Consider the following 70,457-nt stretch of genomic DNA (forward strand, 5'->3'; position numbering starts at 1 on the left):
CCTCCCTGACATCACCAAACCATGGAGAAATAGGCAGTATTTTAGCCTACATATTTAATGTTCTGCTGAGATCTAGATGCTGTCATAGCAGGAAAATGTTTCCTGCATCTGTCTCACAGCTCCTGCTCCCCAGTGCTTACTGCCAACAGAGGAGATGTGGTAGAAAATCTGGAGAGAAATTCTGTCCCAGAAACCACCATGAGCTGTTTGCTTTGCCCTGTTCCTTTTCTGCTTCTAACCCTTTATCATCCCTTTCCGAAGCAAAGAAGAAACTGAGATCAGCTAGTGAAGGATTTCCTGGATTTGTTGCATAATTTAGCTGCAACCTGGACACCTGCACTTTTCATTGGTCATTCTCTAAGAGGTTAAAGAGAGATCATCCCGAAGCCACAGGAAAGGCAAGGGTTACCATTGCTCTAGGCCAAGGCATTACAATAGTGATGATGACAAAACTATTTGGCAGAGATGCCAGCAATGCCAGCAAACAAGGCACCATCCTAATCAAGGGCAGTATTTTGATTGCTCAGAGAGCCAGCCCAGCTCCCTGCTGTCACACTGTGACAATCCCCAGCCCAGTGTCATTCCAGCTCCCCAGAGTGTTTTGCCAGGGCTGGGGAGAGTCTGTACACACAGCTCCCAGGAGCTGGACCTGCATAAACAGAGAACTGCAGATGGTGGAGGAGAAATGCCCCAAGGGCAGAGTAAAAAGCACCAAGAAATGCAGGTGTGCCCACTCAGGGTGGCTGCAGCACATCTTCCCCACCACAGGCTCCACTGAAGCACCTTTCCTTGCTGACCTGGTCCTTCCTGCTCCCAAACAGGTGCTTCATCCTCCCCCTGATACACATGGGCACGGGGAAGGAAAAGTGCCAAGCTGTGCTCTGAGAAACTCCTGGGAAATGGTGATGGTGGCACAAAGAGCAAAGCACAAGATTCCTGAATATCAGACATTCTCCCTGCTGGCAGTGCAGAGTATGAGCAATGTGATGGCACAGCCTCTTAGTTTCCTTGGCCATATTTTATGCCTTTATTTTCATCTAGACTTATATCCAAGGCTTGCAGTGCACTTCCTGTGGCAAGATCCTCCAAGCAGTTATGAGCTCTGCAATATTCCTCCAAGCCTTCTTCTTTTTCAGGAATCTTGTTTGCAATTACCATGATTCTGTTTGTCCTTTGTCATGGCACAGATATGCAATTTTCATTTTCTGAAGGGACATCAAATGGGAGGGCAGGAAAGTTTGAGGAAGTAGAATTAGATTTTTAATAACATTTCCTTTAGCCACACTCTAACACATGCTTGTGGTCCAGCAGAATTGAGTGAGGTGTCCATTTGTGTTCTCTCAGTCCCAGAGTTACCAATGCCCATAGCCATATTTTTTTTAAATGCAGGTTACTGGAATAATAAATCAGGTCACTCTAGATGCCCACTAGAGCTGATGATCTGCTTCTGTGTAACCAGTGCAGCCAGCAAAAGGAAACAGAGTTCACTCAGCATGCCCAGCTCTGGAACATTCAGAAGAGGAAATACTCTGGAGGATTCCTACAGAAACCAAAGCCAAAGAGCAGCCCTGATTGGGAACCTCCTCTGCTCAACTATTCTGTTACAAGTGGCCCAAAGAAGAATGATTTTCATTTTTCAATTCTTGTGGCAGCAGCAGCTCTGGGTTAGGCAATTGTTATGGTGTGCTCAGGGCACCAAACCAAAAAATCTGAGACAGAGGGCCCAGATGCAGAATTCCCTGCAATAACCTAAAGCAAATGCCACTGGATGCAGCTCCCTCAAGATCTCCCTGCTCACAGCCTCGCTGGTGGCCAGCATCCAGACTGAGCATTAGCAAAACCAACAAACCAAACAGTTCCCACAGTAAGTGCCTTGCTCTCCAGTTAACTTATTTAACTGTGGAGCTTCTCCGGGGATGTTTCATGTGCTGTTGTTGCAATAAGCGGGTATCCATGGCAAAACCCGAGGGCACTGCCCTACAGCAATGAAGTCTTGGCTAAACAGCAGCAGGAACTGGAAAAGGTCAGAGTTCCACAGCAGCCCTGCTCCATTTTAAAAATAAAGCCCATCAGTTTGCTAAGAAACGAGGCAGGTTCTTCAATGGCTTGCAGGTCAGACCTGGGGTGTCTGAAATCAATTTTCCCAAAGACACTGGGGGAAGAAAGGAAAATGCTCAGACAAGTCTACAGGAGAGCAGCACAGAGCTTCACTGCCAAGGGAGGGACAAGAACAGAAGGGACTCTGGGGCTTTGCAGAGGCCAAGGAACAGGGAACATTTTCCCTGCTGCTCTTTCCCCACCTCTGTCCTCTTCTTGTGCTCCCAAAGGTACAACTTCCTGCTATAATTTGGTTTTCATACTTTAGGCAGGGACCATTTCTATATGGTTCTGTACCTGGATGGCCTTGCAGTGCCATCTCCTCTAGGATTGTCAGTGGAATCCAGCACATTGGTGCAGTTCTTCCATTCCACCTCTTGGATAACACTGCTGAAATCCACCAGAAGGAGCTTTTGTGTATCAATTTTGCATAAGCCTTGAGGAATGTATTAACATGTAAGTAAAAACCCAGTGAGTCCTCTTAACTGTGTTGAATTATTGTAAAATTAATCTTCCCAATCTGAATGAGAATAGGATGCTCTGGATTTGTAATACAAATTCTGTACATTAAGGATGTGGATGGTTGTACACCCATTGCAAAAGATACTTTTCTCTCAGCCTCCTCATTGACTGACCTGTGTAGTTTTATTTCTTAATAACAACAAAGGACTAAATGCCCCCCTACAATAGCTTATATCAGGTCTGTGTTCTCCTTCTTGCTTGCAGTCTGCTCTTGGATTTGTGCTAAGCAATGTCCTGCCTTCCCCAAGGCAGCTCCATACTTTGAGATATGTTTGCCTTTACAGGAGTTATCTTTGAGATAACTCAAAGAAAGTTGAAATATATCCTTCTCTTCTCAGGTACTCCTATTGTTGCAGTAAAAGCATGGGAGATGTCAGCAAACTGGCTTTGCCAAGCTCCTGCAGCTTTGATCTGATGGCTGGATTTTATCTGCAGGTGTTTTGAGGAGGATGAGTGCTTTTCACAAGAACAAGGCAGAAAAAATAAAAGCAAACTCATTAACTTCCATGAAGTTATCCTTACTCATTTTCTCTTCCCTTTCCTGCTGTGTTTGTGGTAACAGCTCATTAGAGCCTGTGTTTGCAATAGCTGCAGCATGAGACAGGAGATTTCATTTCCCCTCCTGCTTTCCAGGATGTGGCAGGACCGAGGCTGCTACCAGGGGGTTTGTGCTGCTCACTGAGCACAGGTTGAGCCTGAGCTCCTTTCTTGTAGGAAACTCCTGCTCCTGCCTCCAGGGAAGACGAGGAGCTGGGATTTCTCCGTTGAGAGATGTGGGGCTCGTGTTTGAAGAAGAAAAAGCCTGTGCTGTTTTTGCCCCCTGACAAGCACAAGCATGGAGAACAGAGATGCTGCTGGTGTCTCTGGAGAGCTCTGCCAGCCCTGCCGAGGAGCCAGAGTCTGGTTGGATGGTTTGAATCTCTGCCATCATTTGGAGCAGAATGAAGCTCTGTAAAGGACAGTGCCTGAATGCCAGCGGGGCTGTCATTAGCTCGGGCAGCCCAGGAAGCAGCTGATGTGCAGTTTGTGGTGGAAGTCATGCAGACACAAGGGGTGACTGGGGGTGGACAGGCCCCAGCCCCTGGCTGCAGCCTGGCCCCAAAGGTGTGTTCCAGGCTGTTTGGATGGACCAGGTACAGATTCACAAGACACAAAGGCTCCATGGACCATCCATTTGATGTCAGCTTTTCAGTGATGTTGGGTGCTGCTGGCCCAGCTCCATCTTTATTCCACAGTAATCAAAGGAAATGCACCCTAGTCTTGGAGTCTGGTGGTTCAGGACTGAAAGCTTAATGGCTTTCCTTGGCTTTTTTTCCCCCCCTCTCTCTTTTATGAAGCATAGGGTGTTTAGAACTATGGAAGCAGTGCAAGAAAAATATTAATGAATAACTATGGAGTGCAGACATTAATGCATTCCTTTCTCTTGAAATAACTGGCTTTTCTCTGTGGGGTCTGTAACAAAAAAAGTGTCTGCAGAGTCTGAACCTGCTGTATAGAAGCCAAAGTAGATGATGATGATTTAGAACTTCACTGGCTTGCTTTTTTTTTTTTTTAATAATATTATCTCTGCATTTATCATGTTGCAAAAAATCTCTTTCTCTGAGAAATGATAAACCTAAGGCAGAGGGGCAGTTCTTGAGATTCTGGGTGATGGAAAGTATGAACAAATAATGATTTTTGTGATCCTGTCCCACACCCCAAACTCCAACTGATGCTGGAGAGGAGGAATTAAAGCATTGCAAGCACCCCACCATTGAGTTCACCAGTGGTGGGTTGGGTTTTCAGCTTTTGTTTTCCTGCAGTTATGGACCAGGGGCTACATGCAGCACATATGGGGCTGTCCTATAGTAACAATTCTCCCAGGTTTGAACGGCAGGTCAGGTCAGTGGCTGGAGCTGCCTGTCCTTTCATGGAACAAAATGCAAAAGGAGGACGGTGGAGAGCCCCACTGCTGACTACCAGTGGAAATGGGAACGGTGCATCCCTGTCCCCAGAGAGGCTGCACAGGTGGTGCCCAGTGGAGAAGCAGGAGGCTTAAGCACCTGCTTGAGAGAGATAGTTCTGAACCTTTGTTCACTCCTCGACCCCTCCCTGGCTGTTTCTCCCTGTCAATTCCGTCCAACACCACCCCTTCCTCCTGCCCTGCTTCCACCGCGTGCCACAAGGGCTGCCAGCTGCCCACGGCTTTGTCCCTGTGCCCGAGCCTGCCGGGGACCGAGCGCTCGCCGTTGCGATGGTTGTGCAACAGCAGCGGGCAGGGGTGCGGGACAGCGCTGCCCAGGCGGGATCTTTGGCGGGAGCGCTGCCCGCGCCCGGCCGGCCGCGCTGCCCGGCCCCGCCGGGAGCTGCAGCGAGCGCGGGGCCCGGCCCGAGGGTCCGGCCGGGGGGGATTCCCGGTGTGTGCGGCGCTGCCGGGCCCGGCGCGGGCCGGGGGCTCGGCGGGGCGGGGCGGGGCGCGGGGACCCCCGGGCGGGGCCGGACTACGCGCCCCGAGCGCCCCTGCGCGCCGGCGGGGCGGGGCCGCGCGGCCCTACAAAGGCGGCGGCGGCGGCGGGGCGGCCGCTACTCACCGGCACCGGCGGGCTCGGCGGGGCCGCGCTCGGCTGCAGGCGCGGCCATGAGGCGGCTGTAGGGCCCGGGAGCCGCCGCCGCTCCGCTGCCTTCGGCCGCCGCGGGGGGCTCGGCGGGGCGCGGCTCTGCCCGGGGTGGATGCCGGCCGGGGCCGGCCGCTGCCGGCACCATGCACACCGTGCAGAAGGACACCACCTTCACCAAGATCTTCGTCGGGGGGCTGCCCTACCACACCACCGACTCCTCCCTCAGGAAGTACTTCGAGGTCTTCGGGGACATCGAGGAGGCGGTGGTGATCACGGACCGGCAGACCGGCAAATCCCGAGGATACGGCTTTGTAAGTGCCGCTCCGCTCTGCTCCGCTCCGCGGCGGGACGGGCGCTGCCCCGGGGAACGGGCCGGCAGCGAGCCCCGGGCTGCCGAGCCCGCCGGTGTGCGGTGACAAAGTCCCGGTGCGGCCGGACAGACTCCCGGACAAAGTCCCGGTGTGGCCGGGCGGGCCGCCCGGTGCCGGGCGCTGCGGAGCCGCCGCCCGTCCCAGCTTGTGCCGCTGCGGGAGCGAGGGGCTGGGTCGGGACAAAGGCTGGGCTGGGGCCCGGGAGGAGCCCCCCGTGTTGTCTGGGGCCGTGCCGTTCGTTCAGCACCTGCTCCCCCCTCCCGCTGTCCGTGCGGGTCCCCGCATCCCGCCCGCAGCTGCCCTGAGCTCCTGTGCGCGGGGGTTTCGGGAACGGCTCCGCCAGCCCCTTAAAAAAGGCTCGGGAGGAGGTGGAAGGGCAGGGGAAAGCAGCTGGCACCGGCCCAGCGGGGAAACCGGGCGGGGGGAGCGCCCGCTTTTCCATCGAGTCCCAGCAGCCCTTCCCGTCTCGCCGTGCAAGCGAGGCTGCACGAAGGGAGTTCGGCTCCCGATTCAAAATAGAACAATAAATAAACTCCACTTTAGTGCCTGTTGCTGGAGTGTTTACAAAGCGCTGTTGCTACAAACAAGGCTGTGCTCGATTCCAGGTGACCATGGCAGACAGAGCTGCTGCTGAAAGAGCTTGCAAAGACCCAAACCCCATCATTGACGGCAGGAAAGCAAATGTGAACCTGGCGTATTTGGGAGCAAAACCAAGGAGTATTCAAACTGGTGAGGCATCCAGGAGATCCCATCTCTCTGTATTAGAATAACTTGTAAGACAAGGAAACAAGTTCCTTGGGCTGGAATCATCTGATCTGACGATGCACATTTATCTGTCCACCATAGTTCTGATTGTTGGCTGAGGACACTGCATGGTCCAGTTACCTCTCTGCTGTATCTTCTTGTTCAGCCCTGCTGCCCTAATGTTACTCACCAAAGTTCATATAACTGTGTTAAAGCTGTTTCCTTCCACGGCAGATCTGTTTGCCCGTTAACCTCTTTGTTACATGAGAATTAACTGCAAGATCCACTTTGTCATTTCTGCCTTTGGTTTAATGACCGCAGTACTCAGTGTGTAAAATAAGGCTTTATACCCCATTGTCTGTTCCATAGCAGCACGTTCACACTGGGCTTTCATCATGAATTCCCATCTGCTCCTCGTGCATATCACATATGCATGTTAAATTTAACTTGTTTCTAAATGGGGCTCTGAATTTGCTCACATGCATAGCAGATCAAATGCAAAGACGTGTGCTGTAATTCTGCCTGTGTGTTACCAGTTGAATGGTACAATGGATGCCATTCATTAATATTTCTTTTTTTCTGAACCTTTTTTTTTTTAGGTTTTACCATAGGTGTGCAGCAGCTACATCCAGCCTTCATTCAGAGACCCTTTGGGTAAGTGGAAATGTTTCCTAACGGTCTGTTTGAGATCAGATTCACAAATCAACTTCCTCATTATTTAAAATGTGTGAAAAAAGCCTTCGCCATCAGGAGTGGACAATTTCAACAGCTGTTGTTAATGTTCAGAGTACTTTATTTCTGGTGGAGATTTCAGAAGTTTTGTGCATTTGTCAGCTTTAATGTAATTCCCAAAGATCCTTCTTTATCCTTAGTAAATCTTAGTCATAATAAACCCAGTGCATTGCTCGCTGTTTTGCCAACTTCAAGAATTCACAGGAATTCAAATAAATGGAAAATAGTTTCTCTATTATAGTACTTAAGGTGTCAAAACAATTAAGCAAATTCTGTTCTCATGTTTCTCAAATAAGATCCTCTGCTTCCTCTGTGCCATTTCCCACGTAATAACGCTTAGGATACAGTTTTATCCTAGAAAACAAATTGCATTGGAAACAAAGTCTGTTACTTAATGAAAGTAACATTAGGTCAAAAATTGATTTTGGACAGATGTTATACAAGGCTTGAATAGTCTGCAAAAGTGGGCTTTTGTCTGCTGTTTTCAATAGCTTATACCATCCCTACTCGGTTAGAAAAGTCCTCTTTTTATACATCTAATAGGATCTGGCAGCTGCTCGGCAAAAGACAAGTGTGCTTCACGAGAACAATAGTGACTGTCATACTGCCCTCATTTAACTGTTTAATGATTGATGCAGCTCTTTTTTTAAACCATTTCAGAAAGTGAATATTGATAAGGTTTTTTATTATTATTTTCTAAGAGCATTAAGAAAGTAGGTGCATTTTTTAAATGAGTGCTTTTGAGCACTGCCCTGGTGTGGTTTTTGTGTGACTCTAATATAAATAGATGGGATTTTGGCCTTTGTCAACAGCAATACTTCATCCCTTCCCTGCTCCCCGCTCCTTTTTTTTGGGGTGTTTTTTTTCTTTTTCTTTTTCCTTTTTTTTTTTTTTTTAAGAAAAAAGAAATCTGCTAACAATAAAACTTTCATTCCTCTGCCCTTATGGCTGCAGTTGCCAACTGCCTGGGTAATCTCATTCCGCTGAGTTTCTGGATGTGAGAGGCTGTGTTGCCACAATAATGCACGCCCCGTGTACGTGTGCTGTGTGGGGTTCAAACACGCTGCTTCTCGCAGGCACTTACTGCTGAAGGCCTTGAAAAACATCTGCCATGAAAGGAAGAGTCTCCCCTTCTTCGGGGCAACAGCCACATCAGTCTGCATAGACCAAATGCTGCTTTTTAATAGTTCTCCTTGCATGGGGGCTGCAAGAGCTTTCACAGCCCCCAAAGCAGCAGCACCTTGAGATGCAAACCCAGAGGCTTTTGCATGGCAGTGCAGGAGAGAAGTTGCCAATAAAAGCAGCCTCTGGCGAGTCCTGCCATGCATGGGAGCAGAGAAGAACAAAGTGGTGAAGCCCGTTAAAACTCCTCTTTTTGGCAGGAGCAGCTCGCAGATTATCTGCAGTTTTCTGGGTGCCCTTCCTACCCCGCAGCCGCAGCTCTTGAAAACATTTTTTTTTCCCAACAGTTTGCTTTTGGTTTCACATCCAGAGGAGTGTGGGATCGACTGATTACATGTTCCTTGTGATCTAGACAGTTCCTGTTGCAGGCATTGGTTTCATCATTAAACCAGCAGAGCTGCAGTTAGCACATACAGTGGAGAACATTATAAATTATTTATCAGTTGCCAAGAGACAGGAACCAGGAGAATGGAGGGCTGGAGGCAGGGGATTATATATCATTATTTGCAAGCATCAGTAAACAAGAATTTAATTGAATTCAGTCATTGCTGCAGCAGAATCACTGGAAATGTGGGTTTTGCAGAGTGTGTTTACCTGAGCACCACCTTTACCTGAGCACCACAACTGGGGCTGCTCGGTGGCTTCTCAGCAAAGCCTCAGGTGCTCGGTCGAGCAGCAGAGCTTGGCTGCCAGTTCCCTCTTTGTCTCCTCAGCAGACCAACAAAACTAAGAGCCTGCCAAGCTCCACTCCTGCATTCCCTTGGACCCACAATTTCCTTGGCCCTCAGTGGGATATGAGGAGTTTGTCGGGGTCTGTCACTGAATTGCTGCTGTCTGTTTGCACCACGCCGGGTGGATCCTGACCTTTCCCAAAGGGAGCTCAGTGGCTCGGCTGCTTTGCCCCTGGTGTGAGAGGTTGCCGGGCTCTCCCTCCTGCAGTTCCTGCCTCTGCAAAGTGTTTGTGCCCGGGGGTTGGCATTGTGGTTTCCAAAAGATGATTGTCATGGGGCACAGGGTGCTTGGTGAGCGAGCTGGGCTTGGCAGGGCAGGAATGAATGAAGAACCGTTAACTCCTGGGCAGTTAACGAAGAGCAAGCAGCCACTCATGTCCCAGCTATCAAGCCACAAAACGCAGGTTTTGGTGAAACCTGAAATGAATGGAAACTATGAAAATTACCCAAACACCAGAGAGGATTATTTATAGACTGAAGGCTTCCCCCCCCAGCCCCAGACACCTCAATGCAGCTGTAAATATTGCCAGGGCTATGCGGAACAGAAAGAGAAACCACGAGGAGCCTCTCTCCTTCCTCCTGCTGTCCTGGCAGGGGAGGCACTTGCGCAGCAGACAGCACGGAGTCAGTAGTAAATCCTGTTTGGAAAAGAAGTTTCTAGCCTGTTGTAACCAGAGATCTTAACAGTAATGCAAGGCAAAGGATCTGTCTGTGACTTGGAGATGCGGCTGCTGAGTTTAGGGAAGCAGCATTGGGCCCGGGGCTCAGCCTGGGGCTTGCTTGCAGACTGTGCTTTGCTTGGAGGCACCTGGCAGTGCCAGCATGTCCCTGCAGCTGCCATGCTTCATGTGATCAGGTGATGTGGCAGAGCTGCTTGCTCCCACCTCGTGGTTCCCTGCTCTGGGACTCTGGAGGGGGAGGCAGGTTTGAGTCTGTGCAGGGAGTGGGGATTCCCTGGTTCTCCTCTGTGCTTGCTGCTCTGGACACAGCATATGGCAGATGCATTCCTGTGGCTGTGCCTCAGCGAAGGAGCTATCTGTGTGGGAGATCTACCAGTGGCTGAGTAAGTGACTGAGCTCTTGCAAACATAAAGCTGTCTCTTGTGGCAGGATCCAGCTTTTTCCATAGCTGCACGTTGGATGTCATTGCTCCAGAGACCCCATCCATGTGTAGTTACTTGTTTTGGTGGCCCCCTGCCTCTGGCCCACATTTGGCCTCAGCAACATCAGAAAGAGTTAAATCCCTTTGAGTTTAAAATTTCACGCGTTGATGCTGCTGCAGTTAGGAAGTGAAGAAAGTCTCTCTTTGTGTCAGCCCAGCCTCCCTTGCAGCTGTTTATCCTTAAAATTTCTCTATTGGGTTAAAAATAAAAGGCAACAAACTTTCATCTTTTCTGTGGTTATGCTTATAAAAGGGGCACGTGCTGTGCCCAGCCTGTGTCAGCTGGCATCCCCCTGCTCCAGCTTCCCACTGCCCACTTGCCCAGAGCTGGAGGCTGCAGGATCCCATCCCACTCTGCCAGGCTCATGGGGATGGAGCACCCAGCACCTGGTGTTATCCTGTGCCAGGAACATGAAAGCTTGGGGGGGAAAGGGGGCATTTCGTAAGAAATGTCCAAATCCATTTTCCAAACGGCTTCAGCTGCTGGTTCTCATGCATGGTGACTGCTGTTCAGACCAAATGCTTGCCAGTCAGAAAGAAATCCCTTTCTTATTTTTTAAAATTATTTTATTTAGGTTTTTTTAAGCATAAACATGTATTTATAAGCAGTTCAGACAGCTTTGAGAATTTTCTTGAACATGTGCTTCAGGATGCCAAACACTCGTGTCAGGCCCAAGGGTTTGGTGTGCCTGTTTTTTGGGGTTGGGGCAGAATTTGGTCATGTTCTGCCTGTAAAACAATACAAAAGCATGGTCTGATATAGTGACCTCACACTTGGCTATGTGAATGCTGTGAGCTCAGACCTGTTGCAAGGGACAGGCTCTGGGTGAAGGATCTGAGCCATTCTGGGCAGTCAGGGCATGGGCTTGTGTGTGATGGAGAGAGCCTGAGCTGGCTCTAGCTTTGTCTTTACAGCACATGGCTTGAGTTGTGCCATCTTCTCTGTGATTCCATTGCTTCTGGTGGATTTCCTCTTCATCCTCCTCAGCAGCAGAAACCTGAGTCCTTTCCCGTTGGTGCAGGAGCTGGGGAGTGGCAGATCCAAAACCCACCTGTGTTGCTGTGGCTGGTGCCACAGAGTCCCAATGTGGCAGATTGATGCACACGTCTGAATTTCCAGAGCAGCTCAGCTTGTGCTTGATCTCATCTTTCCTTTGAGCAGCTGCTGGCATATGGGCCCCAACTCGTAGTATTAAGCACATGCCCAGTAATTGGAATGATGAATGCAGCCCTGGGCACCCTGCCCTGGCGCTGAGGGCACCAGCCAGGGAACCAGACAGTTGTTGTGCTGATAATTTGGTAGCAAGGACACCGGGTCACTTCTAAATACGACTTTTATGAAGAACTTGTTCCCCACGGATGGGAGCAAGCTACATACCAGAGCTAAATATACTCCATGATCACAAAAGATGAAAAGTCCTGGACCTCGGAGTTAAAACTCAGTCTCCTGTTTCTCAGTCTCCTAGTGCTGTAAACAGAGTTGTGCTGTCCCCTGCAATTTCCCTGTCACCAGCTTTGAGCATTTTAATTCTCCTCTGTCAGACTTGAGCTGCCCTGGCCAAAGCAGCAGAGGCTGGAAAAACCCTGCTGGATCCAGGCATCCCCCATGATTCCAGCTTGCAGGAAGGTGTGGATGGATTGGATTGAGATGTCTTAAATGTTCTACTGCCACAAAGGGACAACTGGTAGCTGAGATCACAAACTCTTAAAATGGAATTTCTTTCTTGACTGAGAAATTACTTAATTACTTGTTTTATTAAGTGCAGGCCTTCTTTTATCAAAAAGAGATATTTCATTGCTTTTTCTGTAGCTGAAGCATTCTGCTTCAAAACACTTCATCTCCAAGAGAGGGGTTTAGATGAGTCAAGTGAGTGGATGGTTTTAATTAAAGGTCAGTGGAAGGGATCACGTGTAAAGAAGGAAAGTCTGTTAAAAATGGAACCAGTTGAAAGTAGTCACTAATGTGTATTATTCCAAAACTTGTCAGGTACTTCAGAAGACTCTAGAGATGTTTCTGCCGTTGATTTTCTCTAAATTGCGGAAGAAAATTGGAGAGCTCAGTCAAAGGCAGAATTCTGGGGCTTCCTGAGTTGATCTGTTGGAGACCCTGGTTTTCCCTACCATCCTACACAAGGATGTTGAAGGACTCAGGTTCCTGTCATGCACTGGTGTGAAACAGTCCCTGTTTCTTCTGTCAGTTAATTTCTGGTTTGGCTGTGCTGATAACTGGAAAGGGGAGGGGCTTTTTCCTTCTCTGGAGAGCTGACCAGTTGTGGATAAACTTCCATGTGGCTTTTTCCTTGGTGCCAGATGGCTCTTGTTTCAGGCAGATGTTATCTCCTGCTACCTGAGTGTTTTTCAGCCTGCTTCTCTCCAAAACTATTTTTGGTCTGGCCCAGCATGCTTTTGTGTAGGATCATGGTTTTTTTTTTCCTTCTTCCTTTGGGTGTGGGGGAAGCAAGATGCAGAGGATAAAGCTGTTGAGCCTGGCTGTAACTCATAGTGGAGCTCAGCATGTTGATCTCACACTCTTGGTTGAGCTGAGGAAAAGTGTTAGATCTTTGGGAGGTGTACTTCTTTCTTTGGTCTGCAGCCTTTTTTTTACTTCTTTCTGGTTTTTTCCCCCACTGACTGCAGTCTGGGACAGTCTGTGTGGCACATCATGCCTTGGTGATTGCCGCTGGTGTGGTGACATCTGCTCCCAGCAGGGAAGCAGGAAGCTCAGTCCTGTACCTGTCTGCACAGGCTGCTGTGTGCATCTTCTCAGAGGGACAGAGGAGGATGAGGAGAAGGCAGACAGGCAAATCAGTTACAAGAGGAGCAGAAATTGCCTTGACTGCTTTGCTATTTTGTGTTTGTGTCGTGTTGCAGCAGGTGATGATAAGTCCCATGGAGCTGCAGAGTTCATCCCTGTGTGACTTTGAGCTGGCTGGGATAGCTGGCTGATGAGGCAGAAGCTGTTGACATTTCAGGGCATTTTTAAATCAGCTTTAGTGGGGACATTTCAGGAGTTGGAGCTTTGTCATGTTGTGGTCAGAGCCCAGCCCTGTCAGGGAATGGTGAGGGATGGTGGAGTGATCAGGGCACAACCCATGTCCTGATCTGTACAGGTGTTAGTGGATAAACTGTGATCCCCTCCTGGAGTGGGAGTCCTGGTGGGCAGGCAGGGACATCCTGCAGCCTCCTCCCCATGTCTGCACTGAGAACAGCACCTGAATTTCTCACATTTCCACAGCCTGTCACCGTGGCTGGGGCCCGTATGATACCTGTGGCCAGCCCTGCCTGCACTCCACACACGTTTACTGAGTGTCTCCTCGAGGTGAGTGCTTGCTGGCTTGGGAGTGTCCCTCAGGAACGATTCCTTGGAGTGTGAATCACACAGGACGTGTGCCTGCATCCCCAGCTGTGCCGTGGTGCCCTGGCACTGCCAGTGCAAGTGTGGGGTGTGCTTCCCAGAGCAGCTTTCAACTCAGGAGCCCACTTCAAAATGCACCTTTGGGTGGATGTGCCCTGCAGGCAGTGCCTGGAGGTGTCACATCACCAGGGGCTGTGCTCAGCTGGCTCTGCAGCACCCCCAGCACCCCCTGCCATCACGTGCTGTGGCAGTGTGGGTGTCCCTGTGGCAGCCAATGGGTCAGCTCTAGTGGAAATGGAGGCCAAATTCCTGGGGTCAAATGCCAGAATTTGTGCCTTCAGTGGCAGACACAAAGGGCTCTGTTTCTTTTATTCTTCAAGGAATAAAAGGCTGGTCGTGGTGGTGGCATTTGTGTGCTGATCTCTGTGAGGCTGCCAAGAGCCCTGTGCCCCTCCTCGTTTCCCAAATGTTTGTGTGATGCCGTGTCCCTCCTGACAGAGGGCTGCAGCTGTCTCCACCTCTTCAGAGCTGACAAAACCAGCTCCCAGCAGGGCTGGCAGAGATCAAGGGGTCAGGAACTCCCACCTTGTTGCTCTCCCAAACTCATGCAGCATGCAGGAGCAGCTTGCAGAACAGCTCATGGCTCATGTGTAGGAAGTCCTGAGAAGGTGCAGCTAAAGCACATTTTAGGTGTAAATCTGGTACAAAATAGTCAAATACATGAAGTGTCTCTGAGATGAGCTCTGCTGATGAGAGCTTGTTCCTCTTCCCCAGTGTTTGGTTAGAGAAGTGGGTCACATTTCCTCCTGACTTGTCCCTTTTTCCTTGCTGTCCCCCAGCCAGCCCTGCCCTGCTGCTGGGTGATGGCAGCTTTTGAAAGGCACTTTTTCATCTGCCTGGGGTCATGGGTGCCTCCCTGACATGTCTGAACACCTCCACCCAGGCCTGCACCTCAACAGGGCCCCTTTTGTTGTGTCCCCCACCAAAGCAGGACAGAGCCTGTGTCCCTTTGCCAGTGGCTCTGTGACCATCCCTGTGCTGGTTCAGTTCTGGCTGCTGGGGCACGGTGCCACACGGTCAGGAGCTGGCACCATGAGGGCCCTGCCAAGTCCCTGCTGTCCCTCCTGTGCCACTGCTGCCTCTGGGCTGAGGTTTGACCCTGCTCCTTGTTTTGGGTGGCCTGTGCCCGTGGCTCGTGGTGGTGCCAGCAGCATCTCGTCCATCTGCTGTTCACAGGGTGACTTTGGTGTGTGGTGGCCACGGCTGAGCACTTGGTTGGTGTTTTATAATCGCACCGTGTGTGTTTTTGATGAAGTTCTCTCCTGGCTGGCAGGGCCCATCGTGGGGGATGGAGGAGAACTGCAAGGGAGGGAGGAAGGGAAAGGCATCTTAAAACACAGATGTGACTCATCGTGTAGAAATTCAGATTAGAGTTTGCTGTTTTCTAGAAAGAGAACTACAGAACATCTTTCTTTTTTAAAAAAATTATCTCCTGAAGAAGTCATGTTCAGGAATAATGGAAGAGGGGAAATACTTTAAAATTTTCTGTGGATGCTAAATGTAGCCAGCAGAGAACTTCATCCTCCTGCACTGGTTTGTTTTGTTTGTAGCTGCAAGTCATCAAAGTGACCTTACTTTGAGTTGTGTGTTTATTTTGATTGATGAATTACCATCTGTCCACCTAATTCAGAAGACCAAATTGCATAATACCTTGATTGAAATTTCTAGCTGAATTACTGAAATCCTACAGACCAAGAGAACCTTCCCTTTTACATTGACATTCCCTTTAGAAGCAGCTCTTGGAGTTGCTGAGTGTGGTTTTTTAGTGCAGTACCAGCTATTGTGAGTGATGTGTGCTTGTGTATGCCCTGGGCTGGTGGGATGGATTTCTGAGAGCTGAGAGGGTCCAGGAGCACATTCTGCCTTCCAAGCTAATGGTGCTTTTTATTCCAAATAGCCCTGAAAAGCTGGAGTTTTCCTTGCTGCAGGAAAGATGTAGTGCAGGATGTTGCAGATTTGCTGTCTCTGGGCCCACCGAGGAGCTCCGTGTGTGAAAGCAAAGCCAACAGTGCAGAGTGTGTTGGGATGAGCTGGGGATGGCCTCTCACCCCAATGGCACCACGTCCCCCACATGGGCTGTGCCAGCTCAGGACAGCAGTTGGGTGGCAGCAGGGGACGTGGAGGAGCTGCTCAGGCTGGGTGATGCTCTGCTGGATTGTCAGGGCTGTCCTGGCTGTTTGGTGAGCACAGGTGGAATTCCTGTGGGCAGGAAAAGTCCAGGCCCCTCCTCTGCTCCTGCCGCTGGATGGTTTTTAGTGGATTGTGCATTTTTTGTTGCGTTTGTGGAGTGATTTTAGCTTTGTTGGGCCCTGGAGTACGAGGAAGCCTGGTGGCAGGGAGAAGTGAGGAGCAGCCAGAGCATCCATGCCAGTCTGGGATGCAGGATGTTGGCTGATCCACCAGGGCTGGAGCAATAACCATGGAGTGAACCTGCTCATGCCATGCCCAAGGGTCAGTGCCTGGGGGTGCCTCTGCAGAGCCTTGTCCCAGACCCTGGCAGACCCAGGAGCAGCATTGCACTCTTTATTTAAAACAAAATGAAAGAGAAAAGTCCCCAGTGACAGGCAGAGGAACCTCTGAGTGGGACTGAGCCCTGCTCCTCCAGGAGTGTGTGACATGGAGTGCCCTTGGGCTGAGCTGGTGCCTAAGCTCCAGCTCTGATTCAGCTCTGCTGGCCCCAGTTTAGATCAGAGCTGAACAAAAAGGGATTCTGTGCATTTCTGCTGCCTCATCTCATTCTTGTTACCCACAGGGTGATGCTGGGGATGGTGTGCTTATGGGCTGGAGGACTGTGAGGTCCCTCTTGCTGTCCTGGGGTGTCTGGTGGCCTCAGAAGAAGGTCTTGCACTGAATGCAAGGTTGAGGTGCTGCTCACCACCATCCATCCTCCCTGGGCATATGGAAGGACCCTGATTTCAGAGGCAGTGTTGCTGTGTGGGGAAAGGAGAGGAGAGCAGTCATTCTCTTGTCATGTAAATTGTCTCAAGCAAAAACAAACTGCATATGGGAGTGGGAAAAGGAGAGAAAACTCGTTCAGATGAGCCCTTGTTTGTGAGAAGCCTCTCTCCTGTCTGAAGAGCAGATTAAACCATCCAGTGCTGGTTGTAAAGCAAGTGGGAACAGCCCTGTAGGTGCTGGGTAGGAGGGACCAGCCCCAGGTGGACCCCGGCACACTGCAGGTGGTGGCTGAGATTCAGGGTGCTCAGATGGAATAAGGCTAACCACGTACAGCCCTGTGCCTTGTGAAGAGCCTGTGGGAGGCTTTTAAAAGTGGTTGTGTTTGAAAATGTGCTGTCACACACATCCACACAAAAATCCCCAAAATATTTGAATCTGCATAATCTCTCTGCAGAGTTTTGCCTTGGGGATTTTTTTTATTGGCCAAAATGAGTTGGGTTTGGAGACAGGGTGGCACAAGCTTTTAGGGGATGTCTTTGCCTCATGTGGTTCAGCAAGCAGGACCTTCTCCCCAGGGTGGCTCTGATCTTCCACTGGCCCTGTGCCATTTGCTGGTGATAGCCTGCACCCCCTTTTCTTAAACAAACCCCAGATGTGTCACCCTGCCACACTCTTCAGGCCACATAAATTTCCCATTTTTGCCTGGCCCATGGCAGTTTGTGTGGATGTACCTAAACCTTCAGGTTTGCACAGTTTTTGCCTTGTTTGAGACCTGACTTGACATGAGCCCTTTGGAAAATACAGCCCTTTCATTTCTATGCTTTTTTCCCCCCTCCCCTTTCCTCCTCATTAGCAGTTTCTAACAAATTAGTAGGCACTCCTGCATTAATCACCTCCAGGATCCCTCCATCTATGGACTTTAATTGAGGGTGACATTGTTGAGTTGCTCTCAGCAGCACAGCTCCTCAGGGCAGGGGCAGCCTGGGAGAAGCTGCACTTTTGGGCCCTCATGGAAAGGGCAGCGGAGATGCCAGGGGCAGATGTGACAGCTCATGGACTCAGGAGTGTCACCGCCCTGCCAGCTGCTGGGGGGAGGAAAGCAGCATTAATATCTCGTGTTTTACAACAAATACCCTGTAGCATTCCCTAAACACGCAGTGTTGTGGAAACATGGTGTAAGTGTGTAGTAACTGATAACACCTGGCAGGCTGGAGGGCCTGGGGTCAGTGGCCATCTGTGGTGGGACACATGCAGGGTGACACGTTGTCCCTGCTGCTGAGGTGTCCCACAGGGGCTGTGGGTGCTCGGGACCCTCACCCAAGTTTGCATGGACAATTCAGAAGGCAGAAAGTCTGGCAGGGACAGGCCGAGGAAATGAGGTGAGCCGGTGGCTGTGTCACGGCCTTGCAGGGAGCTTATTTTGGATTTCAGCAGCCTGGATTACAAGCTGTGGGAACCAGGGTGTGTGTATGATAGCAGCCCATGCTTCACCTTGCACTACCCTCAGGTCTGGGAGTGTTTGCTTCTCATCCCCTCGCTCGAGGGCAGCACTGCTGGGCAGCACCGTTTCCATGGCTGGCGCACATGAATCTGAGGGGAAGCGGGGCTGTGCCCACCCCAGCCCGTCGCTGACTCTCTCCCTTTCCCTCCACAGACTCACGCCTCACTATGTTTACCCCCAAGCCATCATCCAGCCCAGCGTGGTGATCCCCACCCCCGTGCAGTCCATCACGTCTCCCTACATCGACTACACGGCCGCCAGCCAAGCCTACTCCCAGTACACCACAGCTGCCTACGACCAGTACCCCTACGCTGCCTCCCCCGCCGCCGGCTTCGTGGGCTACGGCTACACCACGGGCACGGTGCAGCCGCCCCTCAGCGCCGGCACGCCCGCGGCGCCCGCCGCCGCCTTCGTGCAGTACCAGCCGCAGCAGCTGCAGCCCGACCGCATGCAGTGAGGGCCCGCCCGGACAATCTCCCGCCCTGCAAGGATACCACTAGGACAGCAAAACGACAAAAAAAATATAAAAGAGACAAAACAAACGCTCACAAAAAAAAAAAAAATCACCCTGTCCCTTTACTCCCCCGTATGTAGGTGCATATTGATGCCTAAGCTATTTATAGTGTTGAGGGCGAACCCCCGAATCCTTGCAGTCTGATTGTGCTTATGAAAGTGGACTTCTGGTAAGTTTGTTTTTTTTCCCCCTTTTTTTTTTCCTTCAATCTGGACAGATACTGTCTTGAAGATGTTCTAAAAGCGGCTGAAACGTTTCACAGGAAAGCGACAGATTCTTGCACACATGGCAGTCTGCTTCCATCACCTGTGGTCTTCTTTCTGCCCCCTTCCTTCCTCATCCAGCCTACAATCCTCTTATTTACTGGTGAGGTACAGAGGTACTTGGAGAACATGGAAAAAAAGCAATCTTATTTTTTGGTTGTACAAAAACTTTGTAATACTCAGAGATGCCTTACAGAAAAAAAAGCAAAAGAAAAACTATTTTTTAATATTTATTGCGATTTTATTCGCATGAGCTGTGAATTGCAGACAGAAGAATAGTAGTAAGTATCTGCCTTGTTTAATTCTCATTTTACTAAATTATTGTATGTAGGTAAAAGTTCTTAAGTAATTGCTGAATCACTTCAACATGCAAAAGGGAATATTGGCTTGAAGGAGAGCAGAATATTCCTTTAGTCAACGCACTGTACTATTTTCTTATTGTAATTGTTACTCTGTTAAGATTATCTCAAATTTAGGTATATTTTTAAATGCAAAAAACCAACCAAGAATACTGAACATTTTGTCTACTTTGGTAGATCTTTTGTTACAATGCTGCAACCTATGGAGACATTTACAGTATTTATGTAAAAGAGATTTGGGGCTGTTGGCCAGCAAGGTTTAGGAGAATATCATGAGTGGAGCAATAGAGAAAAAGGTGTTATGTCACTGAACAAATGGGTAAATGTAACCTTTTTATGCCTGTAATCCAACAGCCAAATAAAGGAAGAGAACAGGCGATGTAAGTGCATTTCTACAAAGACAGCAATAAACTATTTTAACTTTTAAGATTATTCCATGCTGTATGGTACCATGTTTGCTTGGCTGCCTTAGGGGGTATTTCCCAGCCCACCTGGCTGCCCATGCTGGGCTTCCCCCTCCAGTGTGCCAGGGTGGGCTGTGACAGGAGCCCCTGCTGCCACCCTGGCAGGCATCAGGGGCTGCCACCATCCTGCAGCGTGTCCCACCCTGCCCTGCTCTGCGTGTCCCGAGGCACCTCGGGGGTTCTGAGCTCACAGAACCCCGTGGGCTGGTGCCAGCTGCTTCCTCACACTGCGTGCAGCAGAGGGTGGGAGGTGCTGCCATGCTGGTGCAGCTCCAGAGGCAGCAGGGGCAGATGGGATCTCCTCCCAGGCTTTTCGGGCCATCACTTTCCTTCTGTTTTTTGCTTAAAATAAGTTGGGGGTTGTTTTTCTAAAATGGAATTTCTCTGAAAGAGAGTAGTCTGCCGGAGCCCTGTCCTGGTTAAGGGGATTTGCTGAGGGTGTCTCAGATCCAGCAGAACAGGCAGGTGCCAGCAGCAGAGGGCCTTTCACATTTGAGCCTTATTTGCTGCTCTGGTGCTACATTTGACTCCCCCCAACCAACTTGCTTTAGAAGTTTGGTGTTCAGGTTTTAACAATTACAAACTTCAAGAATTAATCTGTAGAAGTAAATAAAATGACTCTGTTTGATCATGCCAGTTATCTGGTTCATCTCCATAAAGGTCACAGCAGGCCTGGTGCTAGGAAGGGCTGCATTTTTGGCACCAACATCTGCTGCTGGTTCAGGTGGTGATGCCTAAAGCCATCCTGGGGGAAGAGAATGCTGTAGGATGAAAGCAGAGGCAGTTCAGCACTGTGGCTGCCCTGGGGAGCTGAAATGCCCACGGTGGGCATGTCAAATGTCACCAGTAGCCCTCAGAGTAAAGAGCCCATCTCAATGAATGGAAACAACTCTCTCCTGCCTTGCTTGTGTTGCGTGAGAATGCAGATCCTGGTGGGGCTCTGCTCATCCTGCCCGGGGTTTTGCTTACAACCATGTGGGTGACATTTATTTCCTTTTTAAGTAATTACTTTCTGGAACCGCTGTGGGGCTGCCAAAGGAGTAAGAGCCGAGCGCTGCATCCAGCCTGGCCCGGGCCCTGCCTTTGAAGTGCTATCGGGGCTGGAGATTATTCAGCAATTCTTCTTTCTCCCTGTCAGGAGTGCTCCTGAGGAGAAGGGAGGGCAGGATTTTTGGATGGGGGTGCTGGGGAGCAGCGTTGAGGTGCCCATCCCCAGGCAGTGGTGCCTGGCACTGCTGAGCTGGGCTTTTGTCTTTGCTGGGGACACACATCTCCCCTGCTCCATGGGGACAGCAAGGCTGCTGAACATGGATTTGTTGTTGAAAAACCCATGGGTGCAGTGCTCTCTGAAGTGAAAAGTGTGATGATTTTCCATTTAGCTATCTGATTTCCTGAAAGGTGGCCAAACTGCCAGGAAGTGAGGGCGCAGGCGGCGCTCCCAGCGCCTGCAGTGCCGAGTGCCATTCCTGGATCCTGCTCAGTTTTGCTCCGGGCTCATTTCGAGAAACAGCCACATCAAAACAGCAGCAGGAGCAGCCCGACCTGCCTCCTTCCTGCTTGCGAAAACCCGGCTGTGAAATTGCAGAGTCGTGGGCTCTGCCATGCTCCTTCCCGGTGGGAGCGGGGCGGTGCTGCCAGGTGGGGCTGGCAGCCTCCAGAAAGGAGCCAAGCACTTCCCTGTCCTGTGCTGGGCTGGGAAAGTGGGAAACGCTCAAAGGTTGCTGTGTTAGAAGGACAAGAGCTAAACTGCAGAGTATCAGCAGTGGGGTGTGGGTGAGAGGCAGAGGCTGCCTGGCTCCCGACTGATCAGGAGCTTAAGCAAGTGCTTAAATAATTTTGAAATTGCTTAAAAGTATAATTTAATTTTTTTTTTTTCAGTGCATTGCTTGATGGAGCATCCTCTCCACCTCCTTATGTGGTCCCAATGCAAGGAAAGCTCATTCTGGGCAGCTCAGCTCTGCTGCAGGCAGACAGAAGCCAAGGGAGGGGACGAGCAGGGGGGTCACAATGCTGGTTTTAAAAGCTTCAGTGAGCCAAAGGGACCAGGAGGAGAAGCAAGGACTGGGTGGTTTTGGCAGCACAGCCCTGGCAGCACCATCTGCTTGGCAGTTCCTGGGGTGGGACCAGCTCTTGGGGGCCAGACCTTGTCCTGGGCACATCCCTGTGGCCATGCTGGCAGCCCAGGCCACCTCTCAGCAGCTGTGCCCACATGCCCAGTCATTTGCATGACAAATTCAAATCTTTTTTATAGGAAACCATCACACTGGGGCTGTCAGGGGGAGCTTTGGCTTGTGTGGGCTGGAGCATGTGCAGCCCCTCTGCTGTCATGGGGAAGTGCCACCATAAATACCAGCGCTGGGTGCTGGTCATCATCGGGATGAACCCAGCCACAGTCTGGCATTGTGTCCTGGCATCACCTCCCGTTCCACCTGGCAGCAGGAGTGAGAGACAGCCTTGTACCCCAGGGTGGCTGCTACCAGACCTTCCCCACCTGCCTGCCATGAAAGCGGATGTCTTGGGTGAGATTTCTGCCCTTTCCAGGCAGTCCCTCTCCCTGGGTGTCCCCTGCCACAGAGGGACAGCCAAGGGCTCTGCTGCCAGCTGCCTGAATCTGCTTTTGACAAGGAGCAGGGGGTACCCAGCCCACACCTCTGCTGTGCTCCCCACGCTGTCCCACCTTGTTTGGGCACCCACATGGGCTCCTGTCAAGGTCCAGAGCTTTGCAGTGGCACCCCCAGCCAGTGGGTATCCCCAGGATGGGATGGGAGCACTGGGGACATGGGGACACTGCCAGCCCCACAGCCCAGCTCCCCTGGCTAACAAGTTTGCACTGAGAGGAAAAGGCTGAGCACACCGTTTATTTGCATAGTAACTGGGCTGCTTTTAGCACTTACCCTTTAAAACAGAGTTGACAGCAAAATGTTTTTACCCCTCAAATACAGGGAATGCTAACAGCATCCTTTTTTTTTCTCTCTCTCTCTCTTCTGGCTGAAACTTGTTTTTCCCTCCTTTGTGCCTCTCTGAATCCTGCCAGCATAGAGATTCCCTTGTTCAGAGAGTAAAAAAAGAAGAGGGAGAAAAAAAAAATAGAAAAAGAAAAACTTAAGCCTGGGATTAAAAACCATCACTAAAATAGTTTGAATAACAAAGTCAACTGACCGGCCGGTGAATGCCCGTCACGTATCGCCCGGGCACGGTCACGTGTGGCACTAGATAGTTCCTGGAAAAGCTTCTGCTCAGCCTGATAGACCTGTGCCTGCTGATACTGCTGCACCCGCTCCTGGAGGGCTTGGGAAACTTCCTGACAGGGTGATAAACTGGGGGGAATAAATAAATAAATCTCCCTTGGGTACCAGGGGCAATGGGTGTTCTTGAGGTTTTTCCATCCTAGTGGTGCTGGCACCACCAGGCCAGCAGGACCCTCTGTCCTTACTGATGTTCTTTAGCAAGGGAATTTATGGTGGGTTTGTGGTTTTTTTTTTTTTCCCTACACAAATTTTTCACATCGTTTCAGGTGCGTAAAAAAATCAAAAAATGGGACCTTGCATGAGATAAAAGCAGAGGGGTTGTACCCACCCCAGACAGAACCAACTCAGCCACGTCAGACACATCATGTGGGGCCACACAGCCATGGAGTGTGTTACTGAGGGGATTTGTACCTAAACCCAAACCTAAATAACAGTTTTATCCTCTTGCTGACTCCAGCAGCACAAATCTGGAAGCAGAGGGATGCAACAAGGCACAGCGACAGGAATGATGGCTCAGATAAAGCCACACAGTGTGGGAGGGCAATTAAAGACTCAGATTTATTAGCTGTGTGCCCATGCTCAGGAGCATGATGAAGCAGTTGGAGATGGAAAAGTTGGTAATGGAAAGGTCAGAGATGGAGGCTTGTGAGAGGATGAATCAATGAGCACCCCAAATCCCAGGAGCCAATTTTTAAAAGCATTTGCCCACATAAAAGTGGAGACTGTGGCCTTTTATAAATCAGCCAGGAACATGTCTTGGTTTGAAAATAACACTGAGCATCTTATTACATGTTTAACACTCAAAAGATCTTTTAAAATCAGACTCAGCTCATTGGAGTGGCTCCTGTTCATGGGTAAATGGGGGGTCAGTGTGTGCAGGTACTCACGGCCATTCCTGGTCTCCTGTAGCATCCACGAGCTGCTGACAGGTGAGCACCTTAAACAAACCCTGAGCTCTGCAAAATGAAAGTGAAATGAAATAAATGAGTCATGCCATTAGTCTCCTGTGAGCTGGCTTTAAAATTAGCAGGTTTTAGACATAAACATGGTAGAACGAGCCCTGGGGAAAGAAAAGTCCTCCAAAAACCACATCCTACCTTCTTTTCAACAGTGCACACTGCTCTGTATTTCATGCTACTTTAGTAAGGTAAACTAATTTGGTTTCCTGTTTCCAATGAATTTTATATGTAGAAAAACGTTTATATTATATACATTATAAATCTGATCAGAAACATGTATGTATGAACAAACACGTGGTTTTTATCAGTAGCTGTGTGCATTCATGTGTGTATGTGAAAGAATACACATAAATCCCTTATTTCAACTGGCATTTTAACTTTTATTTCACAAATCCTGGCTCCTGAAGATGCCAGGTGTGCACAGTTTAGAAGATAATTTAAAATGAGAAGCATAACATAACAGCAATGCAACCAAATTTAATGGCTGGTAGCACAAGCTAATCTGGGGCAAAACCTTGTCCTGGACTGAGCTCAGGCTTCAGCAGACTGAGAAAAACAGTAAAAATATCCCATGCTGGTGTGAGAGCCACGCCTGGAGATGGGGCAGACCCCAGGGGCATCCCCCATCCTTTTGCCCACTGCTGCCATACATTCTCAGGCACTTTTCCTGTGTCTGTCTTTCTGTCTGTCTGTCTTTCTGCATTCCCCTATGTCCTCTTCAATCAGCCAACCCTGGGCACTTCAGTCTGCTCAGCCCAGAATACAGATATTTTGGGCATCTGCAATCTGGACGAAAGCTGCAGTCCTGCCAGGAATCCTGCACAGGCTTGAATGGAAAAAAAATAAAAATATCCCATGGAGTTGGGCAAAGGCTGCCAGGCTGCCCCGGGCCCTGTCCCGCAGGCAGGAGCAGCCCAACCCCTCTGCAGCCGCCAGCCGAGACACAGCCTGCAGGAGAGACAATAAATTAAATCCAAATGTTTATTCCATTGGCACTGGCCGGGTCATGTGCCTCGTGGGGCTGGAGAGTGCAGGAATATTTTCTTGTAGCTGTCGAATAAACTGCTGGAAATGGTGGCTGTGTGGAGATCCTGGAGGAGGCAGGGGCTGAGACCTGCTTGGGTGGATGGATGGATGGATGGATGGATGGATGGATGGATGGATGGATGGATGGATGGATGGATGGATGGATGGATGGATGGATGGACACACACACATACAGGAGTTGGTACAAATTCAGAAGCTGGGCCAAGAGCTTTGTGCACAGGCAATGGTTTTGGGGGCAGGTGTGGGGGTCTGTGTGCAAGTGAGACATTGGAGATTGTGGCCATGTGAGGACCTTGGATTTCCCCTCCCTCCTTTGCACACACACAGAATTAACTCTTGCCATCCTCACCAGCCTCAGTGAGCCCTGGATGTGCAGGGCCCTGAGCTCCAGCACAGCCCCAGCTCTGGTGGGTGTCTGCAGCGTGTCCTGGCTGTGCAGGCCACTGTGCAGAGATGCTTTACAAACCTCCACCCCATCAGCACAGCCCGCTGGCCCACAGGTCCCAGCACGGTGGTTACAACAGGCTTACTCATTTCTGCAGTGAGTAAGAGCGAAAGGGGAGCCCCACAGGGGCAGGACTGGGGCTGATAAGGAGCAGCTCCCTAATCTCCAGCCCCAGCAGCCGAAGGGCTGAGGGTGATAACTCCCAGAGCCCCTGGGTCCCAGCAGTGCAGGGTGCTGCTGTTGGTTTCAATCAACCCTGTTTAGGAAAATCCAAAGTTTAGAAACTGGAGGCAGGGAAGGTCTCAACTTCATGCTCCATCCTCATGCTCTGGGTGACACCAGGAAGCCAGGAGCACAACAACGCTGGCACTCCCCTGATTCAGACCTGGGCTGGGATTTAGGCTCAGATACCTGTTTTCACCCTGTCCATGCCCATCCCTGTGGCACACACTCACATCTGCACCAGCAGCACCCACCACTGCTGCTCTGCTGGCTCTGTGTCACCTGCCCCAGCTCCAGGGACCATCCACACTGTCCCCTCACTGGCCCCATGTGCCAAATTGCACATGATAAGCTCTGCTCCACAGCACATTTTTGTCAGAGGCTAGCGAGATAAAGTCTGAAAATAGCTCACCATGACATCCATCAGAGCCTGTGCCACTGCATTTCCCACGTGCTGCCGTCCTCCCTGCCTGGCTTCAGCCGGGACCATCCCTGCAGCAAGGCTGGGTCTGAAATGGAAACAGCACATGCAGAACAGAGCTGCTCCTGTCCTGGAGCACTGTGCTCTCCAGGCAGCAGGGCCCTGAGTGTGACATGGCACTGAGTGTGACATGGCATTGAGTGTGACATGGCACTGAGCGTGACATGGCACTGAGCGTGACATGACACTGAGTGTGACATGGCACTGAATGTGACATTGCAGTGAGTGTGACATGGCATTGAGCGTGACATTGCAGTGAGTGTGACATGGCACTGAGAGTGACATGGCATTGAGCGTGACATGGCACTGAGTGTGACATGGCACTGTGACATGGCAGTGAATGCGACATTGCACAGAGAGTGACATTGCACAGAGTGTAGCATGGCACTGAGTGTGACATTGCACTGAGAGTGACATGGCACTGAGTGTGACATGGCACTGTGACATGGCACTGAGACTGACATGGCAGTGAGCGTGACATGGCACTGAGTGAGCCATGGCACTGCCAGCTCTGCAGGGCAGGCTCTGCCTTTTTGGGGTGCCCCTCTCGCACAGGCCCTGCTGCAGGGCCCCCGTCCCATCCTTGGCTGGCTGCAGGAGCACCGTACCCTCTCGCAGCCTTTGGCTCTGGCCAAACCCCACTTGGCCAAATCCCCAGCACGGGAACAAAAGCAGAGCCCAGGATGGGAGCTGGGGGAGGCTGCAGCTCCCTGCACAGCTCCTCTGCCGAGCTGGGAACCAGCGGGGCATGGAAGGGAAGCATCCCCTCACTGCCTTTGTCACTCCTGGTGCTGCCCTGTGTCCTTCAGGGGGCTCTGGTGGCTCTCAGGCTGGGTGCCAAGGGCAAGAGTGGGGTGCCAGCATCTCCTCCTGGAAAGGCCACTTGCAGCTCTCTCCTTGCAGGATGAACCTGCTTCTTTAACCCCTCTGGTGCCAGCTGGCCAGCACCCTGCCCTGGCTGTGGTTCCTGGGCTCTGCCCTCACAGTGCTGCCAAGCGAGTGGCATTCAAAGCTTTAGCCTTTCTCAGCTCTTAGGCACATGCTCCAGCTCTCCCTTATTCTGTGTTTAGTTTTGGGCAGCCAACATCACGTCATATTTAAAGGCGCAGTTTCAATTCATATCTATCTCAGTTTATTTTTTTTTTAATGAAAAACAAGATTAAAAATAGTCATCAGAGAAAGCAAACACTGTAATGCCCGCACAAATTTTTCAAACAATTTCAAAAATGTTCATGAGAGCAACTGCTTTTAAGTGTTGAAGAATGACAGTGGAGATTTTGCAGTGCTCTAAGGAAACAAAGCATTTTACACAAAGGGGAAATAGTCCAGGTGCTACTGTACCACAAGCCACTGCACCTGGCTCACACCTGGCTGGGGGCAGGTGGCCCTGCAGAGACATGTTGGGGTTACTGGGGAGGTCATGCCAGCATCTCCTGGCCCTGCCAAGGAAAATCATTCCATTTCCTCTGCCCTGTGCCTGGGAGGGGCTCATGAACCTCTCCACCTCAGCGTCACCCAGCTCGGCGTCACCCAGCTCAGTGCCACCCTCAGTCTCAGCCAGTCACAGCTCAGGCTGTTGTGGCACACCAGGTGAGCCTGGGCCCACAGGGATGTCACCTGTGCCCACAGCATCCTAGGGTGATGCCCCACCCACAACAGCTTGGACTCGACTCTGCAGGCTGGATGGGGTTTTTTGGGGGGTTGTTTAGTCCTGTTAAGGGTTTTCCCCAGCCCCATGGCCTCGCTGCCCTCCCTCAGAGACACCAGCAAAGCCCCAGGGACCCTGTGCTCTGGGGAGCAGTGATGCAGCACAGCTCAAAGCCTGATGTGTTTGGGGCAGGGCTGTGAGGAAACCCAACAGGGATTATTGGAAGTGTGATAAATACTGCATGGAAAAAGAGGGGTTCCCCCAGCAGGGCCCAGACTGTGCCAGCACCCAGTGAGGCAGAAAGGCTGCCCCTCCATTTGACCATAGGGCTGCAGAGCCAGTGGAAATCTTTCTGGTGCAGATCTAGGGCTGGTCTGAAGCCCCTTTTAAAAAGCTGATTCATCCCCAGCTCTACCCAGCCCTCTGCACACCAGAGTACAGCATCCCCCTAGGCCTTCTCAAGGACATAAGCATGCTGAGGCCAGGGAAGAGCTCAGCTCAGCGGAAAACCACTCTGGAGAGATGCAGCCTGTCTGGAAAGCAGGGTTTTACCACAGCTGCCTGTGGGCAGAGCACAGGCAGCACCACTGCCTCACACAGCCCGTGCTGCAGGAGCACGAGGCACACGGGCTCTCCCCATGGAAATGGCAGCCTGGCATCACTGCCCGCATGGGAAAGGCTCAGCTCTGTCCCCTTGGTGCCCCTCGACACTATGTAAATACTGACAGGGGTTTCTTTAGCAGCATGAAATGCACATCTGCTCATGCAAAGCTGCGGGGGGTGGCTGGTCACCGGTGCAGGAAGGTCCCTGCCATGCACGGGTGCCTCCCCTGCATGGGCCGGCCTCCCACCTCGATTTTGGGCCTGAAAGGGTTTCCTGCATCCAAAACAGCCACCCTTGCTCCTCTCCTTGCCCCGAGAGCTGAGCAGGCAGCGAGGAAGCTGCCACAGCTCCTCTGTGTGTGTCACCCACACAGCCCTGCAGCTCTGCTGTGCCTGGCAGGCTCCAGAGATAAGGCTGCAGGATGATCCCTTCGTGCTGTCATCACGACAACACAAAGCCTGGCTGCTTCCAATGCCGTTTTCCCCCCTAACTGTTCTATTTCCATGCGCCTGTGCTCACCCAGCTCTTGCCAGAAAGGCCAAGTGCTGATCATTGTCAGATGGTTCACACAGAGGTTTCTGGTTTGTTTTGTTTTTTCAAGCATCCAAGATGAGAAGGGGATGGAGAGAACTTTGCTCCTCTGCTTAAAATAATTTGAGCTTTCCACTGTCTACGCCAGGCTGAGGCAGATATTTGCATAACAAATGAGCTTCTCCCCTCACTTCAACCCCGGGTTACCATTGAGCTCTTGCTCCATCTCCTTCTTCATCTACAGCTCCATCAGCTCCATCACCTCCATCTCCCATCTCAGCCCTGGATCTGAGGAGGAGAGGGCATGGGGAGGGCTGCAGAGTTTTGGCACATTTGTCAATCAGACTCTAAACAGCCTCTGGAACATTTCACCAGTAAAAACATTTGCTTGGTGACCAGCAAATAATTCCAAGCGTCTTTTATCTTGCTGTAAAAATGCCACAAAGCAGCTGATTAGTGGAGGTTTCTCTCCAAGCTAAAACCTGTTGACAGCAGGACCAAACACTGGCTTTCCTGTTATCAGCAGAAATGGCCTCTCTGTGCTGGGCATTCTCCAGGCAGTGATGGACAAGCACAAGGCACTGAGAGCCTGTCTGGGTGCAGAAAAACCAAGAAAAGCCCTGAAAGTTTCACAGAATTTTTGTTTCACCCCTGAGACACATTAACACTTTGCTAGTTCAGATGGATAAATTATGCTTTTGCTATTTAAACCCATTTCCTTGCAGACTGCTCCAGAGAACACCTGCTGCAATGGCTGAGGTCACGATTCCCAGCCCAGCAAAAGATAAAACTGCTGCCAGGGTCCATGGCCAGAGCTGCTCTGTGCAGAGCCACACCACCTCAGCCTCTCTGCCAAGAACCTGGGGAATTTTCCAGCTCCCATTCTCCTTCTGGGAGGCAGAAAGCGGAGGAGTAAAGCTTACATACCTTCATGAAGATCTGAGAGGCATCAGGAGGGTTTCCATGAGAAACTGGATTGAAGCAAATGCTATCAGAGTCCAAACGCCCCATTAATTACACCAGAATCTCATTCTGGGGAGAAGGGAAGTCCCAGCAGTCCTGCAACAGCCTTCTCACACAATGACTGAAAAAATGTTGCAGTTACTCATTTTGAAATGAGTTTTTGTAAGGGTTAGATTTTTCTTGCATGACAACACATTGTGGGTACACAATTAAAAAATGAATCCATGACCAGTCAGAAACAATCATTCCTCCCTTTTTCATTTAGAGTAAACTCTGAAATCTGCCTCTTTTTTTACATAACTGTAATTATAGAGCAAACCTCCAGAAGCCCTTGCAACATAAACATCCCCAGGTCCTTTCTGGGCAGCCCCCTGATATCAGTGAGTCACTGCAGCCCCCACAGCTGCAGGTGGAGGGCACACATCCCTCCTCCAGCCTGTTTCCCAGCATGGCAAATGCTGCTCACAGCTCCTGGAAACCAGGCAGCAAATGCTTAATGTAATGAGATTCAACCAAGCTGGGCTGTGCCTTTCCACAGCAAACCCAGAGCATCACAAAGTGAGGTGCAGGATAAATCCCAGAGGAATTCTCCTGAGTCATTTTTCTTGCCTCTGTGGGTTTGGGACTTGTTTGGGGGAACCCAAATGTGTACCCCTCCTCCTGTGTGCTGCGGCTCTGTTGATCCCCCCAGGAGGAGCAGAGCTCAGGGCAGCCTCTCCAGCCATCCATGGTGGTTTGGCCGTGCTGCCCTCAGCCCTGGGAGCAGCTTTGGGTCCTGGCTGTCCTGGCACAGGCTCAGAGCACACACCATGTGTCCCCAAGCTCCCCTGGCCGCCCTGCTGCCTGACTGGTGTTTGGGATGCTGCTCTGAGATGCTGCTCCCTCCACTCGTATCTCCTGACCGCAAACCCATCCTCCTTTACATGCAAACCCCCCAGTCTCAGCAGCACTGGCAGGAGACACCAACACACTCCTGAGCTCCCGGGCAGGCAGCCTGAGCAGGGCAGGACAGGCTCAGCATGGCTCACAGTCCAACCTGCTGGGCTGCTCTGGTTTTGTTCCACTCCGTCAAAGCCTCAGAGGCACCAGATGGCTCCCGGGGCTGCTCCCCTGCAGGTTTGGTTTGCAGCACAGGAGTTGTGCCTGGCACAGGCAGCAGAGCAGCTTCCCCACCCTGTTCCAGAGTGGCCTGGGGTGACAAATGGCTCTGATGGATGTCCCCAGCCCACACCAGTGCCCAAAGCATGGGAAATGCATTCCTGCTCCTGGCTGTGCTGTGTCCCAGTGGAACGGGGAAGGGGAAGCTCTGCTGGGTTTTTGGAGAGCCCTGGTGTGGGTTGGAGGCACAGGTGGGGTGGCAGTGGGAGCCAGGGTGCTTCTCCTGGTGTCTCTGCTAAGAAGTGACCAGCCTGGAGCTGCCAGAGCTGCTGCACAGGCCCCAGAGATGGAGAGGCCAGGAGAGGTCTGTCCTCAGGCTAAAGGAGCCTCCAGCTTCCTTCCCTCCCTCCCATCCCTCCCTGCCTTCCTTCTCCAAGTGTTTTGAGCAGCTCATCCCCAAGAGCTGGCATCACCCTGGCTCAGCCAGGTGCAACCAGACCTCTCATCTCAGTGCACTGAGAACCGGGGAAACTGAGGCACATACAACCACAGCACACTGCTGCAGGCTGTTCTCATACTGTTTGGGAGGGACAGAAGGGACCATTGTGCCCTGCACCCTTGGTTCCACCTGGTACCTGGTACCATACCCCACCTTGTGCTCCTCGCTGCCCCTCCCTGGGCTGGTGGCAGCAGGTGACAAATGCTGCAGCTCCAGTACGTGCTGCCCACAGGTACCAGGAGCTGCTCCAACGGTCTCTGGCTAAAAAGAGAACAAAAGCAGCAACAAAAGACCAACAAATAGTTGACTCTGTTCCCAGGCAAATAAAAAAGAACGGGTTTGGATCGTCACTGCTGCTGTCCCTTTGTTTACCGAATGCAGTAACAAAAACAGCCAGGAAAGAAAAAAAAATATTCTCTGATAGGGACAATTTATTGTGGGTGAACAGGCTGGGGCATGCCCCAGGGAAGGAGGGCCAGGCTCCGTGTGGATCTGCTGGGGACGGGAAATAAACGTGCTCAAAAGCACTTAAAAAAACCTGAAAGGACCAGCCCTGATTGCAGCAGTTAGCAGTGATATATTCTTGGCATGGAAACAAAAAGCAAATTCATAGCAGGTTTGGAGCTGATCTTACTGGCTTACATGGGATTTTATACTTAGGTAATTCTATTGTTGGCTGGGGCTACCTGATTTATGCCTGAATAAGGTCCTGATCCTGCTAACATTTACTGATGTACTTTAGTTTTACCTTTGCCCCAAGACATCCTACCAATTTCCCTGCAGCGAGGGCAGTGCCTGTCTGCAGAGCTGGGGCCTGTGCAAGAGGAAAATCTGTGTTGTAATGCCTGAAAGGGAGAGGAAATTTCACAGTGAGTCACTAACTCCCTTCCCCAGGCTGTGGCCATGCCCCAGCCCCAGGCAGGACACCCAAGGATGCCAGTGCAAAATTCGGGAGCAGTGGGGGAACATCCTCAGCACCAACCTGCAGCTGCATCCAGCTCTGAGTCTCTGCAACACAAACCAGCAGTTTAACACCAGTTTACTCTCATGACAGCCCTCTCCCCAGGGCAGACCCTCCAAACAGGCTGCTAAACCCAGCAGAAGCCTTTTGGACTGCTTGTTTCCATTCAAGAAAATGGCATTTATTGTCAAAAACACCGCGTTTACCCTGTAAGGTAAAAGAGATGGATTCATCCATCAAACACTGTCCTTTGACAGTGACACCTCTGGGTGTGCTTCGAAGGGAGCAGGAGAATAAAATCCTGTCTGAGCTGAGGAGGATGTGCAGGAGGAGAAGCTGTGAGCTCACCCATGCAGAGAGATGTCCCCATGGCTCCCCTGCCCCTCACAGGCTGCTGAAATCAGACAAATGCAATCAAACAGGGGCACTGAGTCCCGGAGCAGCTGCTCTGCTCCCTGCCAAGCTATTCCAGGCCCTGGGAGAATTCATTTGCTTTACAATGGGCTGCGAGGGCAGCCGGGGGTCTGAGCACCACCTGCAGCCTGCCCGAGGGTGCTGGGGAGCCTGGGGGTCTGAGCCGCAGACCCCCCCCAGAGGTGTGACAAGGACCCTCCCCTGGTACACAGAGCAACCCCCTTGACGGGACACCCAGAGCATGTCAGGAACCCCCCCCCTGTGCAAACCCCTGGGGACACCCAGAGCAAACCCCCCTGTGCAAACCCCTGGGGGGAACCCACCCAGGAGCAAACCTCCCATCCTGTGCAAACCCCTGAAAAACCAAACCCCTGGGGACACCCAGAGCGAACCCCCCTGTACAAACCCCTGGGGACACCTGGCTGAACCTTCCCTACAAACCCCTGGGGACACCAGGCCCAGCAGTGCCACCCCAGCCCAGCAGAGCTCAGGTGATGCTCACAGACCTCGGGGTACATCTCTGTCCCCAAAACCACACCTGGCAAAGGCTGCCAGCAGCAGTGGCAGGGTTGGGAGAGGGGCAGTGGTGGGTCCAGAGCTTGCCCTCATCCCACAGTGCTGCTGTGCACCCGGGAGTGATGGGGTTTATGTCACCCAGGACACTGCCATGACCACACAGACCGTGATGGGGTTTTTGTCCCCTGAGCTCCAGGACACTGCCATGACCACACAAATCGTGTCTGCTGAGGCTGCAGGACTGGAGACAGCACCCAAAGGCACTTCCAGAGCAGCTCCTCTGAAATGGGCTTTGTTTATGCTGTAGCAGCCTGGAGAAATGAATATTGCCTGCCCAGAAAGATTTAAATATACATAAAGTTAGAAGGAGGAAGTGTTAGCTAAAATCTCATGTTTCTGGAAGGCAGACGGTTCGTTAGCAGTGCTTTAATGAGGCTCTAACCTCACTGCAATGCTTTCATTAATGCTCCTTGCTTGCTGAGTGCCAAGTGCTTGGCTCCTCTCCGACAGCCCGGCTGGCCCACAAAGAGAGGGGCTGAGGGTCCTTTGATGCAGAACGTGAGCACATTGCCCCCCCAGGCAGGACAAACGACAGTTGGTGAGAGGAGACAGCCCCAAGCTCAGCAGATGGTGCCCAGGGCAGGGTGGGCAGCCAGAGCAGGGTGGGCACACAGGAGGGAACAGGAGGAGGGGGGAGATGAGGTGCCAGTGATGCCAGTGATGCCAGTGTTCCTGTTGGCTGCAGCTGGGTCAGCTGGGGGTCAGGCAACGAGCAATGCAGGACATCAAGGATGGATGTGCTGGAGATTTGGTGACAAGGGCAGACGTGGGGAGGTGCAGGGTGCAGGAGCTCAGCACTCAGCCTGCTCCCCCTGCTCTGCTGCTGCAGATATCTCGTGTGGTTTGTGCCCAAAGCCGGAGCCAGATCTCACCTGCTTTGGCCAAACCAGAGTCCTTAATCCAACAGACTTCCAAACTTCCAGACTTCCAAACTCCCCCTGCTCTACTGCTGCAGATATCTCGTGTGTTTTGAGCCCAAAGGTGCATCCAGATCTCACCTGCTTTGGTCAAATGTAAATCCTTAATCCAACAAACTTCCAAACACCCAAGGACCACTGTGACCATAAAGGGAGATCCTGTGCCTTTGAGGTGCTCCCAGCCCTGCTGTGGAGCTGCTCCAGCTGGAGGAAAACCAGGAGAGGATGGAGTCCCTCCTCCAGCCCCTCTGCCTGTGACACCCCTGTCCATGCTGCTGGCTGCAGAGGGGAGGAAGGGACAGCACCTGCTCGTGGAGCTCACCTGCTCATGGGGTGATGCCAGGCACCCTGAGCACACCTTCAGACGTGGCTGTGGAAGGACAGACGGACAAGGATCACCCCAGCAGCTGCTGGTACACCCCTCCACCCCTCCTGGGAGCCGAGGTGAGCATATGCTGTATGCTTCTCCTCCTGTTCCTGGAAACACTCTGAATAGAGGGATTAAAAACCACCCCTCACACACAGCCTGCAACAGCAGAGCCAAGGCTCTGGCTGGTATTCCAGCACAGCAGAGAACAGGTGGGCAGGCTGCAGGAACGGGAACAGCTCTGCCTGCCCGGCCACCCCTGCCAGGACGGTGCCAAGAGGAATGCCAGGCTGGCCCTGGCATCACAGCACAGAGACAGGAGCAACAGGGGCTGGGCACGGTGTCCCACCATGGTCTGGTGGCTGCAGGGGCAACCAGAGAGCCCTGGCAAAGAAAAGTTCAGCATCGTGTCATAATCAGCTGAAACAGACTTTCATGCTGTTTTAGCCAAAAAAAAAAGAAGGAAGATTATCCAGAGAAAAAAGGAGGAAGCCAGCAGGCTGCCAGGGCACAGAGTAAGCATGAAACACAGGGTGAGGCAGGAATGACCATGGAGAAAAGCTCCTGCCCTCAGTGCATTCTGCCCAAACCACCAAACTACAAATTTCTGAACTAGAAAATTCACAATGTATTTTTTTCACCCTGTAAAACTGACAGATTCAAAGCCAAACATGGAAATATCTCAGGGTGCTGATGTGCATTTTTCCTGTTAAAGTTTCTCTGAAATCTGGCCTGCTTCTTGTGAAGGGAAAAAAGAAACAGAGAGAAAAAAAGAAACAGGATATTTTCAAGTAAAATCAGTTAGATGCAGTCTTTTTTTAAAGTGACTGCTATAGGCAATTGGGAAACTGGTAAAATAAAAATGTTAACCCAAGTATTTTTTGCCAAAATATGATGTGGTTGTTTGTTTTTGAAAATAAGACTTTCTAAATTTATCAGAATTCAGAATATGGCAGATTCTAGAAATGAAAGCAAAACACAGAAAATAAAATAGGGTGAAATGGAATGGCAAATGCTGTGAAATTTTAATCTGGAATTTACAGCAGCGTCTAAAGCCCGCTCACACCACAGTAAATTCTTTTTCCTAGCACAATAAAATAGTCCCATAATAAATCTTTTTAGTTTCTTCTGGCCCCATCCAAAGCTTCCCTGCACTGACAGTGAGACCTTGCAGGTCTCTGGGAGCCTGGGCATCACTTTGCACATGACAGCAACTGTGCCAGCCTGAAACACAACGCCCTGAATCCCTCAGCTCCTGTGGCAAAACAGCAGAAACTTGGTGTTTAAAATGGATTTCATCCATGGCATAAAGCAGATGAGTTTTGCCCTAGCGCAAAATGGGAAAACAAAGTAAAAAATGAGCACAGCTGTAAACAAGATGCACATTGGCAGCCCTCACCACCCTGGCAAGGGTAATTGCCCTCGAGTTTAATCAAGGTAGAAGGAGGGGATTAGGAAGCACCACATCCATGGCACACTTCCCTGCTTTGTCACATCACACTGAGCACTCGATAAAAGATCCCTTTGAAGAGGAGCCAAGCCCATCCTCATTGAGGACACTGATCCTGCACTGGGTGCGCTGAGCTGGGCTCCCACTTGTGCAAAGAATTTGTAAGAGGCAGAAAAAGGAGTAGGAGTGAGCAGACAGTGTTGCAGCTCAAAGAAAACTACCAAAGGCAACAATTAATTATTGGGGTTTGCCTCTATTTTTTTTTTTTTTGCTGGCAGTGGAACAAACAGACTCCTGTGTTAGTAAAATGTATCCTTCTCTAGAGATTTGGATATGTGTCAATAAAGATTCAAAAATCATTTGCCCTCTCCCCAAAATCACAAGATGAGTAAGAAAATACATAGAATAAAAAAACTTAATAGTAACAAAGGGTTTTCTTTTGTGTCTTTCTTTCTGAGCTGTTGCCCTGCCAAGCTAATTTCAATAGAACCTTGGTTAAGGGAATATTAAAGAAAGGAAGGTGAGACTTTCCCATCATTCCACCAGAAGGGTTCAGTTTCCCAGGAAAGCAAATCTGTAATGCGATGAGATCACTTCCAGCTGACGAATCTGAAGTTTGTTTTTAGAAGGCTAAAAACAACAACAAAAAAAGATAAAGTTAAAAAACCCAGCACCCAAACGCAGATCACTTGGACATTGGGAATTTGGGCCCAGCCAGAGCGGGTACCGTGCCATCCTCCTGCTTCCCAGGGAGGGCAAAATTCCATGGTTTCCTCAGGGAATCCAGCTTGGGCAGAGGTGTGAGTGGTGATTATTCTTAAAAATTAATCTTAAAAATTAAATCTTAAAAATTAAGCCAGACCAGTGATTTCCCAGTGCTGTTTGAGCTCAGCCCAGGCAGGAGCAGAGGGATTGGGACAGTTCCACTCCAGGCTCTGCTCCTGGCTGGACAGAGGAGCTGCTGCCATCCAGGGCAGGGCAGGCACCCACTCACCGGGGCTGATGGAGCCTCCTCCTCCTCCTCCACCTCCTCCTGCCATGCCAGAGCCCCACCCTGGAGCACAAACAGCCTCTGCCCACCATCCCTCTCCCTTCCAGCCCATGCCCAGCTCCTCCAGGTGTTGTTTGCTCTCCCAGTTCAGACAGAACTCACCACAAAAGCTCAGTTTCGTTGCTATTGATTCTCAGCCCCAGCCTGGCCTTGTTGAGGTGACCAAGTGAGTGGCAGGTGGCTGGTTCTTCTGCTTATTTTCTGCTGGATGGGGACACCAAATATTTGCTTTATGAAATATTTGCAGCAGCTCCACGACAATTAACAGCATCAACTGAAATGCTCAAAAAGGGTGGGAGAGTGCTCCTGTGCCTTTGCTAAGATGGCACAGAAACCCCTGGGCTGTGTTGCTTTGCCATGGAGTGCACCTCACAGGCAGCACAGGTGATGGATTAACCCCTGGTTTCACTGGAAGATGCCCACAGGAGTGGATCTGGAATCCTGGTTTCTGATCCATACCAGAGCACTCTTAGGGAACAGCTTTCTCTAACCCAAGTACAAATGCAGAGCAGCTAAAACACTCACCAAACCAATCCTGTGGCAGCAGAACAGTTTAGGCCTTGCATTTCAGGAACAACAGAACTGCCTGAGGGCATGTGCTAATTACAGACTGCTCCTATCATTGCAGTTTACATTGCAAGGCACCAACCAAGCCGAGCAAGAGTGACTTACCTTTGATGCTCCAGCTATGATCATGCTTGGATGTTGCATTCAAGGCAAATGTAGGGAAGGCTGAGCCAAGTCCTGCTCTGGATGAGCTCACTGCCCAGCAGCCGTTATCTGTAGCAGAATCATTGAGGGATGTGTTCTCATCTGAGACCTCCAGAAGTGCTGAGTTCTGGATAAGTTCTCCCTCCCACAAATCACACTCACATCATGGCCATATTTAAACAATAGACCAGGAATTTTGGACACAAAATTCTCCAATGCTGGGATGTCCAAAGGCCTGCATGCTCCAAGGTTCTCACAATGTCTCCAGATGCAGCAGAGGCAGAGGGAGAAGGGTTTCCTCCAGGCAGGGACTGCTGCTGCAACAGAGATTCAAAACCACAGCTCAGCATAAGCTCTGCAAAAAGGAGACACCTACACAGACCACAGGATTGCTTGGGCCTGAGTGCTGCATCCAGAGACCTGCTGGTGAAATGCCACTGCCTGCAGGGTGGATGGCAGAGAATGGATCCATCCAGCCTGGCAGGTCTGGGTAGAGACTCTGGCCAGTGGTTGAGTGGCTGCCTCTTCCCCAGCTCTCACTGTCCTTCATACCCTCTCCTGCATGAGAGAGGCAATCATTTAGGAGTGGATTTTTAACTCAGTGCCATGAATCACTGATAGGATCAGGCCCACAGAGCATGCAGGCTATGACTCAGTGCTGAGCACCTTTTATTCTGCAATCTTCCTAGGCAGACAATATGCTTTTGGATTCATGCATTCTGCAATTTCTTTCTTTTCCCTCTTTTTTTTTTTTTTTTTTTTTTTTTTCTAGTAAACACTTTGCTATGTCAGAATCTGTCAAACAACTCCTTGTGCCATGTTTTCACAAGAATCCTACTTGCTGGCTGGTGCCAAGCTCCCTTTTAAACAATACTCAGTGAAGCATTGCACTGCCTGTGCTCTGCTCTCCTGCCATATTTAGACAAAAGCCAGGGAATTCCCTGCCCTACATGAGGGCTTGAATGAGTGTGCTCTTCTCCCACCTCAACTAAAAAAGCATGTGTTCACATCAGCCAGGCTTCCCCCCAGCTTTATTTTTAATTCATTCCACACTTGGATTTATTTACCTAGAAATCTGAAGGGGGGGGAAGGAAAATTTAAAGAAAACAAAACAAAACAAGTGAATGCAACCACAGACACATGCTTAGTCCCGCTGGGTCCATTCCCAAAGAAACCAAAACCAGTGGAATAAACCAAAACCCCACAATGACAAACGCGAGAAAAACATGCAAACCCCACCCCAGCGCACAGCTGGCAACAGCTGGATCAGGTGGCTTTTAGCACATTAGCCCAGGGCAAGGAAACAGCTGACACTGCTGCAGGCTGCCAAGGGGGTTCTGGCAGAGCACCTTGTGTGCACCTGGCTGATGGGGAGGAAAAAGGGGAAAAAAAGGGAAAAGGGAAAAAGAAGGAAAGGAAAGAGGAAAGGGAAGGAAAGGGGAAGGAAAGGGGAAGGAAGGGGAAGGGAAGGGGAAGGGAAGGGGAAGGGAAGGGGAAGGGAAGGGGAAGGGAAGGGGAAGGGAAGGGGAAGGGAAGGGAAGGGAAGGGAAGGGAAGGAAGGGAAGGGAAGGAAGGGAAGGGAAGGGAAGGGAAGGGAAGGGAAGGGAAGGGAAGGGAAGGGAAGGGAAGGGAAGGGAAGGGAAGGGAAGGGAAGGGAAGGGAAGGGAAGGGAAGGGAAGGAAAGGAAAGGAAAGGAAAGGAAAGGAAAGGAAAGGAAAGGAAAGGAAAGGAAAGGAAAGGAAAGGAAAGGAAAGGAAAGGAAAGCCCCCCACCGTCCCGTCCTGACGCTGCACAAGTCAATGGGGCTGCAGAGCCTTCTGGAGCGCTATTGAAGCGCCGCATTCCAGAGCACTGCGCTAATCGCTCCCCCAGCCCTCCAGCCGCTCTCCACTCACTGATGTTTAAATTCTTTGCCGTACTTTTGTCCGCAGCCTTTGGGCCCCCCAGATTTTTGACATGTGGTCCTTGCGCTCGCTGCCAAGCGTGCTGGAGAGGATGTCAGCCCCACAGCACCAACACAGACGCTGTCCATGCACTCACTCTGCTGGAAAAGCTTCAGATAAAGGCCTGTCTGCCCTCCTCCCCTGCCCCATGAACACTGCAAAATATTCATTACATCTGACCCAAGAATCTGCTGAGGAGAAAATTTGAGTCCTGAAATTGAGAGTCAGAGCATTGTCAAGTACATGGCCTGAAACATGGAATGAAATACTCTGAAAAACAAGGCAGGATTTGCACTAGATTATTGTTTTCATGTCCATAAATAAAATCCATTACAGCTATCTCAAATATATCCGCAGTGCTGGCGGTGATGATGGGGACATCACTGCACACAGGATGCAGACAGGCACCTTTTAACTGCTGTCACTTAAATCTGCTCAGTGTGGCTTGAGCTGACATCCTAACTGAGACATCACTCAAGCCTTGACTAGCCTGGTGCTCCTGGTGTTGTTGCTGCTGCCAGGAGCATTCTGGGGACAGGCAGAGAGGAAAGGAATGATATGGACAGAGCTGTAGAGTTATGAAATGCACCCTTAGGATCATATGTTCAAGAGCACTCAGTTCCTGTTTAGGAACTTAAATGAAGCTGGCAGGATTTCAGAAGTGCTTAGCATCTATCAGCTCCTACTGAGAACATGCTGAGCTCTTCTTAAAATTGTCAGGGAAAAACAATTTGAAGATAAGAGCCAGCTTGTGGCTTACAATTAACATCATTGTATGGGTCTTCAGAGCAGCCTGGCAGGAGCAAGAATAGCTGCTTTCACAGAAGATATTGTACATGAACCCACATGTTCAAGCACAGGGACAGGTCTGGCTGCCTCCTGAAGGAGCTCTGCACCCCAAGGAGAATTTCCCACTTTGTGTCACTGATGTCTTACAGTGTTGAGTAAGTGGGAGTTTGCACCTGACCCTGCCAGGACCAACCACAACAGTGGAGTGGAAAGGACCAAAATGAGTGCTTAAAAACTCAGAACACAACCCACAGGGCTGCAAGCAGGGAAACTGTGAAAACATCTGGAGAAATGCACTAATTTGGGCCTAACTTACATTGGGTTCTGGTACATAATTAGTAGCAAAACCAAGTGCCAGTTGGTACCTTCTGTCTTTGAGCCCCAAAGTGCTCTTTGCTCTGAGATGGTGTGAAAGATGTTTTCTCCCAGTGGTGACAAACAGCTAACGCCATGGTACCTTCAACAGACAGAAAGATTTGTCAAATCTCTCCAAACACTTCCAGAAGCATCAATCCAGCAAAGAACTGAGTCAGCAGCAGTCCCACTTGCCCTGCTGGAACCGCTGATATATTTAAAAGGAAGGCTGTGAATTCAAACCCTCCCACTGCTCACAGCTCCTCCAGCCCTGAACTAGCTGAACCTTTACCAACAGCAAAAAAACCCCAAACCAAGCACAGCAGCTTGTGCCAGGCTTCAGCTCACCAGGGACATATTATAATGCTTGAAGGAGACTAAGAATTAATTCTTTCATCAAGATCCTCTTTTTCACTGTGTCCTTCATCTCACATTGAGATTCCAGCAGTTATCTTCCAGGTAGGAGCAGCTTGCTTATCCTTACTTCCCATGTATTTCAGGGGTCACAATGTCTGACTGCTCCTGGTCTGGCTATTTTGCTTGGTCTAATTCCACAGAAAAACTCCAGAGATTCCTCTGGGGGCAGCAGGAGCTGAAGGATCTCACGAATTCTTGGTTCCAAGAGGTTCTTTGACTCACCTTGGTATTGAGGTGGAGCTGTAATTTAACGTACTTCCCTAGATGAGGGTGCTGCACCTCAACCAGAGCTGCCAGAGGACACTACCCCTCATGGTAGTAGGACATCACAACTATTTTTTCTTTCTCTCTCTCTTTTAGCTTAGAAGAAGCTTCATGATTTCTCAGTAACAGATCAAAATCCCTCCTGTTGAAGGTGGAAGCAAAAGTACTGATTCCAGAGGAGCTCCTGCTCCTAGCCCAGCTCAAGGAGCTAGGAGAGAGATTAAACCCCACCATGAAATCAAGCAGTGCCAGACTTTACAAGCTCTGGCCATATTGATTTATCTCCTGACATCTTGACACAACAGCAGAACAGCAGAAGAAAGCATAGCACTATTTTCCATTCTGAGTGAAACAAGTAGTCCAAAACATGCATGAATTTAATTTGTCACTCCTCAAATATAATGACTCATTATGATTCATTAGTCCCAAGTATTCTAGCTCATTTTCTACAGCTAATTAACCTTGTAAGCAACAATTCACCCAACAGAGGATCACTCTATTGCCATGGGGAGGCTGCACTCTGCTTTCTCCTGCAGGAGCACAGAAGTGCTCGCCATGCTCTGGCCAAGGGGCACTGCTGCCCTTTCTCTCCTGAATTTGCTGAACAGGGACAGCCTGAGAAAACTCATTTAGAAAAAATGGAGAATTCTCCATTCCAGTGAGCAACATATGCTCAATGCAAACACAGTCTCCTTGGGAGCAGGGAAGGGCTGGGTGGCCATTGCTGCAGCCACTGAAGGGTAACAAACATTGTCCTTTGCACTGAGCTGAGCTCGGCTGGGCAGGAGACAGGAGGGTGACAAGGAAGGTAAAGATATTAATGCTCATCTGGAGCAGTGAGAGGAACGGTGATTGCTGCAGCTCCTGGGATGATGCCCTGGCCTAGGGAAGCCATGGGCTCACACAACTGGGTGGAGTTGGACAGGACCTTTCAGTCTTTCTCTTGGTCCCTTTTATACCCTGCTCAGATTTAAACATCCTCTCAACTTCTCATATATATTTAGACCGAAGAAAAACACCATTAAAATGCCAAGGAGGCTTTCAAGACAATTGTTATATTAAACTAGCTTCAATCCTAAACTCTGCTCCTGTGAAATCACTCACTGGACAGCCCACTTTAATCCTGAATTAGTAATTAAGTGCTGCTGTCACTGTCAGATGATTGCTGATTTCACAGGTCAACCACAGCAGGAAAGGGAATTTTAGCAAAACCCTGCCTGACCCCAGGGATTTACAGGCAGCAATTTTGCATTGAGCACCAGGGTATAAAATCACAAAATCTTCACTGCAGAAGTCCTCCTCATAAAGCAGCAAGAGTGGCAAGAGCTGAGCACTGCTGCTGGCTGAGGAGCACCAAATGCCATTTCCCTGGCACGATCCCATGGCGCTGCTCCCACGGGCGGCCCAGTGTCACCCATGAAACCCAAGAGCTGTGGCCATTTTTAGAACCAGCCTGCCCGAGGATCTGCTGCATTATCTGGGCACCACGTAAGGGAACAAGATGAACTGCAGCTCCCCCAGCCACTTATTTACCTTCTGTTTAAACAGAGCCTCTGCTCTCCCCGCCGTGCTCCCACTGGCTCGGCACCTTGTGCAGGGCTGCTGCTCTATTTTAAAGGCATGCTGCTGCCTTTCAGCTGAAGTTGCCTGGGTTTTTCTGGTTTTTTTTTTTTTTTTTTTTTTTTTAGCTCCCATACTCTTTAAAGTAATTTAAAACATGCTGGCAGATAAAGGTGGTGAGGGGAGATACAGCAAATGCACCATGGTTGGTATTGCAAGTTGAGATTAAGGTAAAAAGTATAACTCAAAGAGCATAAAAATGAACATTTAAACTCAATTATTAGGGCCAGACAGCAGGAGTCCTTGCTAAGGGGACCATCTCCCATGCATTTGGAGTGGGAATCACTCAAAATTTGAACCAAGACTTTAGGATCTGTTCTGGCAGCAAACACACTGAGGTGCTCACAGCACAGCGAGTGGCAGCTGTGAGGAGCCCTGTGAGGGAATGTGTCCCTGAAACACAGCTTGAATATTCTGGGGAGTTAAAGGCCCTGCTGAGCCCACATGAGCAGCAGTGCCTTCAGAGGCCTTGCACAATCCCACAGGTGGAGCAGCTGCTGCTGAGAATCTCCAGCATTACAGGAAGGTGGAAGGGTGCCAGAAACACATGGCATGAAAATCCAGTGTCCCTACCTGGGCTTGTTATCCCAGGATGAACTAAACTCCCTTGAACTGTTCAAGCTTGGCCCAAAACCCTCAGCAGTTATTAGAATAAAAGTGTTGAGGCCATGAACACTGACAGGCTGTCAACAGGGGAAGATGGTTGACTACACTGATACATCACCAACAAAACAAGAAACCACTTCCAAAACTTCACATTTTGAGAGCTTGGAGATTTCCTAGCCACACCTTTGGTCTAGAATTTTCTCAGATGTTCAGGTGCCAGCCCTGTCAGCACTGCAGAGCTGCCCTGCTGATGGTCCAGGTGTTGCAGGCACTCACCTGGCTGTGCTGCACGGGGCTCCATTTCAGATTCAGGACACCTCTGAGAACTGGTTGAAAGAGGACTCCCCAACACTCCCATCAGATGCTGCTGGGCCTTTTTGTGCCAGGAAAACGGATGTGTGCAACAACAGCAAAAGTGCCTGGAAGCATCCCAAAGCCCGAGTGAAATGGGGGAATGTTGAGTGGCATCAGACAAAAGGAGCAGTGATTTAATCTCCACAGATGGGGAGGAGGGAGCAGTGTCAGGAAAAGCAGGAGGATGAGATTAGCTAGGCAATAAAATGAAAATGAGCAAGAGGTGGAGAGAGCTGTGCTGAGATAAGAGGAGGTGGATTACAGGGCTGGCAGATGGACGGGGAACAGGCAGCCAAACAGTGAACAAAAACCAGGTAATAAATCTGTAAAAATTGTCACCAACAATGTTAAATACCGTTTTCAGCCCATTTTCTCCAAGGAAGTAAGTGGTTATGGCAGAGGGCTGTGCTGTGGATCCCCTCAGGGTGCAGTGATGCTGCCTCCAGCCCCTGCAAATGGCCAGCGAGGTGTGTTTGCTTGGCTCCTACAAGACAGCCAGAACCCTTTCTGACACATGGATAAAGCAGCCCTTTACACAAAAGGTGAAAGAAATTGCTTCTTTCTAGAGGGCCTGACCATCCATTTGAGTCAGCCTAATTCAGGAAAGCGACACCTCGTCTCCTCTGCTGCTGAAAAGAGAATTTCCTCCAGCCCTGCTGGAGCACATTAGGCTGGGTATCTCAGTTCCGGGTGATAAGGCAGCTTTTATCAAGAGACTTTCATTAATGCAGTTTAACTGGCAATAGACAATTGATAACAAGCAGACATTTGACCACAATTTCAGTCATTAAGCCCTTGACCACCATGTTTTTGGAAGATAATCTCTAGAATATCTTAATCTGTGTCACTTTAGCAAAGCTGCACTGCAGCTTTCTAAATCTGTGAACCCCCAGCCTTCCATTACCCAAGGCAGGTCAGTGCCTGCTGGCAGCACATCCATCTCAAGAGGTCACTTCAAATCATTTATTTTTCATTGCACTTTAAATCTGGGAGAGGAAATTAGTGGACAAAGAGAATCAATTTCCTTGTGAGTCTGAGACCTCTGCAGGACAGGGACACCTCGTTGCTCTGTGCCTGGCCCAACAGGGTTTGGGCAAAACAGCAGCACTGGTGGCTCATATGTCATTGCAAACATCTGTGTGGAATAATAAATACTGGTTTAAGCTGGAAATTTCCCACCCAAATGTGGGGCAAGGTCACATTAACCCTGTCCCTGCTGAGTTGGGTTGCATGCCTGCCCCTTTATTCCCCAATGGGTATCTCTTCCCTCTCTGCCCCTTTAGCTCATTTAATGTCTCTCCAACCTCCAGCACAACCAGGAGAGGACACAAACAGATCTCAGGGTGCTGTTTGGGGACAGGGATGAGGTCAGGGGGAAGGCATGGAGAGCCCAGGTCAGAAGTTTCTCCTTCCAGACCCTTCTGGAAAATCCCATTCCTCCCTATCAGGGATAAGAAACATTTCTACCATGCTGAAATGAGTGCATTTAAGAGCATTTTTCCCCTAGGAAGGCACTGTGGTTAGGCAGCTCTTGGACAGACTCTGGGAGTTAAGTGCAGGAAATTCAATGCTCTCTGTTCTACACCAGAGGTCAGGCTAAGGGTCCCTTCAGATCCAAACCAGACATTTTGCAAACCATTACCAAAAAAGCCCCTCCAAAACCCCCTCCAGTCTTCCACTCATTGAGAAAACTTTTCAATAACAAGATGTGATTGCCATATGTTAACAAAGAGGCCAAAACCATCGGGATCCCTGTTTGACTCCAGTTTTTGTGGCAGCCAGGAGGGCTCTCAAGGGCATTCCCTAAAGCAGCCCAGAGCTGCCTGAGGGCTCCCAGCTCCACAGACACTTGTTCCTCATTGACCCCAGGAGCTGCTGCATTTCCCAGCTGTTCCAGGCTGGGATCAGGGCTAGCCCATCCTGCTGGGAGCCAGAACTGAGAGCAGTGTGTGAGCACAAACCCTGCAGCGCCCAGAGGGAGGAGCAGCCCCAGCCCCAGGGAGAAATGGGCTGCAGGGAATGGAAGGGGTTAAGGGCACCCAGGAGGGCAGCAGGGAATGGTGGCTCTGAGGGGGCTTTTACAGGAGGGCAGCAGGCAGAGAAAGTGCCTGACCCAGCTGGGATGTGCCCGAATCCAAACTCCAGCCCAGGAGGCTGCAAATGCTGCTCTGAGATCAGTTGTGTCAGGTCCTGGCAGCAGGTGTGGGGAGGAGCTGATTTCCAGCCCAGGATTAGCAGCAGGATATACAGCACATTCTCCCTGCAAAAGTGTGATCATATCAAAGCTCCATCTGCACTCAGGCTGGAGCTCAGAGCTATTAATGACTGCTGGGGGAGAACTAACATTTTTTTCTTATTACCAGTTAAATATCTTCCCACACCTTGAGAAAAAACCATTCCTTTTTCTTTAAAGACATGTCCATACATACCTCTTTCTTTCAATACAGATAATCTACACATATCTAGGGCAAGGGAAAATTGCACAGATTTTAAAACCCAGAATATTTTAAACGCTGTGTTTATCCTTTTTGTTTTAGAGGAGCTCAACTGTTCTCAGCTTGGATGCAAATACACATACTTCCACTCTAGGTATTTTTGGTGAGGAGGAAAAGACAAATAGATAGTGCATTTCAAACGTCACACTTTCAGCTGCCTTTATCTAACTTTGGTCAAGAATTTAAAGCTTTGCACTGAACACCCGCACATTTCAAGCTCCAGCTGTAATTCTCTTCTCCTGACAAGAATTTGCTGCTAACAGAGCCTGTCTGTGACATGGGAACCAACAGGCTGAAGCTGAAACCAAGGCTGTCAAGCTCACTTCACTCATTAGTTATGAAATGGGAAAAGCCAGCGAGCAGTGGTGTCACATGCAAACATGAGGGCAGCAGTGACACTGCCTTCCAAACGGTGTCAGCACCAAAACCAGGCTAGAGATTATTTGGGAAGTCATCAACACTGACCTCGTGATCCTATTCTGGGCTGCTCCTGTGACAAAAAAGGGAGAAAAATACCCAAAACCATCAAAACAAAAGCAGAAGCTGACAGCCCCGAGCAGTTGGCACCAGGGCAGTGCCCACTGAGCAGGGACCTCAGTGCCCAGTGCTGGGCTGGGGACAGTGTGATTTACAGGGGGACAGTGTGATTTACAGGGGGACAGCTGCTGCACTCACCCCAGCTCCCAGCCCCAGGGCACACTGCAGCTCCCAGCTGCCTCTTCCCTCTCTTATTTTAATTTTTTTTTTAATTTTAAGGCAAATATCCAGTGCCAGGCTTGCCCTCACAGCTCAGAGATGGTCTCACAAAGAGGGGAGCTGCTGCTGTCCCCCCAGCCATGCCAGGAGGGCTCCCATGCCCAGGATAACACATGACTCCCCGAGCCTCCCAGCCCTGAGCTCAGCTCGGATGCTCGGCATGACTTTTCCTAATCTTCAGCACGTCAAACCTTATTAGTTGATTTTATTAAATCTCTCTCCAAACATCTCTGAAGTAACACTTGGTGTTGCTGCATCCCAAAATAGCCTCTCAGTCTGGGTTTTTGGCAGCCAGCACAGAGCCTGGATGAGACCCTGGAGAGTCGGATTCAGAAGGAAACTCAAACCCAACCCTCTTGTCCTTTTGACTTGCTCAGCCCTTCCCAGCCCCACACAGCCCCAAACCTCCTTTACCTCAGGAACTCTGCAGGCATCTCTGCTTCTCCAGCTGCCTTGAGCTCCCAGCTGGGCCCAGGACAAAATCCTGTTGGCAAACAGCTCCACTTGTAGAAGATCTGCACTGGTGGTGCAGCTGCAGGAGCCTTCCACCAGATCATTACTCTTCCTGTTACAACAGGCTTTTATTTCTGCTGTCTGAGAGGTGAGATATCCACGAGACAGAGGTACAAAGCTTCTGCCACTGTTAATTATTAAAAGCATTTATCACTGAATCTCTAGCGATGGGCGGGTGACAAATCCTGGGTGAGCCATAACATTTCCATGAGAGGCTTTTAAAGGGGAAAGAGTTGGAGGAAATCATCATGCATTTAAAGTGTAATATGAATTCATATCAGTGACTGTTTTGACACAGCTTTAACCTCTGACAGCAGAGGTTTACAATTTAAAAGACATCTGGTAACGGACAGTTTTGCAAGGTAGACAATTTAAAAGACATCTGGTAACTGATGATTTTTTCAAAGCCAGAAGTCCATTACATACATTCAAATGAGCTTGAAAAAAAAAGCACAAGGCACATCTGGTGTGATGAGCAAGAGCTCGGAAAAATCCCCATTGTCGGTGTCAGTGCTGCTGGTTTGGGCAGCAGTGAAAAGCAGCAGAGCCCTGACCCAGGGGCAGGATGGGCAGTGCCCTCCTGAGCTGGATTTCTGTGCCTTGCTCCTCATCCTTCCTCTTAGAGCCAGCTCAGCAGTCCTGGCCACCTTTCCTCATCCTGAATGTCACATTTCTTCTCCCACCCATAGAATTGTTGACATCTTTCCTGCAGAAGGAAAATGGTCAGATTCAGCCCCGAGCCAAAAGATCCTCGTTTGGCCCTGGATGTGTTGAAAGCATGGGTCACACACCAGAGCTGGAGCACAGAAAACCTGGCTGTGTAAGCACCAGGGAATTCTGCCAAAAAGACCAGGGATTCTGTCTGTAGTCAGCCCTTGGAGAATGCTTTCTTTGACCAAAAAAAAAAAAAAAAACCTATATAGAAAAACTCCATCTCTCACAAGCTTATGAAAGCATGGCCATGTGCCACAGAGGCCACAGAGGCTAATGGGCTCCCCAGCAATGTCCCCCACCATAATTCATATGGCAGCAGCAGACTCTAAGTTTCTCACTCTCTCTTCTCTCTCTCTTTTTTTTGTTTTGTTGGTTTTAAATAAAGCCATTAGACCCTTGAAAAAGCAGCCATTGCAAATTGTGGAAAGAGTTTTCCAAACAGCAGCTGAGGGTGCAGTGCAGCCCCCCACAGAACCAGAGCAGGGTTTTCCACTGAGAAGTTTTCCCTGTTCTCCCCTGCACTGAAAAAAAAACACTGAGAGGGAAAAGCTCTGCCTTTGGAAAGGGAAAAAGTTCTGTTCCAGGCTCAACTGAGCAGGTGTGAGCTCCATCTTCCTCCCCAAAGGGGATAAGCTGAAGGTGCCACTTCCCTCCAACTTGACCAGAGGTTTTGCACATCCCACCTGCCCAGAGATACCCCCAGGGCCAGAGAGCTGCTCTGAGCTCTCTGCACTACAAAATAACCTCAGTGTTTCCTCCTTCACAGGGACAAACCTTTCAGGCTGAAAATCCCCTTTCCCCCTCCCAGTCCATTCCATCAGCTGGCCAAAACCCCCACCAACACTGAGGCACTGGGAGCTGTCTCTGAGAGCCCTCACCAGGAGAATGACCCACAGTCCCATTCTCCAGAGTCTGCCTTTCTTCTGTTGCATTTAATGGGAATTCTCAGTCTCCAGCAAGGGAGGCTCAGCCCTGATTTCCCATCTGTCTCTGTTCTCCAGGGTCCATCCTAGCTGGAGATTTTCCTGAAGCCAGCCTGGCTTAATTCCAACAAGAGGGAACGAGCTCCCATCGCCCCTCTTATCACTCCCTGCCTTAAACAAGTTTGACCTTTTGATTGGTTTGAACTTGGGGCAGCACTAAAACACTTGTTCTGGCAGATGAGGTCAGTCCCTCAGCATTAATGGCACACTGGTTTTAAATCATGGCATATTCCCAGCGGTGAGGACAGGGAAGGAAAACAAACTCACAGAGGTTGTCCCCTGACATCAGGCAGGGCCAGGCTTGTGAGCAGCTCCAGATCCAGCTCATGGGTACTTCTGGCTGCAAAGAAAAAGAAACCTTTGAAATAGTATAGAAAAAAATTCCTATTTCAATGTTCCTCTCCTCTCCATCACCCCCTCCTGAAGCTATCCATGCAAAATCCCTGAAAATGCCTCCTGCAAAGGATTGTTGTGTCACTGCTGATCTCGGGCAGAGGATTTTAATAACCAACAATGACAAACAAAACCTCAGGAGCAAAACGTTTCCATAGCATTTAAAATTGACTTGGAAGGGAAGATATTTTGTCCAAACACATGAATATTCCTCAAGCTGTCACAGGTCAGAATTTGTAACATCATGTTATATGTCAGGTTGGAAAGGGGGGAAAAAAACCCAACTGGAAATGGATTCCAAGGGCAAGTTGAAAGAAATGCAAAACCCAAACACACGGGGAAAACCACACTGGAGCAAGCCCAAATCTTTTCATCACTGCAGAAGCATTTTATGTTAACGTGAAGAGGAATTTATTCTTTTATTAATGCAGGATTTTTTTCCCTCTGCCATCTCTGCAGGACTCAACATAGACAAATAAAAGCTCTGTGACTTCATTGCTCTCAGTTTTACATAAAGGGGTTGGACACACACTAATGGGCACTTCTTTGTGGCAAACAGGAGTTAATAATGGGCATTCTTTTCCCTGCTTGCAGAAGAATGCTGGTGAATTTAACACATTTTATAATGTTTGCTTATTTACAGTCATGGTTGTAAAAATGACAAGAGGAACTCTTAGTTGTAAGAGGGAAATTTATAGGAGAACCTGAGCAATGAGAAAGTTTTTTTTCCAGAGGGTTGTCTCACAATAATCTGATTTCTTAGATTATTAGGACCCTGTACATCTTCATTTCTGAGGATGCTGTGGCCACGTCTTAAGTAGATGGGTTGCTGCATCCTCTCTCTTAGTCTATAGATTGATTTTTAGGTGCAATAAATTCCAGTCAAAATGCATGGAAACCTGGAATATGCTCATATTACAGCATTCCACTTCAGAAGTACAGCCCTGGGGCTAATTTCCTAATTACTCATTTCCTGCATTGCCCCAAAGCTCTGCAACTGCCACACTCCTTTACTTCCTGCCAGCTCTAGTGAGGAATCTGGAGTTACTTACCCAAACCATCATTTCTGCAGGGAAATAAGGCTGAACCTCAGGTCTGAGGGGTCTGATGGCCAGGGTGCACCATGGGCTCTCTGCTCAGGGTATCCCAAAGCACTTCCAGCAAGGACACAGCCCTGCATGGAATACAAAGGGAGGAGAGCAAGAACATCACTTTTCAGAGCCCATCACTCAACACTCACACTCAGAAAATCCCCTGGAGCCCCGCAAGGGCCTGAACATCCGCCAGCAGGGACAGGAGAAAACAAACAATACTTTTTAAATTTAATTTTTAAAACAAGCACGCAAATATGAGCCCCCATAAATTATACATAGCAACATTCTGTCCTTTCCCAACCCACTCACGTTTGAAAAGTGAAATAAAGCCAGTTATATTGTAAAATATTAATCAAAGTGAGCATTATATTGGGTCCCATGAATCACTTTGTGTTCAATATTTGCAGTGTCACCATGGTGAGGAGCTGCACCTAACACAGTTCTGTAGTTATAAAGAGCTCAGCCATTGCTACTGGCTTCCCAAACTATAAACCTGTCATCTGCACTAGGACAGCTCAGAGAACATTAAATGAGGCTTCAAAATCAGCATCCCTGTTTGAAGTTAATCCATGGCTCATGCCAGCTGTAAAAGTTGAGGTTACAAACACTGCAACAGGAAAGTATTGACTGCTAAACACTGAGATAACATCCAAGTGAAGATGGGGCCTTTCACTGAAACCCAGCCAATGCATTAATGGGATAGAATATGAAGTGTGAGAGCTCTAATGATCACAAGAACAAGAAAATAAAGTCATTTGAAAGCTCACTACTGTGCTGTCTCCAGAGATTTTGTACAGCCCAGTTTCAGGGCTCTAGGTCACCGAGGAAATCCTCCCAGAGTATATTTAAATTTTTGGGAGGGGCTCTGCAGAATGTGCTCCTACATCCCCACAGACCCAGGGGCTGCTTACAAATATTCAGCATCCTATGAAAAGCTGTGCCTCATGCCCAGCAAAATTGTAATAGCAAAAAAAAGGGTGTAATTTTAGCAAATTTAGATCCAAGTACAAGGTAGGTGTAGGTTTCCAAATGAGAGTGAGCAGGGGGAAATGAGGCACTCACACACAGTCTCTGCCACCTGGCAGCCAAAGCATGGTGCACAGAGTGCCTCACGTGGCCCCTCAGACTCTGAGGATTTCTAGATTAAATCAGCCACAAAAGGAACAATTTAGAATTGTTGAGCACGACATCTGGATCAGACCCTGCCAAGGCTGTTGTTTCACAGGCTGGCTCTGCACTGGGGGTGTTTTTGGTCCCTCCCTGCTCTGCGACAGGACTGAGCCCTTCCCTGGCACTCTGTGTCTGCCAGACCAACCACAGGGCACAGCAAACCCATCCCTGCTCCTCCCCTGCTCCAGCCCCGATTATCTCCGCTCATCGGTGCTTTGGATGGGCGAATAAACAGGATTATGCTGTCCCGGTGCCTGCTAAGTCACAGCTGTATGGCGATCCTGTCAGAGGATGGCAGGGCTGTGGGTATGGCCAGATCAGCTTTTGCTTGCTCTGTGGAGCTGGAAACAGCACCGGGAAATTTTTAATCTCCATGAAGGGGACACTAGAGCTCACAGAAAGAAAATCAAATTCATCTTTATTATCCTTCTCAATCAGCTGCCTCGCTAAAAAAAAAAAAAAAATTAAAAAAATTAAAAAAAAATTCCTGATTGACAAAGTCATCACCTCCCTTCAGTGACAGGGCAGCAGATTTGGGGTGCCAGTGAAAAGCATCTCACATGCACTGCCTTTTCCATCCCAAGTGATCCCAGGGTGCTTTACAAGCGCTGCATGCAAATGGCACGTGGGATTAGCAGCGCTCTGCCTCTGTTCCCACTGGGGTTACAGGGAACAGAAGTGGGACTTGCTGCTGAGTAAAATGTGAACCAGGCTGGAAACCAGCCAGGACACTGAGATCAAGACTTGCATTCATTTGGAAGCTGCTGCCACAATGGCCCCATTGATAGGACTTTGGGTCTAGGTCTTTAGGTCCAAAACAATGCAGCAACCTACAGTGGGGCATGAAATGATGCTATTTTAAACCTGTTGGTAACTCATCATTATTTATTTTTCAAACGCTCAAAGATAAAAATATTGAAAGAGCAAGCAACAGGGGAAATACCCATATCTAAATTAAAATCTTCTTACATAAACTATCCAGATTTTAACACAGCAGCATGCAAGCAAAGCCAGCCAGCTCCCAACCCTCTCATACACATGCACACAGAAAAATAAATTCCTTCAAAAGAAACTTTGAAGATCATAATTAAGCATGAAAGCTACCATATATTAAATTATACATCTAGTAAAAAAGAGTCATTAGCCCAACAAATGGGCTGTTAATGATTTCAGGTTTGCCTAAGGCCACGAGCTAATAAACCAGTGATTAACCAGCATTTCTGGGCTGCTGCTGCTGAAGGCTGCAGCCTGGTGTCACAGCACTGGCCCAGGGCTTGGGAACTGCAGAAAAACCAAAACCAAAGGAAAAACCAAACCAAAGGAAAAAACAAAACCAAAGAAAAAAACAAAACCAAAGAAAAAAACAAAACCAAAGAAAAAAACAACTGGTAATAAAAATAAAAAAAAAAACCAGCCAGCTCTGCCCAAAGCACCTGTACTCACCTTCCTCCTCACAGTTTGAAGAGCTGAGGGTGTGGGAACCAAAACTTGCTGTATTTTTTTCCTTATTATTCCTACAAAAAGGATATAGATGGATTTCAGCAGCAGTTGCAGCAATTTCAGATTAAATATAGCAGTTATTGACTTTCCCTGAAATTCAGACACTTCTGAAAATAAGCTTTTTGGCACCCACTAAGGAACACACTGAACATCTCCTTTAGCTACAAGCCCTCAAAATAAAAAATACTTATGAAGTTCTTACATTTATCTCTAAGAATTTGATCTGAGATGTTATTAACTCTCCTTGTAAATATTCAGGGCTGACCCAGCTCTTGCTGAAGTCAGAAGATTTTCAGTGCAATCTGCATGAGCATCACAGCACACAACTGGACAAGGTAGTGATTAAAATTAAGAAATTAATTATTCCTTTTAACAGCCTCACCTTTCCTTGCAGGGTTGTACAACTGAGGTCATTTACAGAGCACCCCACAAGATCTGAGCTCAAAACCTCCCCAGCACACACAGCCCTGCCCTTCAGCCACAGTCCTCAGTATGTAAAAGGACCTTTCCAAATTTGTTTTGTTTTTAATATATTAAAAAGTCTTTCCCACTGAAGTGGGTGGATTTTCCAGTGAACTCCAGCACTTAACCCTGCAGCATTTTGCTATTTCAAGATCAGAGGACGGGTTTCAAAATTTGTCCTGTACAACAAATGTCTGCATGAGGTTCTGATGACGTTGCACTGAGACTCAGAGCCATCCTGGAATAGAAAACAATCCAAGCTACAATATTTGGCTCTGGATAGAAATTTTCCCAGAAGTTCAGGGAAATTGCCTCTTCAGTAATTGCCTCCTTTCTGTTAAAGTTCCATGTAATTTTGTCTGGGCTCCTGTGCATGGCTTCTGAGGCCAACATGCTGTATAATGTGTCAAAATTAAATATTCCATCATGAATCATTTATATTATACCTTTCCCAAGTATTTTAGTTCTAAAGATGAAGGGGGATAGTCCTGAAACAGTTTTACCCTCTGTACAAACAGACTCTGTGAGGTCTCCAGCATTTCCCTTCACAAGGAACTACAACAGATTTGCATTATTTCTGATTGAAACCAGTTTGGTTTACTATGAAAAAAAAGTCCAGCTGGAGCGTTTTACTACCACAGCTGACCACAAGATGGAAATCCTTTTCCACAAGATGTCTCCTGATTAGGAAAAGTACTAATGAGAAATTTCTCTTTCCAGGAAAATGTTCTAGAGGAAGCAAAGGAGGATTCTCATCCCACCAGCAACTTCTTTTGGAGGCTTCATCGATGTTGATTTGATCAAACCCAAGTTTTCCTGGGAAGTTTTCCCTTTCCTAGGAGGGCAGCTCCACCCAGGAACCATTCTGATGGAACCCGTGTCTGATCTGGGCCAGCAGCTCAGGCACAGCAGGCACAGAAAGCACCATGGAAGTGTTCACTGTCACATTTGGAAATGCGCAGGATAAAGTAAACTCTTCCCTCATTCCACGGCAGGTTATTTTTAGAGTTTAAAATCCCTCTGAGGAGCAGCTCCAGCCACCTCGAGCCTGGCATGGCAGAGCTCAGGAGCTCAGTGGGGTTTTATACCCAACCTGCTGCCCTGCACAGCCAAAACCACTGGCCACGATCTGAACGCTAAATGTCATTTATTTTAGTGATTGCTAATTTACAGAAGTGTGCAGAGGCTTGGACTGGGATGGCACTGGGCACAAGCAGAGCCCAAAGGCCATTCCTGTCCCCAGAGGGGGAGATGTGTCCCTTTCCCACCTCTGTGGGATTTCTGCAGCCCCAGCCAGGCTCACTCCAGCTGCTTTGGAGCAAACCATTGCAGCCAGGAGATGAAAGAGGAGCTCCCATGATGATTTTCATTATCTGATGGTGCTTTCCACTCCAAACCTAACTGAGCAGCAAGCAGGGAGCTGCACTTGCAAACAGACAAGACATTTGCATCTGCTCTGCTGATTACAGGAGCTGCACATTTCACTTTAAACATCAATGGGTTGCAACTGCTATTCAAATGATATGGAAATTGCTGCTTTATACTGAAATGTCCCTTAAGCAACAAAGCAAAAGATTAGCACAGGGCTTTGGTTTTTATCTTTTCTCTTCTTTTCATTTTAATAAAACACTGTGGTGCCAGTGGAAAACTCTTTGATGGCTCAGGAACAACACCTGTATCTTTGAACATTTTATTTGTACCAAGCTGCAGAATATTTGAATCCTTTTGTGCAACTATTATGACAACAATTTCCAACTAAAATGTCATTCTTTATCTGAGACAATGAATTAACTTAATTTTCACAAGACTTCTTCCCCAGAAAAATAAACACACCCAGGCTATATGGATAATGGTTCAAGGTAATGAAGGTACCACCACAAGTTTATGATTGTTTTCAGATTCAGAAGAACTTTATCAGCTGGGTGCCTGTCCTGTTCCCACACACCCAATAAATATTTCTCATATGGCCAAACTCACTCAAGACTGAATCCTATCTGTTTCTAGCAGTATTTAGTGGAGTCACTGCACATAAGAATCAGACTACAGGGGGAATTTTTTCCCACTGAAGCCCTCATAAGTAAAACCAGTGGCATTCCAACAGTTCTCAGGACTGATTTTTTCATCCCTGCCCAGCTCTGCACCTGTTCATGCAATCCTAAAAAAGCAGCTTTTCAGTGAATTTTAATGGTAAATTTCACTCTGGGCAGAGGGGGTAAGGGATGTATAAAGACACAGCATTAGACTCCCCAGAATCAACAGACTTTGAAAGTTAGCGCAAGTTATTGATATGGCAGAGAAGCATGAGCAAAGAGGGATCACTGGCTTCTGATTACCTTGAGGGGATTTACAACAAAGGGCTCCAAGAGGAACATCATCCTTGTCCCCTCTCAGCAGGGCTATTTCTGAAAAAGCACATTACAAACAAAATTATTTTTTAAAAAAACCCAATGCAGACACATTGACAGAATTAATTTGTAAAGCATTCTGTCTAAAGAGACTGACTCACATTTGTATTCTGATGTCAAAGATTTGAGGCTTCAGGGTGCTGAAAGGTGGGAAATTATCCACTCCTGACCAAATCAGACACATTGCTATTCTTGACATTAATTATCTCAGAAAGCAAAACACTGAACTCAGTCTGTGGGATTTGTGTTCCATGAGCATCCAGCACAGATCTGGAGAGAAACTTTCAGTTCTTCGTGAGCAGGTTCAGAGCAGAGATGGAAACAGAATGAGCAAACAGCAACTCCTTTCTGTCAGGAACAAGTTTCAGTGCATCACCCACAAGAGACAGCACTGCCTGATTCCAAACTTCCTGCATCACCCAGGGGTACAAATCTGCTCTTACCCACATGCCCTACAATCCCACTACCTTTAGTGGGGTTTTTCCTCACAATTGTAACAATAACAGCATTATTCCAAAACATTCACACTGCATTCATCACTCTGAACCCATCACAGCACATCCACACACGAGCTCTGATAACCACACTCACACTTTTGGGTTTTTTAGTGCCATTATGAATAGTTATGAATATTTATGCCCATTTCCAGGCTGTGCCCCCTGGTTTGCACAGGGCACAGGTTGTTTCAGCAGCTGAAGCATTTCATTAGCATCTGACAGCTGCTGGAAGAGCTCCTTGAGAGCAAATAGGTGGTGCCAGGCGTTGTGGAGCTGGCAGGCGATCACAGCATCATTACCAGGGGCAAGGAGGGCTCTTCTGCACTGCCCAGACCTGCCTGGTGCAGGGGAGGTTTAATTATCACCCCTAAATGGGCAGGTGGGGAAGGTGAGGACCTGACAGGAGCAGAGAGTGGGCACAGGGCACAGCTGGCAGTGACCAACCTCTAAATCACACACACTCTGGCTCCACACACAGCAAATGTTCAGGTGGAATCCAAAACAAAGCAGCAGAACCTTGTGCACAGAGGATGCTTGGGATGGGGTGTGCTCAGGCAGGAAAGTGGGATTTCACAGGGAAAATCTGGGAGCAGAGAGAAGAACACAGACAGATACTGAGAGGGGCCTGAAGGAAAATATTCCTTGGCCTTCAATCCACCAACATTCTCTGCTCCAGACCTGCCTCATGGATTTGATTCTCAGGGAGGGACAGTGGGATGAGCCAACAAATTGTAATTGTGCTCAGAGGGAGAGGGAGATGAACCTCGTGCCCTGGGTCCGTGATTTTCCACCCCAAATGGGCACCCATGGGAATGTGAACAAAATCCTGCTCACATTTACCCCTCCAGGTGGAACAAGTTGCACACACGGCATGAAAAAGGTGCTGCTGGATCTTTGTTCAAGTCATGGCACATTGCTTTGTCAGAAACAAACTAAATGCAAGTGTTGGGATGGTTAAATGCACAGAATAGAGGTACAGCACAACACAACCCTTCTGAGATGCTGGAAATTATTCTCTTAATATCCCACTAATGAACACAATCATTCCACTCAAGGCAATTACATAAGTTATTTAAAAAATAATTATGTAAAAGCAGGAAATGTCAACATGCACATTACTTGCTTTCAAACCATTTTCTTGGCAACCAACCCATCTGTTCTACCTCAATCTTCCTTCCAAAAGAGAATTAATGTTCATCTTCATCAGCTTAACATTTGAGGAAGTTCTGAAATTACTTTACCTGCACAGCATCACCTTCCTTGTGTTGCTTTCACGACACTTGCATTCTTTTTTTGCTTCTCTGTGTGAACAATTACCATTGTAAACACACTCAGATACCAGTTCTCAAAAGAAAAAAAAAAAAGGCCATCCTCAATAGCAACATAAATTTGGGTTGTAAATTGCCACACAGCACAGTCACATTGTAAACAAGGCTGTCCATGTACAGCCTCACTGCCTTTGATGCCCAGCCAGAATTGCATCTTTTCAACATTTTCTTATTAAGGATAAATTACAAAACAAACCGAGCGTGCTCGAGTGAGAGGCCTTGATGGGAGCAGTGTCCAGGTGCCAGGGTTTCTGTGTCAGATGTTGACAGAGCCTTGCAAACACTGCAGCCTCTTCTCTGGGGACTCAGAATCTGCAGTTTTAGTAAAATCACCATTCCTGGATAATGCGTACTTTATACTGAGGAGGTATCGTGGTATCTCTACTGAGGTCTTGGTACTTTATACTGAGGGGGTATCATGGTATTTATACTGAGGTCTTGGTGCTTTATATTGAGGCTGCCTGCCTCCTCAGACACAAATATACCTTTGCTCCTATTCTCAATTTCCCTTGTATTTTTGGAAATACACCCCACTTTCCTGGAAGCAGATGCACAGTTCACAAACCTGGAAGCAGATGCACAATTCACAAACCCGGGAGCCAATAAGAGCAGCAAATTTCAGACACTTATGTCTAAAACCACCAAAGTGAAGAGCTGAGCCCCCTTACCCAGTCCCAGGGCTCACAAAGTGCTCACTGCTGCCTGTTTGTGCAATGTATTTTTAAAGCAGGCACTGTTTAAAATATGCACAATTAATATTAACAAAGAGCTGTGGATCCCAGTGCGAGGGGCTGGAACAAGTGCTGCCTTCTGCCTGCTGTGCACTGACCTTTGCGTGTATTTTTAGGCACTGTCCTATAAGTAATGTGTCTTGCACAAATTACTTCTGCTCAGATATAAAGCAACATTACCCAGGAGAGGGAGAGGGCAACATGGGGGGGGAATTTGTGTTTTCTAAAATTGGGAAAAATAGAAAAGCACCAGGTTTTATAAGAGGATTTTTAAACTGAATTTTACAGGCATTCACAATGGACTGAAGTGTAGTGTCATTCTCCCATTTTTTGAGTAAAGAATACAGCAATCAGTTCCTTGCAAGAAAATCAGAATTAACAGAATCAATTATACATTTAATTAGAAGTGCTTTGTCTCCCATGGAGGACGAAGATTAATTGAGGTAACTATTCAAAAATTTCAATCTTCATAACTTTAAGCTAAGAACTAAAGTAGAAATCTGTGTGGAAAAATACTGCTGGAAGTGATTGCTCCCCTAGCCACAGGAAAAATCAAACTGCACTATGTTCTGTGGTATATAAGTGGCTCACATAGCCATGTAGCAATATATATCAATAATGGGCAGGTCTAGGAAATTACATGAAAGATTAGGACAATATAAGGTTGAAGAAAACAAAATAAGCTGTATTTAGCTGTCAACTAAAAAAACGGGTTTGTTAGTGTGGTTACCCCACAGACAAGAAACTAATGTAACTGTTCCTCCCCATTTATAATTAGAAAAATCAATGTTAAAGATTAATCCTCAGCATCTGAAGGATGAAACATGATCTAAGTTGGCTTTTCTCTTTTTTTTTAGCCAAGATTTCTGAAAGAAAAAATAAAGGGGGGAAATAATGCTCAATATGGAACTGCCTCTGATGCAGAGAAAAGAACCAGGGATGATTGCATAAAGGATTTCTTACTTTAGGTGACACTGGCAGACAATTTTCCTCCCTGGTACATCACCATTAGGCTCCTCATGGAGCTCATTTCTTTAAAACTCACCCACAAAGACCCCATGGCAACACAATGACTTGGTTTAACTCACACCAAACGATGAAGAAATAAAAAAAATAATAAAAGCCATTAAATCAGATTGAGAGGTGTAGTCCATAGCAGTTTTTCATTTAAGACTTAGATAATAAATTCCTCTGGTGTAATGGTGCCACCAGCAGATAATAGTTAGAACTGGGTTTAGCTGTAAAACCTACATGGATACAAATTTCTCTGTGGAGGTTATTTAAGCTTCCAAGAACATATCCTTTAATTTTTTAAAAACAATATTTTGATAAGAACATGGAGCTAAAAATTGGTTCTGAATGTGAACTATCAGTAGATAAAACTTTGGATTCATAATTCTTAGTGTCAGATCCTCTGTGATTTATAAAAATGTGGAAGTGTTTGGGATAGCATGGGGGTTTTTCCCACAGCAAAAAACTGGTGATTTTTATGCCCAAACAATTGACAAACATTGGAGCAGTAACAGCAACACTAAACTGAGAGAAATTAATGACTGGAACTCCTCAGTTTTGTCTGTAGGAACACTGACCTGATAAACACTGAATATCTGAGTGGAGCAGAGATCCAGGATTCATCACTTGTGTTGCAAAAGGAGAATTGAGAGGATTTGTTCCTCCAGCCACTGCAGAGCTGAATTCCCAGCATTGCTGTCACCTTTTCATCTGCAGCGCCTTCATTACATTTTAAATTATCACTTCTCATTCATATTTACTTAGAGGGTTAAGGAATTTGGAATGTAATCACAATGGGAGGAAATCCCTGCCATGCAGGTGTGGATTTCCTTTCAGCCAAGGAAATGGGAGTTAGAGCACGGTGCAGCAATGCCACCAAACCAAAAACTGCTCCAAGAGTTACTCCAGACTGAAACACAAACAGGGCAATAGGAGAAGCAGATCAGTTCTCAGCAAGATCATTTTACAGATCTGGAGCACAAGGATATTTGTTGGAAACACACAATTTCTGCCATCCTTTCCAGCCACAGGCTCTCCCTGTGTGCTCTCAGGTTCAGTGGAGCTGATCTGGAGCACTCCTGGCTGCCCTGCAGGGCCCCAGAGCTCAAACCCACAGCTGAAAGTCACTGTCCCCCGTTGTGCACTCCCACTACTGCACCTGCACATTTTATTTCCCACACAAAAGGTCAGAAGCTTGCCAGCAGGCTGCCTGCCTCCTCAGACACACAATGCCTGCAGAAAAATAACCCCAAGGAGCTGCTTGCTGTAATTTCCTGCAATTTAAGACTATTTATTTTTAAAACTTTTGCTGCCAGCCTCCCCATCTGACTGTCACCCTCTTGCTGCATTTCACCATCAGAACATAGTAATTTATTAGAGATCAAATCCAACCGGTTATTTGTCTGTCTTGGTTTTAAATACTACTCAGGCTTTTTAGGCTTTTTAGCTCTGAATCCTTCTGGCTCTCTATAATTAATGTTCCTTCAGCAGAGGCAGTGAGGGCTGGCTGTGCACAGCCCCTGTTAACCCTTTGAGACCACCACAGCCCCCAGTGATCCAGTCCATTATTTTGACTTCTGGCATTTGGGAATGGATCTCCCCTGGCAGTGGGATGGGCACAGCCACCCTCCACCCACATGCTGCTCTGCTCTTGCACATGTTCATTAACAGATTGTGGGGTCACAGCCACACATATGGGGCTTGGGGAGGGGCTGCAGCTTCCACAAAGCTTTGGTGGCAGCTTTGAATCGAGATGAGAGAAGGGGATGATGAAGGGCATGGATGTCTGCAGAGCCAGGTGTGCACACGGTGGTGCAGCACCAAAGGTGCATGTGAGAGCAGGGATAAGCCAGAAATGGAGACATTTCCTGCGGAAAGGGGGCCAAAAATCTCAGTTTGAGTCACCAGGGAGCTGCTGTGGCAGAGAGCCAACAGAACACTGGGCTGCTCCAGCAAGGGCATCACCAGCAGAGATAAACCATCATCATCATCATCATCATCATCCCACCCAATGCAGCACTTGTCAGGCCTCACCTGCAATACTGGGTCAGTTTTGGTCCCTGCTATGGATAAAAAAGATGTGGAAAGGCTGGAGATAGTCCAGGGAAGGACCACAAAGATGATCAAAGAACTTGGAAGATGCCCCACAAGGAAAGGTTGAGAGAACTGGGGTTGTGAGCCTCGAGAAAAGAAGGCTTAGGGAGATTTCCTCACCATGTTCCAGCCTACAAAGAAGATGGAAATTCCCTTTTTACAGGGAATATCTTTTACAGAAAAATCTCCCCAGTGCTGAGCACTTTTAAGATTCAGCTGGGCCATCCTATCAAGGCTGTGATTTTGCCTGGAAGGTTCAGTCATATGATCCCTGAGGTCCTTCCCAACCTGGTATTCTATGGCTCTATGAAAAATATTTATGAGTAAATACTGAATTTATTCCTACACTGAAAGATAATCTCCTGTGCTCTTTAGGTCAATATTAGCATAGCCCAGAGGGGTCAAATAGCAGATATTTGGCAAGAAGTAAAAACCACTGCACAGTAAAAGGAGGTTGACAGTGAACACATTTTCCTTTAAATTTTAGCATCTTGTTACCATACTTTTTTCCTCCAGCTCTGTGACCTATAGCCATGAATGGCAAAAAAAATAAAGCCAAGAATAGGAAAACAACAATATTAATCAAGGTCTACTCTCAGATATATATTTTTCCTAGTGAGTATTTCATAGTTAGGAGGGCTGAATATGACCTCGAAACATTCCAATAATCCCTCCTCAAACAAATTCACAGAAAAATTACTATATTTGATATTTACTTATTAGAAATTGCAACTGCCATTGGAATTCTGAAGGGGCTGCCCTAAGAAAGCCTTTCTGGGTGAACTATTTAAGGCAGTATCCTTGACTGAACTTCCAGCATTTTAGCTAATTTGACCATGTTTGTCTTCTACCCAAAGCACTCCCAGCAAAAATAGCTGAGAGAGCTCCTGTGCAGCAGTTGCCTCAAGAACTCTGCTTTTTGCAGTTCTCTTTTGCTGTATTTTAAGAAGATTTTTTTCCCAAGTCTCTTATCAAATAGCTTTTAGTAGTGACAGATATGTTTGGTGAAAGCCTGTTGGTTTCCCACGAGCAAGAGCTTCAGGGGAAATTCAAGTGTATATTTCAATTATAGACACTGAATGAATCGTAGATAAATACGAAGATCTCTGGAAGCTCAAAATACTGTTTTCTGTTTTGATGAATAAGTGGCAAAAGGCATAAACCAAATGACCATAGTATCAGATTATAGCTGTTATTGAACTAATGTAAAACATGTAAAACTCTATTCTGAGCCACACTTTTGTTATTTCAAAGGAATTTCCACCAAAGAAAGCAATTTTTCAGACTGCATGCATATTCTACTGGGCTAAGTGGAGTCTGAAACCTATAAACAATTTGTACTAATCTAATTATAAATGTACTAATTTGTGTTGGCACAAGACCATGCTACTACCTACTTATTTCATAATAGTAAAGACAAGTTTAAATTAGTACTTTCAGGAGAGGTATATGATGTAAAACCATTATGTGTCTGACAGCACAGCTTTCATCAGTGTGGAAAACCCCAGCAATTTCACTGAATAAAAAGGAAACCTGACTGGATAAATTGCAAGAGGAGAGCAAAGCTTCGTTGCTATCCCCACACTGGGGTGTGACAGCTCTTCCCCATCACACTCCCTTGGAGTCAATGCAGAAAAATCCAGGAAGGAGGAAATAACAGCAGGTTAAAAACCACCAAAGCAGCTTCCAGAAAATGTCCTTCTGGCCCTGCCTTTGTGTCAGTGTGGGTCCAAAGGAACACGCCTGAACCTGCCCCAGAGAGGAACCAGCCTTTGTTCAGAGCAGCGCTGGGCTGCCCTGCACTTCTTCATTCCGTCAGACCTGGAGGCACAGACAGTGAGACAGGGCACACAGAGCCTGTCAGGGCACTGAAAATGCTGCTCAGAAAAGGGCTGGGGGCTCACTCACCTTCCCCACCAGCGGCTGGGCAATCCTGATCCCTTGTGGAGCTTTGGCAGAAAACAAACTCTGCAGCTTCTTGCAAAAACAAACATTTTGCTTCCCATCCCTTGGGCCTCTCTGGTAAACGAAAAATTCCCCTATGGGCACAGAAACAGTCTCTTAAAATGGGAAGTGTTGGGTGTTATACACAGCATTCAAACAGTTTGAGGTAAAAAACACAATCTGATTGTTGTGTTTGAGGTAGTTCCTGCCTTTTCAATTCCTTCTTACTGAGTACAACCTCCTTTGAATATTTCTTATTCTTCATATAATAAAGTGCTAAGTGCTAAGGGCTGACTGATTGATAATGGTGTTATTTCCCCAGTTCCATTCAGCAATGCAACCACAAAGCTTTTGGATTTCTGGGCCGTGTGAAGGGGTATGAAAAAAGCTAGTTTTGTGTCAGGACTAGCTTGTGTCCTGTTACAGTTCACTCTGCAACAAAAAAGCTTTTTGTATTAAATTGTGATGAAGTCACTGGACAAACTCTAGAAAAATGAATCAATCACTGTAAGAAAAAGATGCACTTTCAAGTTAAGTATTATGAATTATGTATACTCATTCATGCTGCTTATTGATATTTGTTGTGAAGTAACAACAGCTTGTGTATTCATCAAAGGGTTTAACACTAAATGGTAATTTAATGTTTAAATCACAATTACTTCCCTGTTTCACAATGCAACTATTTCCTAATCACCTGCCAACAGGAGAAAAAAAATCAAAATGTCTTATTCCACTTCTATCTGATGAAGGAACTTTTTTGATTTAAGGCACAGGATGAAGTTCACTGCCAAGTATAGATTCACCAGCAGCCGCTGCCTGAGAGGAGCTGCATCCTCAGGGTGCAATTACAGCAATTATCTGGATGGATCTTCTCATCAGCGACCTTTGACTCATCCCCTACGAACTGTCAGGCTCCATCACAGATGGGGAAAGCAGTTTTGTTGTTCCCACCATCAGCTGCTGCTGAGAGGGAGGAGCCCCCCAGGCTCAGCCCGAATGCCCACGGTGCCCTCCTGCATCCCTGGCACGACCCGGACCTGGCAGGATCGACCACAGCATCCCTGCACACTCCTGCAGCCCTCACAGGCATTGGGAGCAAACAGAAAAATATCCTTTTGTGTCAAAAGTACAGGTGCATTGCCTAGCATTAAAAGGTGGGGTTTGTTGCTTGTGCATCACTCCTTGGAAGTTTGGCCCAAAAGAAGACACAGCTGCCTCACCTTGCATCTAACCAGAATGAATTTACTATCTATCTGTATTTACTTTTATAAACTTACACCTCTGCAAAAAAGGAGCACAGTCTCACTCCTAACACTATTATGACATTTATTAACCCACAAATTTTACTGCAGCAAAACTGCAAACGTTTTGTCAGAGGACATGGCCTGGAGGGTACAGCTCATGTAAAATTAAACAATTTCAATTCACAGTTAGTAAAGCTAAATGGTGAAAGGACAAACAGCTCCCTTCAAGCAGCAGGACATTTAAAATGGGATTGGCAAATACCAACTATAAACAGCTTCGCAACTTTCACTTTGCAGTGAAACAGCTGATCCCATAACAGAACAAAAAATCACCTTTGCCATAAAGGGACTTGAGCTTAGTTGTCTCAGCCTACAGCTCTTCCAGAAAAAGAATGTCAGTTCCAGGCTTAATTATAATCACCATTAGCTGCTACCTACCATTTAATTGGTTGGTAATAAAAGCAAGTATCTTTCTTATCAAAGCAATCAGCAGTGTCACTCCTTTGCATTCCCCCCATTAGCTGCAAATGTTATGTGGCAGAGCAGGGATAGAACCAATAATAGTTCAATTTGGGGAAAACAAAAAAACAACTCCAAAAGTTAAAAATAAAAAAATTTAGAGAAGCAACTCAAACAGTCAGCTACCAAAGGAGATAGAAACTAAATTCTTCATTGTCAAGTGCCAATTCAAAGTGAAAACAGATTGAACCAAAACTGTCCAAAAATGCTTTCCCATTTTGTAATGCTCACACCCCTAACGCCAGACAGAGCCCAGCTGTTTCTGCCACTGACTTCAAACAATAGCTGGGCTGTTTAAAAGTTTAAAAGCTGTTTAAAACAGGGAATGATGTTTGCCTGAAGACATACTTTATTAATGCAAATTGCTTTCAAATGCACATCTAGTTTCTTAAGCAAAACAAACCCGAGATTTCAAACGGAGTGGAAGTTACTGCTGGAGCCATACCCAACCTGTCAGCCACAATTCAGTCACCCATTAGGAGTCAGCTTGCATTCTGCAAAAGGGGCCTCCAAGGTTTGTATCAAAGGAAAATGTTTTTCATTTCACTCTTCCTGCTTTAGAAAGGCCTTGAGATTTCAGAGTCTGTGTCTTCTTTTTGGACCTTCCAATTAGCACCAGCTTGCTCGTCCAGGATGCTGCACTCCACTCGTGCCCATGGCTGTTAGTCATGCTGCCACAGTGCCTTCCTATCAGCTTAAGCACTGACCTTTAAGAAGTTATAAATGTTATTTCAGCTTTAATATTCTGATTTTAATGTCTCTGGAAGTGATTAACAGCACTAGCTTTATGTCTTCAGGTCCTTGCCTATTTGCTCACCACCTTCTGCTAATGTAACTTAATCAGCACATGCTGCAGCTCCCCAGGTTTCTATTTCTGGTTCAGTGAGATTGAAGTAGTAATGAGCAGAGCACACTGTGGGTTTCATTGCTCCTGAAAGCAAGAGGATTAAATCAGAGATTCATTTTGTTCTGTGTGTCATCTTTCTCATCTGTACAATGGAGACAACACAGCTATGGCTGAGAGACAGAGAGGCTTCCTCACAACAACAATTAAACTCCCATCTGTTAATTTTTTTGTCAGTTATCTTTGCAGTATAGTTGTGAGATTGTTAAATAAACCAAATTCATGTAACTCACAAAAAAGTACTCATGGCAGGGATCTCCAGGAATGTGCCGACAGACAGCAGACAAGTTTCCCTGATCCAGACTCAGCAGTCAGCAAAAAGATTTGAAAGACAGGAAAGAGACTAGTTTGGATACAAAGGAGAGGATGGCAGGAACATTACGATGACAATTCAAGAAAATTTCTTGGAACAGTTACAAAAATGGAAATCAGCTGGAAATCCATCATTTCCTTGTATAGTGTACAAGAATAATGCTTAGACAGTGAGTAAAGACCATCTCATGGTAAAATGTCACATTACAGCATGAGAAGTCCCAGTCCTTGTGGTGATGCTGACTGTGCACCATTCCCACATTGTTGTGTCAACACTTACCTTGGAGAATGTTTGAAAAAAATCTACTGGATTTGACAAGTTCCTCCTTTATCAAAGGGCCAGTTCACTCCTCATGGCCTGTGCCCACTTCACCTCACTTAAAAGGACTTTTTAAAATTCCCCTAACAAATGTGTTGCTTGTTAAAAGCCCTAACATCTCTTTAAGTAAAGATTTCTTAGATAAGCTGCTTAAATTATCAACAAACATTAACTTTCTTGCTATGCTAAAAAGATTTATCAGCAACAGAAAATATATTAACATGCCCTAGTGCAGGCTCCCTGCACCTGCCTTGCACTGGTGCCACTGCCCTGACCCTCCATGGAGCAGCTCAGGCAAAGGGAAACACAAACACAGCGAAGGCACGAGCAGGGCTGAAGAGCTGCCACAGTCCCTGAACAGCAGGGACCAGCTCAGCCTCCATCGGTCCCACCGGGAGGAAATTCCTGTTCCAGGCACAACAAGGCAGCCCCAGCCTTGCTCAGCAGAACGCAAGGCAGCAGCACACTCCCATCCTCGCTCCTGGATGGGGTGACAACACTTGGTAGCGACATTAGGAATGTGCTAAAGGAAAGAAAAAGCTCCTTTTGTATCGCCTGGACTCTGCCAAAGCGATGGAGGGACGGGCCGAGGGAAACTGAGGCACCAATTCCAGCGCCCCGGAGCGGCTCCCGGAGCTGCCGCGGCCCCGTGCTGCCACCTGCGGGCAGCAACGGGAATGAGCACGGCCGGGAGGGACCGGTACCGGACCGGGAGTGACCATGGCCGGGAGTGACCAGTACCGGACCCGGGAATGAGCACGGCCAGGAATGACCAGTACTGGACCCGGGAGTGACCACGGATAAGAGTGACTGATACCCGACCCAGGAATGAGCACGGCCAGGAGTGACCGCTACCGGACCGGGAGTGACCACGGCCGGGAGTGACCATGGCCAGATCCAACACCAGGAATGGCCACGGCCAGGAATGACCAATACTGGATCCAACACCAGGAATGACCGATCCCAGACCCCCACCAGGAATGACCATGGCCAGGAATGACCGATCCCAGACCCCATTGGGAATGAGCACAGTCAGGAATGACCGATCCCAGACCCAGGAGTGCCCACGGGCAGGAATGACCGATCCCAAACCAGCCCTGCCCCTGAACTCGGGCAGCAGCTCCTGCAAGGACACCAGAGCCAACTTCCAGTCTCGGCTCTGTCTTCTTTTGTCCAGGATCCTTTTGAGGTCAATTCTCCCAAATTTCAGGACGCAGCTCAATCTAATTGACCCATCACTTCCACAAGGTCACATCACATTTTAGCATCATTGAAGCTACTCCTGTGTCAAGTCTGTTACATTACAGAGCAAAAATTCTAAAAGAATGTATCCAAAGGCCTGGTTTTACTCTTTCTCTGCATTTTATCTGCTGGGTCTGTGAAAACTGTATTTCCTCACACATTAACTATTTAAAGCACAGACAATTTCAGCTTGCAGAGGAAACTCAGAATGCAAGTTTCCTGTTCTTTCCCAAATAACTGAATTATCTCAGAACACTGTTACATAATGCTACAGAACACTCCAGTATTATCTGTTTCAGACATGAATAATTCCTCTCTATTTAACAACTCTTCCACAATTAGTAAATTAAAATATTTTAAATTTGGCATCTGTTCAGAATATGCATTACTTTAAAATATATTAATACATATCTATTGGTCCAAAATATGTGAGTAATGTAATGAAATTAAATTATCTCTGTAAAATACAAATCAGAATAGGGATGCAAATATTTGCATTTGCATAGTTATGCAAACTCTTAATCATGAAGAACAATCACTGCTGTAGAAAAGCATAAGGCCGCTAGGAATGGCTCCTGAGGAGGTCAAAGCATTCTTTCTTCATTTCCAAAATGACACATTCATAGCTTCTAACTACTGAAATAATAATTTGAAAGTTCACAGATAAAAATATCTTTTATTACTACATTCACATTCCACTCTATGTAGTCTGATTTTTAGATGTCAGCACAGAATGAGTCAGCTTTGTTATTAACAATTCAAATGAACAATATATATTCAGCAAATTGATCAAGGAATTTAAACAACTTCTAAAATTAATTTTAACCAAGCAATCTGCTGCTTAGAATTTATAACACAAATGGAAACAGCTCAACAAGAATAAAGTTAACAATATTATTTAAGCAATTATAATGAACAAAAGTATTCTTAAGTCCTGTCACTTGTAAGAACGAATGAACTTCCTGAAATCTTACCAGCATGAAAACAGACACAGAGCAATCAATATGAGACTTTATGAACACTGAAGTAACAGATCTGCAATGGAGGGACAGAATCAATAAGGAACCTAAATGAATTCAAGCCCTCTGACTTTTCAGGGTTTGCTCAAAACTGAAGGAGGTTTCTGTTATCACAGTGGTAATTCCTGTTCGTGTGTTTGACTGAGATGATTGATGAAGATCTTGGTGAGGCCTTTGGTGCGGTCTCTATAAATGGGATTATTTATTTAAGGCTGCAATTATCTCCTGCTAATCCCAACATCCTCTCTTGTCTGCTCACTGAGCACAGAGACACTGGGGACCCTGCATGGCCCAAAGCTCCTGGCCCTGCTCTGGTCACAGAACAGCTGCTGAATTAAACAAGTTACCCTAGAACAGGCATGTACATGTCACCAAGAGCAGGATAAAGGTGCTATGTTAATAAACTAACTGGCAAAAACTTAAAGATTCATTGTTTCATTTTTCGAAGTAAAAAAAGTTAAAAGTTGTAGTTGCTGTGAGCCTGCAGCTCACCTGGGATGCACAGCACAGGAATTCTGTCCCTGCCCACACCAGCAGAACCTGCAACCACAGCCTGCCCAACCTGCAAACCCAAACCACTTCAAACTGGTCAAATTCCACACCATAATGAAGTTAAACACAGATGTTAATCTTGAAGTTGGCATCCCAATTAAATTCAGTTGTTACATGACTTAATATTATTAATATTTGTTAGTTATGCTGGCACTTACTTATAATG

General features: G+C 48.0%; 1 protein-coding gene and 1 long non-coding RNA gene across 3 annotated transcripts; one reads left to right on the forward strand and one right to left on the reverse strand.

Annotated features, from left to right (window-relative positions):
- Positions 1–5,173: 5,173 nt before the first annotated feature.
- On the forward strand, positions 5,174–19,519 carry RBM38 (RNA binding motif protein 38). Of its 2 annotated transcripts, none has more exons than XM_064729767.1 (4): positions 5,174–5,527; positions 6,193–6,316; positions 6,931–6,985; positions 18,683–19,519. In XM_064729767.1, exons 1-4 carry the CDS (start codon positions 5,360–5,362, stop codon positions 19,005–19,007), a joined length of 672 nt encoding a protein of 223 aa, XP_064585837.1. In that variant the 5' UTR covers positions 5,174–5,359; the 3' UTR covers positions 19,008–19,519. The 2 variants fall into 2 exon arrangements, with proteins under 2 accessions (XP_064585837.1, XP_064585838.1); XM_064729768.1 differs by lacking the exon at positions 18,683–19,519 and adding an exon at positions 18,105–18,674 and having other exon boundaries at positions 5,189–5,527.
- A 2,137-nt stretch (positions 19,520–21,656) lies between these two features.
- LOC135456340 (uncharacterized) lies at positions 21,657–26,021 on the reverse strand. Its single transcript, XR_010442516.1, has 3 exons — positions 25,885–26,021; positions 23,687–23,755; positions 21,657–22,597 (listed from the first exon to the last, which is right to left on the reverse strand). It is a non-coding gene; the product is annotated as an uncharacterized LOC135456340 (long non-coding RNA).
- Between the last annotated feature and the right edge of the window lie 44,436 nt (positions 26,022–70,457).

The sequence above is a fragment of the Zonotrichia leucophrys genome, chromosome 20, assembly GCF_028769735.1.
Source record: "Zonotrichia leucophrys gambelii isolate GWCS_2022_RI chromosome 20, RI_Zleu_2.0, whole genome shotgun sequence".
Classification (NCBI taxonomy): Eukaryota; Metazoa; Chordata; class Aves; order Passeriformes; family Passerellidae; genus Zonotrichia; species Zonotrichia leucophrys.

What these genes read in the sequence shown, in the direction of transcription:
- RBM38 (XM_064729767.1), top strand. Translation starts at nt 5,360, where the DNA reads ATGCACACCGTGCAGAAGGACACCACCTTCACCAAGATCTTCGTCGGG. An exon ending in AATCCCGAGGATACGGCTTT is followed by an intron (nt 5,528 to 6,192) that starts GTAAGTGCCGCT and finishes GCTCGATTCCAG; the next exon opens with GTGACCATGGCAGACAGAGC. An exon ending in TTCATTCAGAGACCCTTTGG is followed by an intron (nt 6,986 to 18,682) that starts GTAAGTGGAAAT and finishes CAATCTGGACAG; the next exon opens with ATACTGTCTTGAAGATGTTC.